This window comes from Salvelinus namaycush, chromosome 3 (assembly GCF_016432855.1).
Source record: "Salvelinus namaycush isolate Seneca chromosome 3, SaNama_1.0, whole genome shotgun sequence".
NCBI classification, from domain to species: Eukaryota; Metazoa; Chordata; class Actinopteri; order Salmoniformes; family Salmonidae; genus Salvelinus; species Salvelinus namaycush.
In genome coordinates, this window is record NC_052309.1 from 65,016,436 (window position 1) to 65,077,324 (window position 60,889).

Here is a 60,889-nt window from a genome sequence, read left to right on the forward strand (position 1 = left end):
CAGACAGACAGACAGACAGACAGACAGACAGACAGACAGGCCGACCGACCGACCGACCGACAGACAGACAGACTGACCGACAGGCCGACCGACAGACCGACAGGCCGACAGACAGACCGACACACAGACCGACAGACCGACAGACCGACAGACCGACAGACAGACAGGAGCGGCTACCATCAGAGAGAGCACGAACACTGCTCCTTGCGCCACGACAAAGAGATTACACTCACGTGGACATGTGTGCATGCTTGAATGCAGACCCATTCATTAATATGTGTGTTCTCCAAATACATATGGATCGCAACGTTTTTGTATGTAAAGACAAAATGTGTGTCCAGTTTACACACACATATAGTCACACGTCAATTCCTTTATTCTACCCTCTTGTTTATTCTAACCCTTTTGTTTGTTTCTCAGAGAGAGAGTGAGGCCATTAAATTGAGCAGAGGAGCGGATCACTAGCCATTCAATCATGTAGACCAGACCCTTTACCTAGGAGCCTTACCCTGTTCTGTTCCGCACACTAGCCTATATCCTCATTGGGACTTGAGGAAAATTACCCCATCTCAACAACATTATCCTGCATTGCTGTGATGACTGTATGGCCCCAATGTTGTTGTGACATCACAGGACGCTGGTTTGTCTGCTGAGTGTCATGTGAAATGAATAAGATAGTAGTGCTAGCGTGGATGACTGGGCAGCGACCGTGTTAGCCACTCTTATCAGTGTTATTAGATTCCATACTGTCCTATTTCTGAGTACTGTAATATCTGTAAGCCTCTCTATGCTCGGTCTACGGGACACATCACACTTGAGGACATTGGGAAAGCATGTGTTCCTCGCCAACTGACTGGCCACATACATTCACTGGGATAAAGCTGATTTGAAGAAATATTGCTCATAGCATTCTTGAGCAGAGAACAACTTCAAATCCTAACTGTAACAGTTATACATTAATATTACAGAAGAAAAACATATTTTATAGAGCTACAAATCTAAAATACTTTGTCGGAAGAAATGTATTGTTGGCAAACTACTCACAACAAAGACAAATCATTCTTCTTCTGTCAATTAAGACAGTCTATTTCCCCCCAGAATATTTGTCTGCGGTTTGACAGAGATGGAAGATGAATGTAAAGTAAACGCGGTGCGTGGGGTGTGCGTGTGTGGCACTGTGGGTACCCTGGCGCCCTGCGTTCCAAGGCATTGTGGGATGTGTTTGCTTGCCACCAGAAACGTGGCATAAATGATATATTAAAAATCACAGCAGGGGAAAGACACTCAATTCACTTTTAATACACATCTAATCTGTTTCCCTCCCTGCTGTTTCTGACCCAGTTCAGGGAGAGAGCCATGGTAAGGTTATACATCTATCTATGGCCCCCACGGTTTAGAGAAGAGGGGCTTGAAGGGGCCACAGTTATCTAGGCCCGATCGTTACCGCCACACCTTAGGAGAAACCTCTGCCTCCTTTAATTGAGAGATGACTATCTAGATGTTAGATGGTCTCAAAAATCTACTGAAAGAGAAGATGTATCACAAATATATATTTATGGTGTCACAGAGCAATGCATTGGGTAGCATAATACAGTGGTGTAAAGTACTTAAGTAAAAATACTTTAAAGTACTACTTAAGTCATCTGTACTTTACTATATTTTTAACAACTTTTACTTTTACTTCACTACATTCCTAAAGAAAATTATATACTTTTTACACCATACATTTTCCCTGACACTCAAAATGACAGAAAATGGTCCAATTCGCACACTTATCAGGAGAACATCCCTGGTCATCCCTACTGCCTCTGATCTGGCGGACTCACTAAACACAAATGCTTTGTTTTTGAATAATGTCTGAGTGTTGGAGTGTGACCTTGGCTATCCGTAAATAAAAAAATCAAGAAAATTGTGCCGTCTGGTTTGCTTAATATAAGGAATTTTTAATTATTCGTACTTTTACATTTACTTTTGATACTTAAGTATATTAAAACCAAATACTTTCAGACTTTTACTCAAGTAGTATTTTACTGGGTGACTTTCACTTTTACTTGAGTCATTTTATATTAAGGTGTCTTTACTTATGAGAATTGAGTACTTTTCCCACCACTGGCATAATATATATTTTCAAGATATAAAGCAACATCTTTGATGAGTTGCTGAGGAAATGACAGGAACACATTTCAGTCATGGAAACTGCAGGACAGAGATACAGTGGCAAAACAAGGCAGATACACATAACAAAGGAATTCCATCCACAGAAAGGGGTTAGATTACAGGAAACAGACTTGATTATTGCACTGGCTCTATGCACACTCGCCGGACTTTACACACACACTCACACATACTACACTGACATTCCAAACACACACACACTACATACACTCACAGACACAAAACACGTACACAAATACATATTGATGCCACACACACACACACACTTTCATATACGCTGCTGCTACTCTGCATATCTATCCTGATATCCTCTATCCTATCCTGTCACTTTTACCCCTACCTACATGTCATATCACCTTAATTACCTCAACTACCTCCTACACATTGAGTCAGTACCATGCTCCTTGTGTATAGCCCCGTTATTGTTATTTTATTGTATTACCAATTCATTTTTTGCTAGTAAAAATGCTACAAATGTAACTGCATTGTTGGGAAAGGGCTTGTAAGTAAGCATTTCCCGGTAAAGTCTACACCTGTTGTATTCGGTGCATGTGACAAATATAATTTGATTTGATGGCTGAGATAACTGATTGTCTAAAAAGACACACTCCCTTGTCCAACCCAGGTCTAAATAAACCCTGGTCCTACACAAACCATTGTCACACACTTATCTGCAGTGATATTGACACCTAAATGGATTAGCTTCATGCAGCACAGATAATGACGGAGCAGATTTGTGGCGTACATACGTCTGTCTGAGTGTGTGTGGGTGTGGGATAAGAGAGATAGGACAGGGGTGTATTGATTAGGGAGCATATGTGGTTCCCACGCCATCCTTTGTTCCCGGTGGGAGCCTCTCCGTTGTGGGTCTTTTGTGAGGAGCACAGCTGGTGAGTGAGGACCAGGCTGGGTTCCTCTGAGGACCTGGGGAAAACTCTTGTTCATCCTGGGGCTTCAGGAAGAGCACAGGTCCTTTTGAAAGACAGCTGAATCTTATGGCCAATATCTGGACTCCAGTTGGTCTCCAGTTGCATTGGCATAATTGTTAGGTAATAATTAGGGGTTCATTTTGATGCAGCATGCAACGTAAAGAGTAATCATTAGAAAAGGGTAGGTTAGATCTCTTCATTTTAAAATCATTTCAATGTTATGTTTTATAAGATACCATAGATGTAAAAACTAAGACATTTCTAAAATGTCTTGAGGGCATTACTGCTATGATGACGTGTAAGTATCAGTTCTAGTTTCGTCTAGTTCTGACAGAATCATGGCAAAAAAATGGCAAGAAAAGCACAATGATGCTTTGGGGGGAAAAAATGTCATTTTTTATTCAGCAACATTGTAATTAATTCAATACTAAGGCTAGGTTCATTTCACGAGGTCAATGGCAATACTGTAAATCAAACTGAAGTGACACAGAGTGCAGCGCAGCTTCGCTGTCGGCCATGTTGTTCAGGACTGACTGCTACCTCCTTCAAAGAAACAAGAGTACTAAACTTGGATACAAATCACTTGCCATCTACTAGGCCTACTACTGCTGGCTGGCTAGCTGAGGCTTGAGAACGATGCCAGAGGGCAGAGGAAGAATAAGCTAAAGTATCATCTAACTTCACCTGAGCAGTAACTAGTCTCGATCAGACTGGAGTCAATAACACTTCCCCTGGAATGATCACGTTGTCAGACAAATAGACTCCTCCCTCACTAGCCTATTCCTCTCCCAGACCATAGACATGGCTGGGAATGGACAGACAAACAGATAGACTAGACTGGTGTTGATAAGGCTGCTCCATTTTGGTTCCCTCTCACAGCAGTTATTATGTGAGTCTCTCTCCCATAATTGCACTTTAACCTGGACAGGGGCGGGCCACTTCACTCCCTGGGTGGAACAGGGGGTGGGGCTCGGTGGGGCCACACCCCTTAGATGTAGAAAGTACTCTCCGCCCCGGCCTCTGGCTCCACCTTCACGGCCAGATGAGGCTTCTTGCGGAGCCGCTTGGCTTCGTTCTGCAGCTTCTGGCGGATGTAGCCCTTGATCTCCGAGTCCGTCTTCCCTGGGAAGTAGTGCTGCACCGCCCCTGTGGGTGAGAGGTCAAAGATCAGAAACCTATAGAGATGTAAAGTTATCATTACTTGGAAATAACCCGTTTTTGCAAGGACATTGCCATTAAGGGGTTCCGCCATTTTAAAGTAGTCAACTGCGTGGGGATTCCTATGGGTTGGGGGTGATCCGCCAATGATCAGAGCATTGTCGAATCAAATTAAATTGTATTGTCACATGCGCCGAATACGACAGGTGTAGACCTTACTGTGAAATGCTTACTTACAAGCCCTTAACCAACAATGTAGTTCAAGAAATAGAGTTAAGAAAATATGTACTAAATAAACTAGTAACACAAGAAAATTACATAACAATAACGAGGCTATATACAGGGGGTACAGGTACCGAGTAGGTTAGTCAAGGTAATTTGTAAAGTGACTATGCACAGATAATAAACAACGAGTGGCAGCAGTGTAAAAACAGAGGTGGGACAGAAGCGGTTAAGGAGCCTTTTGGTTCTAGACTTGGCGCTCCTGTACCGCTCGCCATGCGGTAGCAGAGAGAAAGATCTATGACTTGGGTGACAATTTTTTGGGCCTTCCTCTGACACCGCATAGTATATAGGTCCTGGATGGCAGGAAGCTTGTCCCCAGTGATGTACTGGGCCGTATGCACTACCCTCTGCAGCGCCTTACGGTCAGATACCAAGCCAGGCGGTGATGCAGCCGGTCAGGATGCTCTCGATGGTGCAGCTGTAGAACCTTTTGTGACTCTGGAGACCCATGCCAAATCTCCTGAGTGGGAAAAGGTGTTGTCGTGCCCTCTTCACAACTGTTTTGGTGTGTTTGGACCATGATAGTTCGTTGGTGATGTGGACACCAAGGAACTTGAAACTCTCGACCCGCTCCACTTCAGCCCCGTCGATGCTCGCGATGAGCTTTGTTGGCGCATTGGTGTCTTCTGCAAATTGTTTTGTCTAGCTTGTAAATGGCTTTAAGCTATATCACCGCCATCTAGTGGGCACAATAAATGAATGACAAGATGAGGTTCAAGACTCCAGCACTGCAGGTGTGGGTAAATCACCAATATTAGCTTTACGCTTTTCTTCAAAACAACAAACTCATCAAAATCTTTCAAATGGTGATAGCCTCAATGGCGCAGCCCATGTTGTCAGATGCCATAATAGCACAGATACAAAGGTGAGATCTCTATACATCTCTAAGCCTGTACCTAGAATACCGTGGTCTATAAACGGCAGTTCGGGTCCCAGACAATGGCAGACTTGAAGTCAAACGGAAACAACAACACTGCTACCGTAGTCGTTAAGCAGACACTCTTATCCAGATCGACTTACAGTCCCTGCACTCAACTAACTTTAATAGGAAAGTACGAAGTTGATGTGAACAGTATTTCCATTGTAGCATGAGGTAAGTGCGAGAAATGTGACATGTTCAACTGCCGTATGGGGGGTGTGACTAGCTGTTATGAGGGGGATGTGTTTAGCTGTTATGAGGGGGATGTGTTTAGCTGTTATGAGGGGATGTGTTTAGCTGTTATGAGGGGATGTGTTTAGCTGTTATGAGGGGGATGTGTTTAGCTGTTATGAGGGGATGTGTTTAGCTGTTATGAGGGGATGTGTTTAGCTGGTATGAGGGGATGTGTTTAGCTGGTATGAGGGGATGTGTTTAGCTGTTATGAGGGGATGTGTTTAGCTGTTATGAGGGGATGTGTTTAGCTGTTATGAGGGGATGTGTTTAGCTGTTATGAGGGGATGTGTTTAGCTGTAATGAGGGGATGTGTTTAGCTGTAATGAGGGGGATGTGTTTAGCTGTAATGAGGGGGATGTGTTTAGCTGTAATGAGGGGGATGTGTTTAGCTGTAATGAGGGGGATGTGTTTAGCTGTAATGAGGGGGATGTGTTTAGCTGTTATGAGGGGGATGTGTTTAGCTGTTATGAGGGGATGTGTTTAGCTGTTATGAGGGGATGTGTTTAGCTGTAATGAGGGGATGTGTTTAGCTGTAATGAGGGGATGTGTTTAGCTGTAATGAGGGGATGTGTTTAGCTGTTATGAGGGGATGTGTTTAGCTGTTATGAGGGGATGTGTTTAGCTGTTATGAGGGGGATGTGTTTAGCTGTTATGAGGGGGATGTGTTTAGCTGTTATGAGGGGATGTGTTTAGCTGTTATGAGGGGATGTGTTTAGCTGTTATGAGGGGATGTGTTTAGCTGTTATGAGGGGATGTGTTTAGCTGTTATGAGGGGATGTGTTTAGCTGTTATGAGGGGATGTGTTTAGCTGTTATGAGGGGATGTGTTTAGCTGTTATGAGGGGATGTGTTTAGCTGTTATGAGGGGATGTGTTTAGCTGTTATGAGGGGATGTGTTTAGCTGTTATGAGGGGATGTGTTTAGCTGTTATGAGGGGATGTGTTTAGCTGTTATGAGGGGATGTGTTTAGCTGTTATGAGGGGATGTGTTTAGCTGTTATGAGGGGATGTGTTTAGCTGTTATGAGGGGGATGTGTTTAGCTGTTATGAGGGGGATGTGTTTAGCTGTTATGAGGGGATGTGTTTAGCTGTTATGAGGGGATGTGTTTAGCTGTAATGAGGGGGATGTGTTTAGCTGTAATGAGGGGGATGTGTTTAGCTGTAATGAGGGGGATGTGTTTAGCTGTTATGAGGGGATGTGTTTAGCTGTTATGAGGGGATGTGTTTAGCTGTAATGAGGGGATGTGTTTAGCTGGTATGAGGGGATGTGTTTAGCTGGTATGAGGGGATGTGTTTAGCTGTTATGAGGGGATGTGTTTAGCTGTTATGAGGGGATGTGTTTAGCTGTTATGAGGGGATGTGTTTAGCTGTTATGAGGGGATGTGTTTAGCTGTTATGAGGGGATGTGTTTAGCTGTTATGAGGGGATGTGTTTAGCTGTAATGAGGGGATGTGTTTAGCTGTAATGAGGGGGATGTGTTTAGCTGTAATGAGGGGGATGTGTTTAGCTGTAATGAGGGGGATGTGTTTAGCTGTTATGAGGGGGATGTGTTTAGCTGTTATGAGGGGATGTGTTTAGCTGTTATGAGGGGATGTGTTTAGCTGTAATGAGGGGATGTGTTTAGCTGTAATGAGGGGATGTGTTTAGCTGTTATGAGGGGATGTGTTTAGCTGTAATGAGGGGATGTGTTTAGCTGTAATGAGGGGATGTGTTTAGCTGTAATGAGGGGATGTGTTTAGCTGTAATGAGGGGATGTGTTTAGCTGTAATGAGGGGATGTGTTTAGCTGTTATGAGGGGATGTGTTTAGCTGTTATGAGGGGGATGTGTTTAGCTGTTATGAGGGGATGTGTTTAGCTGTAATGAGGGGATGTGTTTAGCTGTAATGAGGGGATGTGTTTAGCTGTAATGAGGGGATGTGTTTAGCTGTAATGAGGGGATGTGTTTAGCTGTTATGAGGGGGATGTGTTTAGCTGTTATGAGGGGATGTGTTTAGCTGTTATGAGGGGATGTGTTTAGCTGTAATGAGGGGATGTGTTTAGCTGTAATGAGGGGATGTGTTTAGCTGTAATGAGGGGATGTGTTTAGCTGTAATGAGGGGATGTGTTTAGCTGTAATGAGGGGATGTGTTTAGCTGTTATGAGGGGATGTGTTTAGCTGTTATGAGGGGATGTGTTTAGCTGTTATGAGGGGATGTGTTTAGCTGTTATGAGGGGATGTGTTTAGCTGTTATGAGGGGATGTGTTTAGCTGTTATGAGGGGATGTGTTTAGCTGTTATGAGGGGATGTGTTTAGCTGTAATGAGGGGGATGTGTTTAGCTGTTGAGGGGATGTGACTAGCTGTTATGAGGGGATGTGACTAGCTGTTATGAGGGGATGTGTTTAGCTGTTATGAGGGTGGTGTGACTAGCTGTTATGGGGGGATGTGTTTAGCTATCTCAGGCTGTAGTACAGACGAGACCTTACTCAGTATTGCCTGGATCTCGTCTGCAGGCAGGGCAGGCTTGGGTTGGCCCCTCTTGTTGTTGACGATGCCGGAGATGGAGTGAGAGGCCAGGCAGTCCCTCTCATAGAGGCCCCGGAGCAGGTCATTGGTCAGCTTCTGGGCAGTGGTCCCCGTGTTACAGCGGTCAAGCAGCTCCGCAGTGATGAACTGGACGGTATAAGACATTAGGTTGCATCTTTAAAATTGTAGTGGCCCATCCCATTTTAGAGATACAGTTGGGTCCGTAATTGTTGCACCCTTGATAAAGATGAGCAAAAAAGACTGTGTAAAAAAAAAAAAAGAAAGACAAATACTGAGCTATATTTTAAGCTAAACATTTTTGGCAATTATATTATTTTATACTAATACAATTGCTCAGAGAAAGAGATAGGGGTCAAAATGATTTTGCTTCCACTGTCCCTGGGGCCCTTGTTATGGTCAACGGCATCATGAACTTTACCCAGTACCAGGACATTTTAGCCAAAGAAAACTGGTTGCCTCTGCCAGGAGGCTGACACTTGGCCTTAAGTGGATCTTCCAGCAAGACAATAACCCCAAGCACTAATCAAAATTCACAAAGAAATGGTTAATTGACTACAAAATCAACATTTCACAATGGCCAGCTCAGTCTCTGGACTTGAACCTCATTGAAAAGTTGTGGTTTTAACTGAAGAGGGCAGTCCATAAGCACAGACGAAGGATATCAAGGACCTGGAAAGATGCTGTATGGAGGAATGGTCTAAGATCCCTCCCAACGTGTTCTCCAACTCATAACACATTTTAGAGAAAGGCTCAGTGTCATTATCCTCACAAGGGGAGGGTGCTAGAGTATTGAAAACAGGGGTGGCAAAAATGTTGACCCTTATATTGTATTTTATCACTTGTTAAACAAAATCTCTTTCTCTGAGCAATTGTATTAGTATAAAAATAATTACATTTCCCATTTTTTTTGCATACAATATAGCTCAGTATTTGTATTATTTATTTTATACAGTCTACTTGGCTCATCTTTATCAAGGGTGCCAATCATTATGGACCCGGCTGTATATTGGCATTCTGCTATAAGACAAAGACCAAAGGCCTATTCAGTCAACTTCAAAGAATAGATATTATTTTGCATATTGCATGACATCAAAAAGGACTTCTAGTACAGTTTTTAACCTCTCCTGAAAACTTATGCCATGTATTTTTGACGTCAAAGACATTTAAAGGGTTCATCACCTCCTGATAGAGGGGTAGTCCGTTGATCTGGGAACCCCCCTCATGAGACCCCGGAGGGTATCCATTCTGGTGGGGGTGGGGGGGCTCTAGTTTGCCCGCCCAGCACCCGTTCAGCACCCCTGGAGAGGCCAGCAGGGCCGACGTTGTCATGGCACCACTCCTCACCAGGATCTCAGGCATGCTGGGAGATGTAGTTCTCCGGTCCGTGCTGCTCGACCACACCTCCGTCCTCTCGATCAGGGCCTCCAGGTTACGCGCCAACTTTCCACACGCTAGCATAGTATGAATCCCACAAAAATCCAAGAGATTAAAGCATCCTGGGTTGTTCTTAGGCACAGATCTAGGAACAGCATTTCCTCCCTCACTCCTGACCTTAATCATTAGCAGAGAAAATATAAAAATTAACTCAGATCAGTGTCTAGGGACAACTTCCTCCTACTTCTCCTGCTGGCCCTCACCTGTGAGGCATCTGATTTGCTCCCTCAGGTTGTCCATCTCTCGCTGCATGCTCAGCACCATGGCAACCAGGTCAGCCTTTGAGCGTGACTGTAGGCCTCCAAGACCCTTGAGAGAAATGAAGATGTCAAAAAGTCATACATAGAAAGTCTAAACCACATGCAAGCACTCACACACGCACTCACACACATGCACACTGCCATCATCCAGTGTACCTCTGCCATGAAGTCGCCATCCTCGATGCGTTCGACACTGGGGTTGTCTGACACTAGTACCTGCTTGGAGATAAGAAATTAATCGTACAAGTTGTCTCACTTATATGTAATTGTGGGTCAGTCAGTGTTTTTTAATTTGATTTATTATATGATGTATTGTCAGCTATGGTCCGCTATGGTCAAAATCATAGCTAGATTGAAACATCAGAAAATCCCTGTGATGATGATAAAATATTAGTCTTCATAAATTCTTATGTCTTGCCAAAAAATAAATAAAGTTGCATTGTAAAGCTATGATTCAGAATCCAGCAGCAACATGTTACTTGTTGCTGTCTTGGCTTGTCGTTCTTTTCACCACCTCCCCTTGCCAAAGGTTTTTGCTCTCCTCTCCCCCTCTCCTCCTCGCTCCATCATTGAGATCAATGGCTGCCCCCACCATGCCTCTCTCACATTAGCGCCATTATGACAAAACACCGCTGAGAGGTGAATGCTCTGTGTCACTACTACTACTACAGCCTTGTGGCTTCCAAGTTGTAAACCCTCAAGCGAGGAAGTGAGGTGCTATATTACTAACGTACAAATAGGATTTATGTCGGTCGGTCAAGATGGGCATATGATGCCACCATAATGAGCAGACGCGTGCCAACCCCGACAGATACTAGAGAAAACTTTGTCCCAAAAATATTGTATGATAATATTCGAGCCAAACCCTCGTTTTCAACTTCTGGTGAGCGGTGTTGCATGGTGGATTCTCTTCTACGTTCTCTTTCACCGGGTGTGTGTGCTTTCTTCTCTTCTGCAGTCTGTGCTGTAATAGACAGTCCGGGTAGGGTAATTAGCGACATAAATCGTGAGCGACAAATACTCGCTCCTCACCGAATGGGCAGCTACTGTATAAAGACCAGACTACAAATAACCGTTAAACGTTTACGTACACATGGAGGCTGGCTGTGCGATGTCGTGATGCCAAAGTCTTCATATTTAGGGTCTTCCTCCTCCTCTTCTTCATATTCGAGGTCGAAAATGCGCTTTGCTATTGTTTTCCTTCTCATCTTTCTCCCATTATCCTTTTCCCCCGCTGAAACACTGGCTGCTTCTTGAACATGCTGGTCAATACACTGTGCTCGGCTCCCCGACTTTCGCGTCAATGCTGGGTAGGCACCCGCAGCAACCGTGGCGCCGGGAACAATATTTGTTACGGTTGTACTTATTGTACTTATTGCAGCTCATTTAGTAGAACTGTGTTCCACACACTTGATTTAAGCTATGTTCGGTTAAATGTACCGTGGCATGACATGGCAAGACTGGACAAAGCCTGCTCAAGATGAAAGCACATGGGCATGATCATGACTTTCAAGTACATGTTTAATCATTTAACAATTATTTGAATGGGAGGGTTTATTCGAAGGGATAACTACACTGTGAATTTCAATTGCATCACGATGCTATAGGGTACTAGGGGGTAACTAGCCCTCCCGAAGAACAGTGTCTAATTCCCTAAAAACAATGTCTAATTCCCTAAAAACAATGTCTAATTCCCTAAGAACAATGTCTAATTCCCTAAGAACAATGTCTAATTCCCTAAGAACAATGTCTAATTCCCTAAGAACAATGTCTAATTCCCTAAGAACAATGTCTAATTGCTGATACAAAAAAGCAACGTTTGGGAAATAAAATGGTTTGTGGATGAAGATCATGCTTAAGCGAATGAACTATAAAGGGAAATAAATGGCTACAGTTTACACTTTTTTTGTTATTTCATTAAATTTAGTTTTTAGAAAAGGGGCATTTTTTTAAGTACCGGGGTAACTCCTAGCAGCTTATGCTAACTAGATACCTGGCTAGCATTTACTGCTAGTGAAGTTGCTAGCATAAACTAGCGCTTACCGGGCTAGTCATTGTCTAAATGACAGGTAGAAACACATTCATAACCATAAAGGGGTAACTAGCCCCCAGGGGGCAGTTACCCCCTAGTAGAGAGAGGGGGGTGGGTCGAGTTGCCCACAACACACTCATCCAACATATTACTACTTTACTCAAAATATCTACATTTTTCTATCTAAACAAGTGGAGTATTTATCTTAAGGCTTTCCTTCTATATTTAAAAAATATACAGTACCAGTCAAAAGTTTGGACACACCTACTCATTGTAACGGTTTTCTTCCAGGGGTGAAGGAGAGGACCAAAGTGCAGCGCGGCTAGTGTTAAACATGTTTAATAAAGAACAAGTAAAACACTACAAACAACAATACAAAATAACAAATGTGCAAAAACCGACACAGACCTATCTGGTGCAGACAATCACAGAGACAGGAAACAAACACCCACAAAATCCCAACACAAAACAAGCCTCCTATATATGATTCTCAATCAGGGACAACGATTACCATCTGCCTCTGATTGAGAACCATATTAGGCTGGACATAGAAACAGACAAACTAGACACACAACATAGAATTCCCACCCAGCTCACGTCCTGACCAACTAAACCAGGGGTGTCAAACTCATTCCACGGAGGGCCTAGTGTCTGCAGGTTTTTGGTTTTTCCTTTCAATAAAGCCCTAGACAACCAGGTGTGGGGAGTTCCTAACTAATTAGTGATGTTAATTCATCAATCAAGTACAAGGGAGGAGCGAAAACCCGCAGACACTCGGCCCCCCGTGGAATGAGTTTGACACCTGTGAACTAAACACATACAAAACAACAGAAAACAGGTCAGGAACGTGACACTCATTCAAGAGTTTTTCTTTATTTTGACTATTTTCTACATTGTAGAATAATAGCGAAGACATCAAAACTATGGAATAACACATATGGAATCATGTAGTAATCAAAAAAGTGTTAAATAAATCAAAAAATATTTTATATTTGAGATTCTTCAAAGTAGCCACTCTTAATGCCTTGATGACAGCTTTGCACACTCTTCGCATTCACTCAACCAGCTTCATGAGGTAGTCACCTGGAATGCATTTCAATTAACAGGTGTGCCTTGTTAAAAGTGGAAATCTGTCCTTTAAGATAGTTGTGTCATGTTTTGTCTTTCATCATGTCTTGTCCCTGTGCTTCCCTCTGCTGGTCTTATTAGGTTCTTTCCCTCTTTCTCTCGCTCTATCGTTCCGTTCCTGCTCCCAGCTGTTTCTCATTCTCCTAACGACCTCATTTACTCTTTCACACCTGTCCCCTATTTTGCCCTCTGATTAGAGTCCCTATTTCTCCCTCTGTTTTCCGCTTCTGTCCTTGTCGGATTCTTGTTTGATGTTTGCTGTTCCTGTGTCCTTGTTCCGCCCTGTCGTGTTCTTTGCCTTCTTCAGATGCTGCGTGTGAGCAGGTGTCTATGTCAGCTACGGCCAGTGCCTTCCTGAAGCGACCTGCAGTCTGTGGTCGCGTCTCCAGTCGTTCCTCTCTATTGACGAGAGGATTTCAGTTCCTGTTTTGGATTGACCATTGATAATATCCAGGAGAATCATTATTTGTTTATTACTGGAATAAAGACTCTGTTACTATTACGTCGCTTTTGGGTCCTCATTCACCAGCATAACAGAAGAATCCGACCAAGATGGACCCAGCGACTATGGATTCTCTCAACACTGCCGTCGAGTTCCAGGGAGCAATGCTCGGCAGACACGAGCAGGAATTGTTTGCTGCTCGTCATGCCGTTGAGACCCTGGCCGCTCAGGTTTCCGATCTCTCTGGACAGTTTCAGAGTCTTCATCTCGTGCCACCAGCTACTTCCTGGTCTTCCGAGTCTCCGGAACCTAGGGTTAATAACCCACCATGTTACTCTGGGCAGCCCACTGAGTGTCGCTCCTTTCTCACCCAGTGTGATATTGTGTTCTCTCTCCAGCCCAACACGTACTCAAGAGAGAGAGCTCGGATCGCTTACGTCATATCACTCCTTACTGGTCGGGCTCGGGAGTGGGGCACAGCTATCTGGGAGGCAAGGGCTGAGTGTTCTAACGATTATCAGAACTTTAAAGAGGAGATGATACGGGTTTTTGATCGTTCAGTTTTTGGGAAGGAGGCTTCCAGGGCCCTGGCTTCCCTATGTCAAGGTGATCGATCCATAACGGATTACTCTATAGAGTTTCGCACTCTTGCTGCCTCCAGTGACTGGAACGAGCCGGCGTTGCTCGCTCGTTTTCTGGAGGGACTTCACGCTGAGGTTAAGGATGAGATTCTCTCCCGGGAGGTTCCTTCCAGCGTGGACTCTTTGATTGCACTCGCCATCCGCATAGAACGACGGGTAGATCTTCGTCACCGAGCTCGTGGAAGAGAGCTCGCGTTAACGGTGTTTCCCCTCTCCGCATCTCAACCATCTCCTCCCACCGGCTCAGAGACTGAGCCCATGCAGCTGGGAGGTATTCGCATCTCGACTAAGGAGAGGGAACGGAGAATCACCAACCGCCTTTGCCTCTATTGCGGTTCTGCGGGACATTTTGTCATGTCATGTCCAGTAAAAGCCAGAGCTCATCAGTAAGCGGAGGGCTACTGGTGAGCGCTACTACTCCTGTCTCTCCATCAAGATCCTGTACTACCTTGTCGGTCCATCTACGCTGGACCGGTTCAGCTGCTTCCTGCAGTGCCTTGATAGACTCTGGGGCTGAGGGTTGTTTTATGGACGAAGCATGGGCTCGGAAACATGACATTCCTCTCAGACAGTTAGGGAAGCCCACGCCCATGTTCGCCTTAGATGGTAGTCTTCTCCCCAGTATCAGATGTGAGACACTACCTTTAACCCTCACAGTATCTGGTAACCACAGTGAGACCATTTCCTTTTTGATTTTTCGTTCACCTTTTACACCTGTTGTTTTGGGTCATCCCTGGCTAGTATGTCATAATCCTTCTATTGATTGGTCTAGTAATTCTATCCTATCCTGGAACGTTTCTTGTCATGTGAAGTGTTTAATGTCTGCTATCCCTCCTGTGTCTTCTGTCCCCTCTACTCAGGAGGAACCTGGTGATTTGACAGGAGTGCCGGAGGAATATCATGATCTGCGCACGGTCTTCAGTCGGTCCAGAGCCAGCTCCCTTCCTCCTCACCGGTCGTATGATTGTTGTATTGATCTCCTTCCGGGGACCACTCCCCCTCGGGGTAGACTATACTCTCTGTCGGCTCCCGAACGTAAGGCTCTCGAGGATTATCTGTCTGTTTCTCTCAACGCCGGTACCGTGGTGCCTTCTTCCTCTCCCGCCGGAGCGGGATTTTTCTTTGTTAAGAAGAAGGACGGTACTCTGCGCCCCTGCGTGGATTATCGAGGGCTGAATGACATAACGGTTAAGAATCGTTATCCGCTTCCCCTTATGTCGTCGGCCTTCGAGATTTTGCAGGGAGCCAGGTTCTTTACTAAGTTGGACCTTCGTAACGCTTACCATCTCGTACGCATCAGAGAGGGGGACGAGTGGAAAACGGCGTTTAATACTCCGTTAGGGCATTTTGAATACCGGGTTCTGCCGTTCGGTCTCGCTAATGCTCCAGCTGTCTTTCAGGCATTAGTTAATGATGTACTGAGAGACATGCTGAACATTTTTGTTTTCGTTTACCTTGACGATATCCTGATTTTTTCACCGTCACTCGAGATTCATGTTCAGCACGTTCGACGTGTACTCCAGCGCCTTTTAGAGAATTGTCTCTACGTGAAGGCTGAGAAGTGCGCCTTTCATGTCTCCTCTGTCACATTTCTCGGTTCTGTTATTTCCGCTGAAGGCATTCAGATGGATCCCGCTAAGGTCCAGGCTGTCAGCGATTGGCCCGTTCCTAAGTCACGTGTCGAGTTGCAGCGCTTTCTCGGTTTCGCTAATTTCTATCGGCGTTTCATTCGTAATTTCGGTCAAGTGGCTGCCCCTCTCACAGCTCTGACTTCTGTCAAGACTTGCTTTAAGTGGTCCGGTTCCGCCCAGGGAGCTTTTGATCTCCTCAAGAAGCGTTTTACATCCGCCCCTATCCTTGTTACTCCTGACGTCACTAAACAATTCATTGTCGAGGTTGACGCTTCAGAGGTGGGCGTGGGAGCCATTCTGTCTCAGCGCTTCCAGTCTGACGATAAGGTCCATCCTTGCGCTTACTTTTCTCATCGCCTGTCGCCATCGGAACGCAACTATGATGTGGGTAACCGCGAACTGCTCGCCATCCGCTTAGCCATAGGCGAATGGCGACAGTGGTTGGAGGGGGCGACCGTTCCTTTTGTCGTTTGGACTGACCATAAGAACCTTGAGTACATCCGTTCTGCCAAACGACTTAATGCACGTCAGGCTCGTTGGGCGTTGTTTTTCGCTCGTTTCGAGTTCGTGATTTCCTATCGTCCGGGAAATAAGAACACCAAGCCTGATGCCTTATCCCGTCTCTTTAGTTCTTCTGTGGCTTCTACCGACCCCGAGGGGATTCTCCCTGAAGGGCGTGTTGTCGGGTTGACTGTCTGGGGAATTGAGAGACAGGTAAAGCAAGCACTCACTCACACTGCGTCGCCGCGCGCTTGTCCTAGTAACCTTCTGTTCGTTCCTGTCTCTACTCGTCTGGCTGTTCTTCAGTGGGCTCACTCTGCCAAGTTAGCTGGCCATCCCGGCGTTCGGGGTACGCTTGCTTCTATTCGCCAGCGGTTTTGGTGGCCTACTCAGGAGCGGGACACGCGCCGTTTCGTGGCTGCTTGTTCGGACTGCGCGCAGACTAAGTCAGGTAACTCTCCTCCTGCCGGTCGTCTCAGACCGCTTCCCATTCCTTCTCGACCATGGTCTCACATCGCCTTAGACTTTATTACCGGTCTGCCTTCGTCTGCGGGGAAGACTGTGATTCTTACGGTTATCGATAGGTTCTCTAAGGCGGCACATTTCATTCCCCTCGCTAAGCTTCCTTCCGCTAAGGAGACGGCACAAATCATCATTGAGAATGTGTTCAGAATTCATGGCCTCCCGTTAGACGCCGTTTCAGACAGAGGTCCGCAATTCACGTCACAGTTTTGGAGGGAGTTCTGTCGTTTGATTGGTGCTTCTGTCAGTCTCTCTTCCGGGTTTCATCCCCAGTCTAACGGTCAAGCAGAAAGGGCCAATCAGTCGATTGGTCGCATATTACGCAGCCTTTCGTTTCGAAACCCTGCGTCTTGGGCAGAACAGCTCCCCTGGGCTGAGTACGCTCACAACTCGCTTCCTTCGTCTGCTACCGGGCTATCTCCGTTTCAGAGTAGTCTTGGGTACCAGCCTCCTCTGTTCTCGTCCCAGCTCGCCGAGTCCAGCGTTCCCTCCGCTCAGGCTTTTGTCCAACGTTGTGAGCGCACCTGGAGGAGGGTCAGGTCTGCACTTTGCCGTTACAGGGCGCAGACTGTGAGAGCCGCCAATAGACGTAGGATTAGGAGTCCTAGGTATTGTCGCGGTCAGAGAGTGTGGCTTTCCACTCGTAACCTTCCCCTTACGACAGCTTCTCGCAAGTTGACTCCGCGGTTCATTGGTCCGTTCCGTGTCTCTCAGGTCGTCAATCCTGTCGCTGTGCGACTGCTTCTTCCGCGACATCTTCGTCGCGTCCACCCTGTCTTCCATGTCTCTTGTGTCAAGCCTTTTCTTCGCGCCCCCGTTCGTCTTCCCCCCCCCCCCCCCGTCCTTGTCGAGGGCGCTCCTATTTACAAGGTACGAAAGATCATGGACATGCGTTCTCGGGGACGTGGTCACCAGTACTTAGTGGATTGGGAGGGTTACGGTCCTGAGGAGAGGAGTTGGGTTCCATCTCGGGACGTGCTGGACCGTTCGTTGATTGATGATTTCCTTCGTTGCCGCCAGGGTTCCTCCTCGAGTGCGCCAGGAGGCGCTCGGTGAGTGGGGGGGTACTGTCATGTTTTGTCTTTCATCATGTCTTGTCCCTGTGCTTCCCTCTGCTGGTCTTATTAGGTTCTTTCCCTCTTTCTCTCGCTCTATCGTTCCGTTCCTGCTCCCAGCTGTTTCTCATTCTCCTAACGACCTCATTTACTCTTTCACACCTGTCCCCTATTTTGCCCTCTGATTAGAGTCCCTATTTCTCCCTCTGTTTTCCGCTTCTGTCCTTGTCGGATTCTTGTTTGATGTTTGCTGTTCCTGTGTCCTTGTTCCGCCCTGTCGTGTTCTTTGCCTTCTTCAGATGCTGCGTGTGAGCAGGTGTCTATGTCAGCTACGGCCAGTGCCTTCCTGAAGCGACCTGCAGTCTGTGGTCGCGTCTCCAGTCGTTCCTCTCTATTGACGAGAGGATTTCAGTTCCTGTTTTGGATTGACCATTGATAATATCCAGGAGAATCATTATTTGTTTATTACTGGAATAAAGACTCTGTTACTATTACGTCGCTTTTGGGTCCTCATTCACCAGCATAACAAGTTGGTGTCTTTGTGAGACGCAGAGTAGGTGAACGGATGATCTCTGCATGTGTGGTTCCCACCATGACGTATGGAGGAAGAGGTGTGATGGTGTGGGGGTGTTTTGCTGATCAAATCAAATTGAATTTGTCACATGAGCCGAATACAACAGGTGTAGACCTTACAGTGAAATGCTTACTTACAAGCCATAACCAACAATGCAGTAAAGAAATAAAAATAAAATAAGAATAAGATATAGAAGTAACAAATAATTAAAGAGCAGCAGTAAAATAACAATAGCGAGGCTATATACAGGGGGTACCAGTACAGAGTCAATGTGCGGGGTCACCGGGTTAGTTGAGGTAATTGAGGTTATATGTACAGGTAGGTAGAGTTATTAAAGTGACTATGCATAGATAATAACAGAGAGTAGCAGCAGTGTAAAAGATGGGGGGATGCAAATAGTCTGGGTAGCCATTTGATTAGATGTTCAGGAGTCTTATGGCTTAGGGGTAGAAGCTGTTTAGAAGCCTCTTGGACCTAGACTTGGTGCTCCGGTACCAGAGAGAACAGTCTATGACTAGGGTGGCTGGAGTCTTTGACACTTTTTAGGGCCTTCCTCTGATACTTCCTGGTATAGAGGTCCTGGATGGCAGGAAGCTTGGCCACAGTGATGTACTGGGCCGTACGCACTACCCTCTGTAGTACCTTGCGGTCGAAGGCCGAGCAGTTGCCATATCAGGTAGTGATGCAAACAGTCAGGATGCTCTCGATGGTGCAGCTGTAGAACCTTTTGAGGATCTGAGGACCCATGACAAATATTTTCAGTCTCCTGAGGGGGAATAGGTTTTGTCGTGCCCTCTTCACGACTGTCTTGGTGTGTTTGGACCAAGGACCTTGAAGCTCTCAACCTGCTCCACAACAGCCCTGTTGATGAGAATGGGGGCGTGCTTGGTCCTCCTTTTCCTGTAGTCCACAACCATCTCCTTTGTCTTGATCACGTTGAGGGAGAGGTTGTTTTCCTGGCACCACACGGCCAGGTCTCTGACCTCCTCCCTATAGGCTGTCTCATCGTTGTCGGTGATCAGGCCTACCACTGTTATTTAGGCAGGTTACCTTAGTGCTCTTGGGCACAGGGACTATGGGGGTCTGCTTGAAACATGTTGGTATTACAGACTCAGACAGGGAGAGGTTGAAAATGTTAGTGAAGACACTTGCCAGTTGGTCAGCGCATGCTCGGAGTATGCCTCAAATGACCTGGCCTCCAAAATCACCGGACCTCAAACCAATTGAGATGGTTTGGGATAGGTTGGACCGCAGAGTGAAGGAAAAGCAGCCAACAAGTGCTCAGCATATGTGGGAACTTCTTCAAGACTGTTGGAAAAGCATTCATCATGAAGCTGGTTGAGAGAATGCCCATAGTGTGCAAAGCTGTCATCAAGGCATCAAGGGTGGCTACTTTGAAGAATCTAAAATCTAAAATATATATTTTTTTGTTAAACACTTTTTTGGTTACTACATGATTCCACATGTGTTATTTCATAGTTTTGATGTCTTCACGCTTATTCTAAAATGTAGAAAATAGTAAAAATAAAGAAACACCCTTGAATGATTAGGTGTGTCCAAACTTTTGACTGGTACTGTATATAGATCTAACTTCATTGGAATATAAAAAAAAAAAAATAATAAATGTTATCAATTTACCACAAAATCATTTTGTTGAAATATCTCCAAAAGTTGTGATGACACAGAGGAAATGTTTTGTTGAGCAGAGGCAGTGGCAGCCAGTGAGTGTTGGAAAATAACATCTTGTGTTGTTATTGTGAATTACAGGGGGGGCAGTTACCCCAGGGGGCTAGTTACCCCCTAGTACACTACAGTTTAGGCTAGGCTACTGTCCCTTACAAAAAAACATATGATTTTGATGTGATCTTATGTGAAGTGATAACATGTAAAAGCAACATGTGATGACAGAAACTACACATGTGAAAACATTTGAACACATGACCTCGTCAAATATATGTGACAACATAGGGATGCAAAATGTCAACATGGGATACCATGAAACCACACGTGACAAAAATTTTGAACATTTTTCATGTGAAAATGCAATTCCACATGTAAGAGTTCGATTTTCATGTGACATTTTTCCACATTTGAAACTGAAAATTCCACATGTCAGAGTTAGATTTTCACGTGAAAATTGTTCACGTGAAAGTGCACATACGTTTTCACGCGTGAAAATGCAATTCGATATGTGAGAGTTAGGTTTCACATGTAAAATGGCAAATTTCACATGTGAATCTACAATTCACGTGACGTGAAAACATGTTGTCCTCCTCACATGCGAAAAGTTGGTGTGAACTCTATATTGAATACATGTGAACATGTAGTTTCACATGTGAACAACTGACCTCACGTGTCTCTTTTGTTTTCACATGAACATTTCAGCTCAATATGTGAAAACAGTTATTTCACATGTGAAACTGAAAATGTCACATTTTTGTTTGTTTGTAAGGCAAGTAATTCGATGGTATGGGGATTTTAAGTTATGTTCAGCTAAAATGTGTACAAAAAAATACATCTTTAATCAATGAGAATATGATTACATTTGACATGATCACTTAGTGCTGACTATTCAATATGACCCCACCTAGGATTTAAACACATAACCTTTTGATTTGGGGTACGCTGATCTTTCTGCTGCGCTACAAAATCTATAGCATTTTCTGAAGTCCCCTACACATTCATTATCTATAATACATCTCCGCACTTGGCAAAAGTGCCATCTGCACTGCTATTTTAGTTATCAGTTAATCTGGCTATTCTCTATTCCTTGATTTCATTGACTTATCTTAGCAATTCAAGGGTTTTCTGTATAGTTGTCTAATGTTGTAGGGGCGTATTACTCCTGAATCACTATGATGAATATAATAGTTTTTCTTGAGTGTATTATACAAAGCTGAGAATTACTTTGAAGTCTAAAGTGTAGGACTACAGGTGAAATCAGTCATTGACACAGACATGATGGCATAGCAGGAAGACTGGAATGCTGTGAACCAAGAGTATGTGAGTTAAAGTCCCAGGTGAGGACATGTTGAATAATAATGCTTGTATAAATAAACATACACAATGCATGTCAAAGTGTGTCAAGTAAGTGGGAAACACTGTGCTATTTTGTAATGTTCCAGGGACATCCTAACGACTAGTATTTGTTTGCAGGGCATCATGTGAAGATTTTAATCCACATGTGAAACTTCATGTGAAATATCATCACATGTAAAGTTTTCCAAAACGACATGGGTCATATGAGTAGCATTTTTCTCCTCTAATATTGGAGTTATAAAGGCCTAGTTCACAAACTTTGCACCACAGGAGTCGCTAGTGTGCAATGGGACAAGGACATCCCTGCCAGCCAAACCCTCTCCTAACTCGAACAACGCTGGGCCAATTGTGCGCCGCCCCTGGGTCTCCAGTCGCGGCCGGCTGCAACAAAGCCTGGACTCAAACCCAGAATCTCTAGAGGCACAGTTAGCACTGCGATGCAGTGCCTTAGACCACTGCGCCACTCGGGAGGCCCTTTCTTGGTGTTTTCTACCCATTGGGCAAAAACTGGTTGAATCAACATTGTTTCCATGTCATTTCAACAAAAAAATGCAATGTGATGATGTTGGATCAATGTGGAAAACTGATTGGATTTGCAAAAGGTCATCAACGTAAGAATTTGGTATTTTTTTCACCCAACTTTTAACCAAATTTTTCTTTTTTGATTTCACGTTTAATTCATGCTAGTTGACAACTCAACCAAATGTAAATCCAAACTAGACGTTGAAATTACGTTTGTGCCTAGTGGGTAGTGACTCATAATAACCACTGAAGTAAACAATATGACCCACAACTTGTCTCCTGATGTGCAATATGAATCAATAGCCTATTCATTAATGTACAGTTCATTCCTAATATCCTGATAGTTCCCCTTGTGCTCTTCTAATAAAATGTTTGTAGAACTTAATCTCATCGTGACCTAAAATGTCAGAACTTATATAAAGTGTGGCATTGAACTATGACATGGATATTGAGTAAGTCTATCCAAGAAGTGTACAGTTTCACTCTAGCTAGACACAAAGGAGCTACATAAATGTAACAGTCCCTTTCCCTAGCAATTGTGTCACAGATAGCACAGGGCAGCTCCCCCTAGGAATAACCTATTGATTCATCCACTGCATATTTTTCACACTTAAGTGGGTCTGACACTGAAAGAGGAGGAATATTGATAATGCATCGACGTCTATTGTTCTCTCTGAGGAGCGTTCGCCTGCAGAGCACCAGCAAGCAATCTACTCTATACTCTGCCTCCTGTCTTTGATGGAGAACAAAAATAGAGAGAGCGAGAGAGAGAGAGAGAGAGAAAGAGAGAGAGAGCACACAAAATACACAAACCCAACCCCAGCTATAGCTTGTTGCTTCACGCCCCTCCTTCCCATGCAATCACACTTCTTTTTAGAAGCCTATCTCAGCCAAGCCAGGTGACTGGCCCCTGCTCAGAGCTCTGACTTCCCCACTCAGGGGTGTCCCTATTGACAGCTGAGGAGCCAAACACAGATTATAGCAATATTAGAGGGGCCAGGGGTTCAAAGGAAAAAGTCATGTTTATCAGGCGGCGATAAGGTTACACACGGAACCTCTCCTCCAGAGTGAAATTGAAACTGTGGCCCCATGCCCCTGGAGATAATTGAAAAACGAAGGCTCCATCCAACAGAAGCAGGACTTTTTCCCTCCCTCCCCGGCCTGGCCCCCATTACAGATTGATAGAATGAATGGGGCTATAAAAAGAGAGGCTGGACTTTGGCATTGAGTGGGTTTTGATTGACCAGACGGGGGCATCAGGTTTGAACTTTAACCCCTTCCCCCAGCAGCCCTGTAGGGCTGTAAATGATTTCTGTGCTGATGAACAGAGCCGGTGGGGGCCGAGGTGGACACACACAAGTACTCTCATACAAACTGTAATCCACTATCATACAAACACACACACACACATTCACATGGGATCAGTGACCACTGCTGAGGCCTAGACACTCACACATGACACACACAAATAGAAACACACACACACAAGAACACATACGTTACACATGAATGAAAGAAGTCATGCTTATAGACATAACACAACCCAATGTAGATGTATCTAATAATTTGTTACCCTCTTCCTGTATTTGTATCTAGTGTGTGATTGTGAATCAATGAAATGTGAGTCTGTTTGTTTCATTGTGCTGGGCATATGTGTCTGTGATCGTAGCTTATATCTATGTGTGTGCCTGGCTGCCTGTGCTTCTCTGACTGTAGCATGAGTGAGTCTGTGGCTACCTGCTGTGCTTCAAGTCCACAGGCCTACCGTTGATGGACAGGTTGAAGGCTAATGTTTAGAGAACGTTCCACGCTCTGTCTCTCAGATCTGCCCCCCGCCGCGCCGATTTTTCCTCTCCGCTGACACCGTTTTGTTCGCCCCTCATGAATATGCAGCGGCTGATTTCTGGGGGAAATGATGTTTTCTGGGAGAAGCATGCTCTGGCCATAACTAAGACTGACACATGGTGTTGTGGGACAATGCTCTGGCATTCTGTGTCGCAAGCATGGCCAGGCTGTGAACAGTGAATGTCTCTTCCTGAGACACAAGTAGAGGGAAAGGCCTCAGACACGAGGAACCATGTGGAGAGCAGAAGCTCCAGCTGCTCAGCAACCCTTATAAAGACAGTGTTTTCTATTTCTCCAATGGGACTAATTCTGTTTGATAATATATGGAGGTATTTTGGTTGAAAATGTATGGAGGTAGTTTGGTTGAAAATATAGGGATGTGGTTTGTTTGGCCAAGGTGCATTACTGTGATAGTTGTGAGCACAGTCATATAAAAATACAATATGGCAATGTATAGCCTTGGTATAAATCTGAAGAGAATTTAAATTCATCTGCTGAATTGATTGATACTGAGACTGGATTGACCCCAAACGTGCCAGATACAGTACATTACTACAAATGTCTTAGAGAAGTTAGCCATTGTGTCTTCAGGTGTCTGACTAGTAGTATAGTTTTGGGTGCTTTAGTTGTCCAGATGCCATTCACCCAGCCAAAACCCTGTCAGCCAGTCTGTCACGTTTTATGTCAGCCATCTTAGCCTCGGTGTCAGCCATTTTAGCCTCTGTGTAAGCATCTTAGAGTCCTTTTTTCCTCTCTCCTCAGTGATGTCACCGATGGGAGTTTCACCGAGTCCGGACAGCGGGCTTTTTGCATGTGCTATAATTCACAGTGTTACTTTGATGATAATAGCACTAATAGTGGTGTGACAGTGACGGATGGGGCAGAGCGGCTTTAGAGGCCTAAAGACTGACCCCTGGTCCAATCAGAGCACTTCCAGGTTAAAAGGCTTCTACAGCCCACCAAAGGCCTTCCGCACTGTGAATGAATGAATGGGAGAGAGAGAGAGAGCGAGAGAGAGAGAGAAAGAGGGGGGGGGGGGGGTGGGAGGTTCAATCAAGAACCCTTAGTCAGGACTATAGACAATAGACACACACACACCAATACCTTCAAACACCATCCATCCAAACATAAATGATTTTCCTATTCATCGGAAACCACCCCACCACCATTGCTAACCAAAATGCAAAAGCGAAAAAAAAATCCCTTAGCCCCAACCAAACCACACGTCAAAATCCCTGAGAAAATCCTGTTTTGTTTGCCGCTTGCCAGAGCGGTGGTCTACGACGCCTGGCTTTCGGTTGGTTCCTCTCTTGATCAGAGAGGGCGTCTCTTCTGGAGCTCTGGTGGGAAAGTTGCGCCGGCCGATCAGGACCATGTGTTTGACATTAAGCCCAATCAGGCTGGGTCTCGTTTCTGGTGAGTGCCGAGAGATTGAGAGGACGGCAGATCCAGCGGGTGATAGATGGCTGGGCCTACTTTCCAGTGGGCGGATGGAAATCAAACATCACGACAGAACCATGGGGGCTGTTTGCTTTATTTGCAAGGCCCGTCAAGACCCTGAGATTTATTGTAAGCGCACGCGGGGTCCTGATTAGCAGAAACACGGCTCTGCGTCAAGAGAGAAGAAAGACCCACGGTGGGATGTGTGACCTGTGTCAGTCGTAGAGGTGTATTTTTATTCCTGTATGACGTAAACGAGCGTTCCAACCCGTGGAGGTTGGATCCTTTACCGTGCGTAATTGTTTCATACGTGGAGAGCTGACGTGGGGGGTAAGAGAAGACTAGAGCTCCAGCCTCACACTGCTGGGTGCAATTAGCATAATTTCCATCATAAATCTCTCTCAGCCCTCCGCCAGTATGGCCTCACACACTGATACTAATGCCTGCTTGTACTTAGAATTAGGCACTACACTCTCGGAGGTCCATTGACTTGAGATGTGCCAGTAAGTCAAAGCTTTCAATCAAATCTTCCACTGACATCAGCATAGGCTACATATTATGCATCGATGCCAATAGAAGATTCCCTTGACAGTTCGGGCTACGCCGTGACAATCAAGTCAGTCGCTTCCTTACGTGCATTTACTATTACGAGCACGTCTGACATAAGTCAGGATTTTGCTCTTCCTTCGGGCATGAATACATCCTCGACTCTCACTCAGCCTCACACACTCCTTCATGTAACTGCCTGCCTGTGCTTTCCTCCATGGTTCTCCTCAGAGATCTCAATACATCAACCTGCACTCCAGGGCCTGCTGTCCCATCCCGCCCTGCTCATTGATCCTCATCCCTCTACCCCGTAACGTCTTGCACATTAAATCCATTCTAATATCATAACAGGAGCCTGCCCTGCAATTAGTTCAATTAGAATCCCCCCCCCCCCCCCCCCTCCCCCAACGACCATTAAACACTGGACCGTCCTCTGCCACTCCGACGCTCTTCCATTGATCCCCGTCCATCCTCCGGTCAGCCTTAATCACCGACCACGGTCCCCTCGACCATAAACACCACGCTAGACCGTGCCTTGTCAAAACCCCTAGGGGGTGGCGGAATTTATCGGATCCTTAAAAGTAGGAGTTTGCACAGGGGAAGGAGAGGAGGCCATCGGAGTGGGCAACATGGCGGACACCTTTGCGGGCTGCCTAGCGTGTCATAATTCAGCGCCTAAGAGACAGAGGCCCCGGGATGAAGCGTGGTTGGCGGATTGATTTAGTGTCACGGCAGGTCTCGCCCCCTTCATATGATTATGTGCCTTACTAAGTGATCCATTGAGCGTGACAGATTGACATTATTGAGGAGCACCCAGTCACTTGCCCGTCTTTTTTTATCCACCAGTGTATTGGCATTACCTTTCTTCTACCTTCAGTCACATCTGAGGTCTTCCTCTTTATTTTCAGGGAGCAACATTGGTTAGTCGTTGTTCCATTTTGGTCTCCAGCTTTCCAGTGTTGGCATGGCCTCAAGGGGACTTGGGAGGCAGGCTGCGTTCGGTCACATCACACCTGGAGGGAATCTTTTGCTGAGCTTGTACCTCTATATGTAACACAAAAGGGGTCTTTGTTCCCCATTGGTGCAGCATGTGAGCAAATTGAAATCTTTAGTACTTAATCTCTTGTTCTTCAAGTGATTTTCAGATCCTTATGCTACCATATCAAGCGGTCTTTCTTTTTTTTCTTTCTTTTTTTTACATTTCATTGAACAGTTTAGATGCAGTTAGTTACAAGAAAAGGGAGACAAAGAAAGTAAAACTCGAACTCGAAGAAAAACTCATCAAAGCCTCAGAGCGGGGAGAACTTTACTATCTGTGGTGGATGATTCCTGGTACCCGCTAGCCACTCATGGCATCTGATTTCCTAGAAGAATAGAGCAGTTCCATCCAGAGCGAGTCAGCTGAATCACCAGTTAGCAGAAATAGACAAAGCACACATAGTTGAAAGTGTGTCATCCATTTTTTACATTGAGCATTACCGCACACCTCCAGGCAAAGCTGAGGTATCTTACGTGCTTTAGCGAAACATGTTATTTGATGTTATCTATATCTGGTACTGTTGTCCACGGAATGCAAAGAAATATCTAAGAATCTCTGAGTGTCTGAATGTAGTGTGATGTCCTGTAATTGCCACAGTGTCTGCTGTGAACTCTTCTCAAACACTTACAGAGAGACCATTTTGCAGGACTAATCAAACATTTGATAACAGTGTCATGCTGTATATGTATGCTTCTCCAGACCGGTGGTTAATCTTACTCCAAGTTCACTATACTCCCAAGGGGGATCATGGGTCTCTATGTGGCCCTGCAACAATCTCCAAAGGTAGGTAACAGCTTGAACTACTGTACCCTCTGAATGGGGACATCTTCATTCAGCAGGTGTGTAACCTGGACGCTGTGTAAAACCTTTCTCTCTATCACTTTTGCTTTCCCTCTCAAGCCTTTTTTCTCTGGCGCTAACACCCCCCCCCCCCCCCCCCCCCCCCCGCCCTCTCTCTTGCTGCCACCAATTACATGTGTGTGTGATAGTCACACCCATCGTCAGACATCACAACACTCTGACAGCCCTCCACCAATTTCTCAGAGAGACAGAGAGACAGACAGACAGACAGACAGACAGACAGACAGACAGACAGACAGACAGACAGACAGACAAAGACAGAGAAATGTGTTTGTTTGTGCCTGTGTGAGCATTCTGACAAGCCTTTGTTGACTCTGTCGGCCTTTGTAAATCTGTCCAGTGACGGGGTACTGAGGCTACATCAGTCTCCCACACAACCAGCCTAACTGCCATGCTCTGTCAATCATAGCCAGCCACAGCCAAGCGAGAAGCCTTCACTTCCCAGTCACCACCACTATTTGGTCCAGCTAAATAACAGCAGTTGAAGGCATGTGACGGCCATTGAAAGCATTTGACGGCGGCAGCGTTTGAAAGTTGAATAAGCTTTGGTCCCCATCTGACCCGATCAGACTAGACCCATGGGTGTCAAACCCCAAAGTAACGTCATGGCAACGTTTTAAGAACGCTGCATTCCACATATGCCTTCCTATTGACTTTATCATGTACAGGATGGGGGTGAGAGAGTTCTTGTTTACAAAACTCACACCATGACATTTTCATAATACTCTGGCAATGGTTTGATATGCATTGTAAAGCAATGGTTTGTAATTGTACTGGAAAGAACACATAAATACACTACAGCTCTGTAAACTTTTACCATGTATGTTTACCTTGTATGATTACCTTGTGTTTCCCACACTGTGTAACTGTTTATGTTTTAATCCTCCTCCTTTGTCTTCAAACTGTCTCACGTTTGAAGTAAATATCTTTGTTTTTGGGAAGATTCTTCTGGAACGGCAGTGACCACATTTGCTATTGAAAACAAGTTTGATATGTCTGGGTTCATACTTTGAACTGAATGTAAGCCAATGTATGTAAGAAAGAAGCTCTAAATATGCACTCAGTCAAGGTGGATACCATCATTATATATCATGATAAAAATATGAGCCCACGTTGGTTGCTTTTGGTGTCGTTTTTATGTAACACACGTCACCAGTTTCATTTTACGTACAGATTGAGCGAGAGATGTGCCGGCGAGACTGAGGAGTGATTATAGTGTGCTTTTGCTTTTCTGAAGACCATTGTACTCTTCTGCCATCTACTGGTCAAAAGGAGGTACCACTTGCATGCCCATCATGTTTACGTAGCCTATCTATACACTGAGTATACAAATATTAGGAACATCTAAATATTGAGTGGCCTGTCATGGAAAGAGCAGGTGTTCTTAATGTTTGGTATACTCAGTGTATAGGGAAAACAGCTGTTGTTTCTATGAGATACTACAAATGATTATTGTTCCCCAAAATCGAATAATTATGAATAAGCCTTTAAATATGTAAGTTTAATACATATTACTAATTGATTAAGGGTTACTTAGTTATAAACAAACAAATCATAGCGTACCAAATTCATTTTTTCAATCATGTGCGTTAGAGTGTATGCATTGAAGGAATAAAAACTCCATAATTGGCCCTCAATATTTTGCATGAAATGGACCTTGATGTGAACTATTAAAAACATATAAACATTTGGTAGGCAAAACAATTACAATGTCCAGATTTGGGGAAATATAGGCCCTTTTTCATTTCAATAGATTATCAAATGTAACTAATGCCTACATGTTTATTTTTCAAATAGCTTACCATATACATTACATAATTTGAATGAATTTGAAACGGAATTCAAAGTTTATGTGTAGGGTATAGCCCTAAAGCAGGGCTATATGCTATGTTATATATATATATATATATATATATATATATATATATATATATATATATATATATTATTGGACTTGGACGCTCTGGGCCTTTTAGTGACAGCGTGTGGCGTTTTGGAGACCGAGTGGCCAGGTCCAATATTGGGGAAATAGCCTACAAGCTTCGGCCTTATATGACATTGAGAATCCCATTTTCAAAACAAGGTAGTCTAGGTTAGCCTACTTTAGCCTTTAATTTACAACATAAGGCTCGAATTTACTTTGGCTTGATTGACTTCCTGTTTATTATATTTTCTGTGAAACCTCTCAGCCCCGCCTGTCACCTCATATTTTCAGAAACCTGTCGCCTTGTTTACCTTTCAAGACGACAAATCGTTTTCTTTTTTCTAATTCGGCTCCATTTTACGAAGATTGTGTGCGTCCGCGGTCTGAGATTGTGTGCTAGTTTATTTGTTTAAGAATGGGCCATCATTTATATCCCGCGCGCTCTGTTTGGGCAGATGGCTGGCTTTGGTGCGCCAAACAGGGCTGTTTATTTGAAATGGAGCATGTGGCACGCTAGGGTAAAAAACGGCCCCAATGAGCATGTGGTCCTCCCGTCGCTGATTGAGAGACGAGAGTTTGGCAGCCTGGCTCGACTTTTGACAAGATGCAGGAGACAGGACTGGTGTTCTGTTGAAACAGACCCGACTGTTTCCACGGGCCAGGGCGCGCGGGGCACAGAGAATGACTGGCTTCGAATACTGGCTGTCCGTATTCTTTATGGCGTCGTTCGCAACCCGGTGTGGATGTGATAATTAATTTTATATGTCCAGCTGGAACTTCATATAAATGTAATTACATTTCAAGATGACATTAAATATGACATTTCACAGACTAAAGCATTTGGCAATGGAAAAATATTGGAGAGTAAAAAATGTGCACATTTTAGGACATATTGTGCTTCCATAGTGCAGGTGAGAATATGAAATTAAACTTTCATATTCAACGAATTCAATCTTTGCAAGATAATTAGATTGGGAAGGGGGTTATTGATTGTTCAATTAAAACCAATGCACTCATTAAAACATAATAGATATAGGGACTACTATCAGTCAAATTATAGTTGCAAAAATTATTATGGTCTATACTCCACAGACCGTCAATAATAGACCCACAGGGTGGAAGGGCTCACATTAAAGTGTACAACAATAAGGCAGAGGCATTTGACAGTTATAGCCTAGAAAATACAGTGTAGTTCATGAAAATGTTACGATCTTATTTAAATTGTAATTGCATAAGATGTTTTAATTATCATAGGCTAGTTTAGCAGTAAAGCACTTTACATTTTTATTCTTCATTAACAAGACGTTAGACTACAGACACAACCTATATGTAATCCCACAGTCTTATTTAAAGAAAACAAAAAAAGCACGTCTTTGACCACAGTTGATGATTGACAGTGTACCCCCTATTCCACCCCACCCTTCCCTGTCTCCATCCAGCTCAGCCCACTTTTACATCATCACTGGAATATCCAATCAGCTGTAGACCAATTTGTCAATGTCAGGTCACACACCAATCAGCAAAGGATATGGTAATACATTCCAACCAATAAGAGTCAGCCTTTGCACTTCGTGGCTATATATATATATATATATATATATATATATATAGGACCTGGGCTGCATCTGTCACATAGACAGTTGGGAGCCAGCTGGATCATCTTATGGAACTAAATTAAACTGAGCAGAACAAACCTTGAGGCGGATGTTATAGGCGTATTGGTGGAGCCAGGCATGGAGTTGATCTAACTAGATTACTTGAGTATTGGGATGTAGGCCTATTTTTAGGGGAACAGAAAGGCAGAAAGAAATAATATACACACCTATTTATGTGGGTGTCCTTTCTGAATTAGATTTTGTCAATACCAACTACTTAAGTAGCCTACATTAGGAACATTAAAAACGTTAATAACACATTAGTAACATTACACAACACAACAGACGGAAAATACATTGAGTGGACAAGGGCAGGATTTACAGAATGACATAACCACATTCTATGTCTGTCTGTAACATTGTCCAGTGTTGTCTTAGCTAAGTGCTCCCTAGATAATCCTATGACCCAGCTTTGGGAGAATCTGACCCAACGGCCCGACTGCGGTCCACGTATCTTAGGAATCCCAGCCCCAAATCCCCATTCCACTCCTGAACCCCTCCCATTACCCAGAGCACCATGGCCCCATCATGGCCATGCACTGCCTCTGCCTGGCTTGTACAAATCACCCCCTGTCACTCTGTCAGATCTGTGTAACATAATTCACCCTATTTGACTTGGCTCTCTCTCACAAAGGGGGCTGAATGTGTGTAAGTGTGCGCTTCCCACCTCTACGTCACACCTGCTTTGATGGAGGCCAGACCCCGGGGCTGCAGAGCCAGTGTGTGTGTGTGTGTGTGTGTGCATGTCTATTGTCCATAGTTTCTCTCTCCCATCACTGCTTTCCTCTCTCACTCCCTCTCAATTTCACTCCCTGTGTATTTTCTCTCTTTCACTCATTCCATTTCTCTGTATTTTTCTTTCTCACTCACTCTCTCTCATATTGTAGCCTATCCCTGTGTGAAACCCCCTTGTCAAACTCCCACTCCCACTTAGGCGTTGTCAGTGGGAGTCACTGGGATGGGGGCTAGGGAGGTTGTGTTGCCAGAGAGCCCTCCTCACTCTCTCCATCTTCCCCCCACCTCATTCTTTCTCTCACCAGTCACTGGCAGCTTTTTGAGGGCACATCTTGACTGATGATATGGCCACTTCTCTGAACTCAAGCTGCTTAAAGATCATACAACCTAAATAAGCTGTTGTCTTTTTTAGGTATTTATGGCAAAGGGTGGCGTTGTGGGTTTGTGGTTCTCAAATAAAGTTGGCTCTCTCTCTATATTTACTGTATATATATCTATACATTTTTACATGTTTTATTATTTTACTTTTCTCTGATTAGCTCTGTGGCTGAAACCAATATGAATTCATAATTTTACTTGGTAAGCCTATATGATAGGCCAAGGCCTATCGGTCTATCAATCCATAAAAAAAACAATTAATATCTGATGTGTATTAAAGTGTTTGTTTTAATTTAATTATGGGGCTATTGCTAGCCTACAGTTGTTGTTATTTTATTCTTCCTCTCGTGAAGTTGAACTATCGCTGACCTTTCAGCATTCTCTTCTGCCTCTGTCTGATATGAGATGACGGAACCACGTGTTTGTGTGTGTTTTATTGCCCATACAGTTCAGACAGTGGCGGAACGTGAACACATTTGAGAAAACGTCCGGTAAACAGATGTTAGTAGGCTTTAAAAAATGATCTCATAAAAAGGCCAGCTGGGTTGCTTTTGAGTTCGCTGTGACAGATGGAGATGTATCTGATATCTATTAAAAACACTCACGCCTCGCTTCTAAAAGGCCATAATGGATGTTGCGAGTTTCCTGAGGATGTGGCACACGTGCGTCGCGGGCTCACAGTCAACTGGTGCGTTGATGACGATAGATTGTGCTGAATGCAGCGAAGGACATGAGAGATAGATGTTATGACGGACCCTTTCGCTCAGGAAATGTATCATCCCATGTAATTAACCAATTAATGCCATGTAATGCCACAGACTGGTATATATTCCGGAATTCATCTGATAACATTGAGGAGTTTACCACATCAGTCACCGGTTCCATTAGTGCATCGACAACATGACCATACGAAAATACCAACCAGAAGCTATGGATTACAGGCAACATCCACACTGAGCTAAAGGACAGAGGTGCCGCTTTCAAGGAGTGGGACACTATTCCGGACGCTTATAAGAAATCCAGCTACGACCTCCGACGAGCGATCAAACAGGCAAAGCGTCAATACAGGGTTAAGATCAAATCCTACTATGCCTGCTCTGACGGATAGGGCTTGCAAACTATCACAGATTACAAAGGGATACCCAGCCGCAAGCTTCCTAGCAAGGCCGCAGAGCTAGACAGAATACCAGGACGTGTACTTAGAGCATGCGCTGACCAGCTGGCAAGTGTCTTCATTGACATTTTCAATCTATCCCAGCCCTGGTCTGTAATATCAACTTGTTTCAAGCAGACCACCATAGTCCCCGTGCCCAGGAATGCCAAGCTAACCTGCCTAAATGACTCCCGCCCAGTAGCACTCACATCTATAGCCATGAAATTCTTTGAAGGCTAGTCATGGCTCACATCACCCTGGACCCACTCCAATTCGCATACCACCCCCACAGGTGACCAGCCTTTCAAAGAAATGTCATGGCTATAAATGTGAGTGCTACGGGATGATAGTCTTTTAGGCAGGTTAGTCCCCTCAAAGCTCATCACCAAGCTCAGGACTCTGGGACTGCTACAACAGGATCGTGAACTTCCTGACGGATCGCCACCAAGCGGTGAGGGTAGGCAACAACACATCCGCCACGCTGACCATCAACACGGGGCCCCTCAGGGGTGAGCGCTGCTTAGTCCCCTCCTGTACTACCTGTTCAGCCATGACACCATGGCCGAGCACGACTCCAACACCATCATCAAGTTTGCTGTCGACACGACAGTGGTAGGACTGATCACCGACAACGATGAGGCAGAGCTTCAAGTTCCTCGGTGTCCACATCACTAAGGAATTAATATGCTCCACAAAACACCCACACAGTTGTGAAGAGTGCACGACAGCGCCTCTTCCGCCTACGAAAAGATTTAGCATGGGCCCTCAGATCCTCAAAAAGTTCTACAGCTGCACCATTGAGTTTTGACTGGCTGCATCACCGCTTGGTACGGCAACTGCAAAGCACCCAACTGCAAGGCGCTTACAAAGGATGGTGAGTTCGGATCAGTACATCACTGTGTACTGATCATTTTGCAGGAGAATGTAAGGCTAAACTTAGGAATTCATTTTTCTGTTGATGATAGCAAGCTGTCCAGGCCCTGAGGCAGCAAAGCAGCCCCAATCCATGACGCTCCCTCCACCATACTTTTCAGTTGGGATGAGGTTTTGATGTTGGTGTGCTGTCCCTTTTTTTCTCCACACATAGTGTTATGTGTTCCTTCCAAACAACTCAACTTTAGTTTCATCTGTCCACAGAATATTTTGCTACTGGAACATCCAGGTGCTCTTTTGCGAACTTCAGACAAAACAAAACTTTTGTTTTTTATGGACAGCAGTGGCTTCTTCCGTGGTGTCCTCCCACGAACACCATTCTTGTTTAGCGTTTTACGTATCGTAGACTCATCAACAGAGATGTTAGCATGTTCCAGAGATTTCCGTAAGTCTTTAGCAGACACTCTAGGATTCTTCTTAACCTCATTGAGCATTCTGCGCTGTGCTCTTGCAGTCACCTTTGCAGGACGGCCACTCCTAGGGGGAGTAGCAACAGTGCTGAACTTTCTCCATGTATAAACAATTTGTCTTACCGTGAACCGATGAACATCAAGGCTTTTAGAGATACTTTTGTAACCCTTTCCAGCTTTATGCAAGTCAGCAATTCTTAATCGTAGGTCTTCTGAGAGCTCTTTTGTTGGAGGCAGGGTTCACAACAGGCAATGCTTCTTGTGAACAGCAAACTCACATTGTGTGAGTGTTTATTATAGCGCAGGGCAGCTCTAACCAACGTCTCCAACTGATTGGACTCCAGGTTAGCTGACTCCTGACTCCGATTAGCTTTTAGCCGAGGGGTTCACATACTTTTTCCATGTTTAAATGATGTATTCGGCCTCCCGGGTGGCGCAGTGGTCTAGGGCACTGCATCGCAGTGCTAGCTGCGCCACCAGAGTCTCTGGGTTCACGCCCAGGCTGGGCTCGCGCCCAGGCTCTGTCGCAGCCGGCCGCAACCGGGAGGTCCGTGGGGCGACGCACAATTGGCATAGCGTCGTCCGGGTTAGGGAGGGTTTGGCCGGTAGGGATATCCTTGTCTCAGTATGTAAAATGTAATGAAATGTAAAAAAAATAAAAAATAAATAAAAATAAAAAAATGTATGCACTCTACTGTAAGTCGCTCTGGATAAGAGCGTCTGCTAAATGACTAAAATGTAATGTAAATGTATTCAATAGACAAGAAAAATACCACAATTTGTGTGTTATTAATTTAAGCACACTATGTTTGTCTATTGTTGTGACTTAGATGAAGATAAGATCACATTTTATGACCAATTTATGCAGAAACCCAGGTAATTCCAAGGGGTTCACATACTTTTTCTTGCCACTGTAGCTACTTCAATGACCTCGTACCCCTGCACATCGGCTCAGTACTGGTACTCCCTGTATATCGCCATTTGATTTTGACTCTTTATTGTTATTTGTTATTCCCTGTGTCACTATTTCTATTTTATCTTTAAATTGTTTTGAAAAAGGACCTGTAGCCTATGTTTCTGGAAATTGCACTAAACCTAATGGTAATGAAAAAAAACACGATAGGCCATAAGCATAGGCCTACCTTACTACAAGGCACTAGTTATAGGCAATCCATGATGAGATGGAAATATTCCTCAAATATTTGATTGGACTTTATGATATTGATTGTCATGGTAGTTTTTCATTCTGATACTATGTCAACGATATCCCTATCAGTGACTTTTCATTGGGGAGAGAGGAAATTACTCCACATGAGATGCTGCAAGGCGGTGATAGGCCACTAGATGGCAGCAATGGCATGGTTGGGGAAACTAATCCTTGGTGGGCACAGTGTATGCAGACAGGTTTTATCATCAGGCCGATTATAATTATGAGCAGGCAATTTCATGCGTTCAATAAAAGATTCTTTCGTTTTTGTTGCCGTTAAAACTAATGAATGGACCACTGTCGCCTAACACAATGTATAGCTTACATACCCTGTGTAGTGAATATGTTGCCTTTGTCTTCCTATTACACATTTATTTCCATATAGGTACATTTAAAAACGCCAGATTGACAAGCGTTTTGTAGCGTGTGTAGCCTATAATAAAATGTTTTAATTATAATGCAATTGTGATGCAATTATAATGCAATTCAAACGAAAATAGGCTAAACACGAATGGCAGTAAAATTGCATATAACACCGTAAACTAAAGATTTAGAGTTAATAAGATTCTTTAGAGGTGTAGGCCAAATAAAGAATTTCATCCGTTTCCGTTTCTTCCATCCTTATATGAAAGTAGCAGGTGCTCCTTGTACATTTGAACAATTATTCATTTTAAAGAGACCTACATGCCCTCTTGCCATCAAACTCGTTCAACATTATCATTTCAAAATCGAAATAATTCTTAAACCTATAATGTTTTCCAAGTATATAATATCGTACCAGTTCTACCAATTCCTAAATCTAAAGCATCGCAATGTAATCTAAAATAGGCCTACAAGCAACTTGTGTATGCTAATCAATTTCTTTACATTTATTATAACATTTACCACAGACACATCTTCATTGTCCATGCATAATTTCACGTAATATTGAAACAATTAAAACGGTATTTAGCACAGAGTGATATGGAATATAGAAAGCTCCACCCTGCACCAGACACGTCCAATCACATTTTGAGATTTAACATCTGAAACGCTTCATTGGCTCTTGATATGAAGGCGGGGGATGTTGACGTAAGACCCTAACGTCCAATCAAAACCGACACCACACCCCATTTCTCATGACTATTCACAACTGAGATTACCATTGAAAATATTCATTTCAAAAGACACTAGGCTACAGCCTTCACTGCTCACAGGAACCCTTTTCGAGGAAACAAGAAAAAACAGTGTCAAATTAGGTATGATATATATGGAACAAGAGCCATTTTGACAACACAAAATATACATTTTAATTAGCTTGACAACAGGCAGACTAAATTTGAAAAAAAGCTGTCAATAGAAATCAACAAAGCGAAAAATTATTAGCCTCTCTTCTTCGTTGGCGTTAAAAATGGAAATATTAAAAGTGTATTTGTCCATCAGTCTAGTAACAAAATATGTTATTCTTATAGTCCTAATGGTGTTCTCAGTGCTTTAGAAAAAACATAGGCCTACCTACGCCAACTTCGTTTTAGTATGAACACAAAATAAATCTAAAACATAAATTAACATGGGGTAACCTGACTTTCAACTAGAAACAGGACTACTGTAACACTACACAGGCTATTGCCTTTTTCTGTTAAACTTACAAAGCTTTAAAAATGTAGTATAACATAACTTTAAATATGAAGTTCTCTGTAACATAACTTCATAATTATTGAAGCCTAAGCAACAGTTTCCCTAGTTGTGTAGGCCTGCACACATTACAACAAAATGCAGTTGTTTTCTTGGTTTGGTTAAAACATTTCTTAACAGAGTATTTTGGTGAGTTGAGGGAAATTAACAAAATCACATGCTATAATCTAGCATAATATCTTCCGACTTATTGCAAATCAAATAAATTAAATAGATTATTTCCAATATAATACATACAAATGTCAGCTTGCCTTCATATGAAAAATGCCTATATTTGCCACTAATTACCATAAATATAGCCTATTTAAGCATAAAACGCTAAATACACCCTTTAATATTTACACATAAATTCGTACTGTCCATTCCACTCTTAGACATTTGACCTTTGGACAGGCGGTGTAGATCATTTGAGTATTGACCACTTTATTTGTTCTTTGGCAGACTGCATTATCTGGAGAAAAAACCCAGAAAGAACACTTTTTCAGATTGAGTGTGGAAAAACAACATTAACACAGATCATATAGTATATAGTATGCAGTGTGTTATATTTATTGTTCATTGTGACACACTTCAACCAGTAGGTGTCACTATTGTATTAATGTGAATTTGAATGGAACTGCTCACGCATTCATCATTTACATGAAATATGAGCTCCTTAAACTTGCAAGTGCAACATCAAACGTTGTAAGTGTATTTTGTGTAGTAGACACAAAAAAGTGACAGTCAGCTTCTCTGAGCAGACTTTAATGTATTTTCATCTTGCTTAGAAACACAATTTAATACTATTCAACATCGGCAATGACCTGATGCAAGTGTGCCTCAGTGATTTATAAATGTCACTCTTCCTGCTAAAATGAAATTCCACAAGAGAAACAAACTGCATTTTTTGGGCTGTTGAAACAGAGATGCATAGCATAAAACGATGCACCAGGGGGCGCAAGGAACCCAGCTAAAATTATGAACTTGTGTCTAGTGTTTACTGTCTACCTCCAGTCATTTACTGTTTCGTTTATTGTTTTAGGTTTATTGTCTAGGTCTAGTGTTTTTGTATAGGCACCATGACATCATTGACGTTTGGTTCCAACAAGGGAGAGAAACTGCCACAAGATAAATAGTTAATAGCTTTGGATATGAACCCTTCCTTGCAAGCAGGGTCTGACTCAGGAGTACAGGGCAGTCTGAAAGTCACACATAGAGATGACCAGTATAGAACAGTCATGATGTGTCCATTCTATACACTTCATATCTATCTGCAACATTCTGGTCTTCTGAACACACCCCAAGAGACTCAAAATGTCCCATGTTGGAGGGTGAGGAGTGAGAGGACTTACATTGGAGGTCATTGCCAATTTGTCCGTAATGTGCTGTGAGGGTTAAAGTAGAGGGTTAGGAGAAGAAGGAAAAAGGAAGTAACAGGCAGAACATTGCATGAAGGTAAGAGCAATTCAGCAGTCATGTTGATCATGCAATATGGCCCATTCTATAATTTACTATGCAGGTGTGAGCATGGCATCAAATCCAGATGCAGGTTAGTACATGCTGGCAAAGCTGGCAAAATGATATTGAAAGCATTCTGTATGAATGTAGTGTGTTTGGCACTCATAAAGAATACATGAATCTATGTCTGAATGCAGTGACTTTAGTCAAATGGAAACCCTATTGTAGTATGATGACATGTCATATAACTGGACCCTATCCTTTAAATCAACCTTCAAACAATCAGGTACTATGAGTAGTAATATTTCATCATTTTCAAATTGAACAATACTGGGAGACAATTATCCATATATTGTGTACTGTGGCTTTATTCTACAGAACATTTAGTATAGAAATGATGAAAATGGGTAACTGGAAAGACACGAATCAGGGTTGGGGTCAATTCCATTTCAATTCCAGTCCATTCAGGAAGTCCACCAAATTCCAATTCCAAAGCATTGAAGATAATTGGAATTTTGGTGTACTTCCTGAATTGACTCAAATTAAAAATGGAACTGACCCCAACCCTGATAAGAATCATGTTATAGTTTATATGCAATTAATGTACTGTGTATGACAGTAGAATAGAAGGTTATGTCAACAGGTGTGAGCTGAAATTAATGGCTAAAGCTGTATCAATGGAAAAGATAATCATAGTCTATATATGCAGTGACATTGCTTTGTGTGTGTGTGCGCGTGTGTATGACCTCACCTGAGCCACACTCTGCTCTGACAGTGGGTTCTCATCCGCCTGGAATAGATACAGTAAAAGAGGGGACATGACGTCATAGCAATCACACACACCATTAGGGGCTATATGTGTGTAAAGAGTCAAGCACATAAACCAAGCAACTACTAAGATAACATAATACCCTTATAACAGTCATTTGATGCCTTGCGTTGCTAATGTAAATGCACTCTGACACTGGTGAATGTCAATGACCACCGCAATCCAATCAAAATGGCTGCCTCACACAAGGCATGCATTGTGCAAGGGAGTACTACAAAGGGCCCTGCTGCTCTTAAAGTGTACCAACACCTATGGTACTTCCTGGATCCCCATACCGACTCCTTGAAACACTCCGGGTAACCTCAGTCTAACCACTGACAAACCCAAGCAAGACAGACTTAGTGGACGGTTGTTCCAACGTTGTGAACCTAAAGTGGCATGCTCTCTCACCATGCAGTTACCTGCACTGGATCACCCTCCCTCACCCCCTCCCTCACTCGCCCTCTCTGGTTGTAGGGGCAGTCTGTTGCTATGCACACTGGCTTCTGTCCGTCTGTCCATCAATGTTACCAACGATGTAATCAAAGAGGTCGAAGCCGTAGGCTTGCTCTGAACCATCCAGCTGACAGTGTGAGGAGATGGGTGGGGTCGGGGGAGAGAGAGGACACATGTAAGAGGAAGATGGACTTGGGTGTTGAGAGGATGGTGGGGAGGGGGGGGGGGGGGGGGGGCTGAAGACTGGCATTTGGTGTTGTGACATCAAATAAGTTAATTCATTTTCCTCAAACATACAGGTTATCAGATTCCACAACAATCCACTAAACACAATCCCTACCTCAGTCGGTCCGAAAATATCATCATTTCCTATAGTCATCTGTGTCTTCGAGTATTGTACCCATATCAGAATCTATGTATTCATCCATACAGTAGACACAGTCAGTGATTGTAGATGTCTTACCCTGTAATTGACCTTCTGGATGACCTGTTGGGGGTCGCTTTCCAAGATCACCCTGGTAACACAATGGTAGGGTCAGTAACTCAGAGAACACAAGATATTGTACCAGTAACTCCCACCTCCATCCCATGAATGATACCTCAAATCAAAGTTTATTGGTCGTGTACACAGTTTAACAGATGTTATAGCGGGTGCAGTTAAATTATTATGTTAACTCCTAATCAGGCAGTAAAATTTTAAACAAGGACACAAATAATTCAACATTATTTCAAAACAAGAAATGTGGGAAAGAATCCAATTATCAACACAAATAGCAATGTAACAGTAATCCAAATGCAATCTATACGTTACCCCCCGTCGATAATTTCGTCCACTACTAAGAAGACTCCGTCCATGTTGTCCAATAGACACCTTCTCTCCACATTTTTCCTGGAAGGAAGAAAACTTGATTGACGGACTTGAATTGTAGTTAGTACGTGGAGCCCAATCTGTGATTGGGTCTCGTATTATTGCCTTGTGACCAGAAATGTAGGGAACACTACTGCTCATATCACCTTAGGCTATTCTATATATTTCAAACACTGACTTAAATTAACTTCCTGTAGTACCAGTTGTCAAGGTTTGAAATGATACTAAACAGTTGGCTTCTTTCTTTTTAAATAGGAGAAAAACTGCAGAGAGCAAATAGATTAATTCACTCTCTCCCTACCTGCATTGCTACTGCATTGGTTTCTATGGTAACGGCTCCAGCCCCTGTCAAGCTGTTCCACTACACTGAGAGGGCTCTGGGTGTGTCACTGTCATCCTATCATAATTTAACCCAAAAATAAACAATCACTAACTTACTGCGGGCATCAACTGTTTCGGTTCCCCATATTTTGAACGCATGAAGGAAACAATTACACCAGAGTTACTCAAATCAGAAATGAACTTTTCTAATTTTGTTGACCTGTCCCCATATTTACAAGAGCGATGTTTTCACTAATTATTTACCCCCAAAATTTTGAATAAATCGTTTCTTGCGTGGCTGTTGACTTTGTTACGTTTTTCTCCTCGATGTTTCCACAATCGTTAGCCTCTAATGGTTGACTGACCTCCTCACATTTTAAAAGTGAAGTTGCTTCAACATAGACAACACTTGACCGCTTACCTTAAGATTTGACCGAGGGACTCAAACAGACAGTTCAGTACAGCCATGAGCATGAGCTATAGGAAGAGAGAGCGGTGCAGTGGAGGAGGGGAGGATGAAAGGAAAACAAGATAATTGAGAGGTATAGATGGAAGCCAGGAGAAAAACAGAGAAAGGGTGTGGGGAAGAGAGAGCAAAAAAAGTCAGGTGTGGTTGAATCACTCTGCTTGTTGTATATAAATGCTGATATGCCATAAAGGGACTGCTCTTTCGCTAGCAATGTACACAGCAACAAGAAGTGCTAAAGAAAATCTAATTATCAGCCATTTATTCTCATGGGCATTTTCTATATATAGGGTCTCCATTGATGACGTCATGCCGACAAATGACCAGTGGCGTGTATTCATGGATGCCAAGGGCAGTCAGGCTTCCCCCAAAAATGTACCAATATATAGAGTATATATTTTTTTATATCTTTTGTCTCTCTGAGTTTAATAATTTTCATTCCATTTTCAAAAGAGGCTGAATGTATCTCACCGGAGAAAGCATCCGAGTGAGCCAAACAGCAGCCCTCTGTCTCTCTACGTATAGGCCATCTATCTGATGCTGTCTGGTCCAAACTAGTATGACATTGTTGCCACCTGTCGCATTGAATGCAAGGGAAGTCAGTGAGCATTTGGCCTCCCTTGATTTAAAAAGTATTTGAAAAAATTGCCAATCAACGTTGAGCTCAACTGTGAATAGTCCTGGAACACCAAAAAAAGAAAAAAAGAAAGGGAAGCCAGTCTGGATATTCGCATCACTCCTATCAAATCACATAGTGAGCATACATCATTGACAGAAACAACTTCAATTGTTGCATATCATTGTATTGTTGTCCTCCGGTGCCTAGCTAGCTAGCTCAAATTGGCACTTTCCTAAATTAGCCATGGATGGAGATAGGGATTTGGACTTGTGGTTGTAATTAATTATCTGTACTGGCCAATGATTATAATGGCAATTCTGATCCAACCATTAATTAATACATTGTGCCCCTGGCCTGAGAGGATGGAAGTTCAATATGTAGCTAGGTGTAGTAGGCTAATGTTAACTAGCTAACGTTGCCTATGAAAGGAAGTTAGGCTAGCTAGCAAGCATTTTTGCCAGGTAGTCTAGGACAACAAAAAATAAGTGTGTACTATACAGAGTGATAGACCGTTTTGTCACCATGAAAGAGAGGAGGATGGCATTGGCGTTTCTCTAAAAGTAGGGTGAGTTAACATGTTTTTCTACTCGCACGAATGCGCACGCACACTCACACAGAAATCCGAACCATGGACAGCCACATCATTCATATATTGCTTACGTTGATTGGACTAAATTGTTTTTGGTATCTTTTAGTTGTCACTGTATTAGACTAATCAGGGGTGACTTGATGATGTTGAAGTTGAAATGGTGCTGGAATAGTGGAGGCAGCGCTTTGTGGATTTCACCAGACAGAGGTTGCTCTCCGGTTGTGTGATAAAACAAAGGTGTGGTTGAATTTATTCTCCCACTGAGTCCTCTTGTTGTCTCGGCTTTCAGGCACACATATGTGTGTGTGTGTATGTATGTATGTATGCATGTATGTATACACATATGTGTATGTATATATACACACACACACACACACACACACATATATATATATCACGGTCGCAAGACATTAATTAGCAGGTTAAAGATGAAACAACGCAATTATCACAACACAGGTAGTAATAGGGGGGGGGGGGGGGGGGGGGGGCTTCCCCAGTGATGTTTACCCATGCACCACTACTGCAAATGACATGTTGCTTTCTGAGATCCGAATTCTAAATTGATATGCGACGGCTTAACTCAGACTTTGTGTGAATTATGCATTGATGTCAATGCAAGATTAGTGCAAAAACTTGAGTTGCATGCGGACTGCAGATCTCAAGTCAGGATCCGGGCCATAATGTAGTCTTTGAAGCACCAGTCTAGCCTTGTACTCCTTCTGCATCTGAAGCACATTACCTACCTCATTCTCCTGTGCACTGCCCGCCACGTAGAAGAACAGGTCAATGCTGCACTTATACACGATCGTCATCCCCTCCACGAAGGCAATCTCATCTGCTTAGAGAGAATGAGAGAGATAGAGATAGAGAGCGAGACAGAGCGAGAGAGAGCGAGACGCTGAGATTAAGGCACCAAGTGATCTTTATTGACATGTTAAAGCACATCCACACCTTATTCACATATACAGACATACCCAAGTGAGAGGTTTCATGGATGTCGCCAATAATGGAGGCTTTCAATTTAAATGAGTGTTGTCATATAAAATGCTAATCTCCTATGTGTGTGGGGAAGAAGGGATGGAGAGGAAGGAGGGATATCGAGATAGAGAGTGGGCATCCTCCTTAGGGGCAGGTGGACCCGGGGTGTCAGATGACTGCTGTGAACTTCATTGGAACAAAAGAGTGTGAGAGCTGTCTGTCGCTGAACTGGTTCCCTCCCCTTTTGTTCACTGTAACGTGAGCTTGGGAGGACTGAAGAACCCAGAGGAACCAATACGGTTTCTCAACTTTTAGACAAACTAACCAATGAGGGATGAGCCACAGGCTAATACTATACAGCTAACACTGCCTCATGGTTTTCTATGGTGGAGGATACACAGAAGGTGTGTGTACAACGGGTCGTGACCTAATAATGCTTTACACACAGTTTCCTATTGACGAGAAGCCAAAGAAGACTGGTACATATATGCAATGATTTACATTATGATCCTGTTGATACTGATTTCACTGACAGTGCACATCTTCTCAACTCTCACCACATTGCTAGAAGCTTTAAAAAAAAAAAAAAAATCTTAGTGGTTCATTAAAACTATAATATGGAACAGAATATCAGGCCTCAAGCTCAACTATCCACTCCAATAGTCTCCTGAGCAGGGACATTTTTATGGGGTAAAACTTACTGTCAGCTTTGTGTGTCTTGTTGAAAACGTTCTTTTCAAAGTTCTTCTGCTCCTTCATGGAGGGGTAGAGCTCTTTGTCATAGTACTAAAACACAACAAAGACAGACATTAGATTCATTAGTTAGGATTAATACACCATCTACAACAAGTGCTCATTTGGGGCAGGTCTCACAATGTCGACTCCACAACAATAACCAATGTGGGTCGCTATTGGACAACTGTTATTAGCATACCTTTGATAGAAGTCTATTACCATCGTTATCCAGAATGAAGACCGCTTTCACTGTGTACAGTGAGGGTTCCTGAAAGACAGTATGACCACATGTTGACCAGAATCAAGGACAATTTGCATTTCCATAGGACCTAGGCATACTGAACACATTCCTAACAGTTATTACTAGAGCATTGATGATGATGATCATGATGATGAAGATGATATTGGTGATGATAATACAGTCAAGTTATTCAAAAACATGAGGAAAACGACAATATCAGGAAGAGGTGTATATGATGATGGTCCCAGATCCTTCAGTTATTTCCATCCCACGGTGTCTTGGTTGAACCGGGCCAAAGTTCTGTTATGCACTGACTACCACAGACTCAGAGCCTAAGTGTATCACAGAACTTGGGCCAGGAACATCACATTCAGGACTTTAGAGTTGAACTGGAGGAAAAGTCCAAACCAGTCATCCAGGTGTCTATGGCAATTAGAAACAGTCAATAGTGGAACTAATTCCTTGAACAGTTCAATGAGGTGCAGGTGTCAGGTAACAAAGTCCTATGGTCCTTTGTGCAACAATACTTTATGCATTAACAGTGAATATCAATATCAAGAGTGCATAACTTATTGAAGTCCACATCCAGACACTGTACTGTGCAGCCATAATGACTGCCTACTAACAAAAAACACTGCAATTTACATAGAGCAATACATCAGTTAAAATGATATCAGTAAAAAAAAAAGTGTATATAAACGAGAGAGATCTTTTGAGGCTGGGGTCAAGTACTGTACAGCAGGTGTTAATCAACGAAAAGTAATTGCGGCCTTGTCCAGCGCTGCTTGTATTATTAGTTTAAATTCGTTTTTTTTTTTTTTTACTGTAAAGTCGAAGCGTAAACGTTAATTTATCTTAGTACAATGATAATCTGTCTAGAGTTTAGCTCAAAAGTGTAAAATTATTCTATACATATTTTGTTTGAAAAACCCACCTGTGGAATCAAGTTTTTGGTAAGCGTAAAATGCTGCGCAACGCACCTCCTCCGGTTGAAACCAAATATCGTAGACGTGGCACACAATATATTCAGTGTTCACCCTGCAATGCTTGGGCAGTGTGATGTCACAGTTATAGTAAAAGTATAACGGATAACCGACACCTCAAGACATTAATTTAAGTGTAAATCATAACAAATTGAGTTATAATATCAGATATGTGACATGGGGTAGCTTTTCAGACAGTATGACCCTCTCTCTGGGATAACTTGGCAACTGTTCGAGTTTGTACAACAGCAATTGCCCATTGACGAGGAAAAAGTGCAACACATGTTGCTGCTGGTTGTGGAATTTCAGTACGCTACACTCAAATAGCGCATAGACTACATTCAGATTACAACGATAGTCGTGCAGAATACAGTACCTCCTAATGTCTGCTATCATACCTGAAAATATTAGATCCAGCCAGTCAGAGACCACAAACAATCACTTCTTAGGCTGGCCATACTGCAAAATTCTGAATACAACATCTTACGCAGCAAAGGGCTATAATGAATGCTATTCAAGCAATGGCCGACGAGGCCTAATCATGAGTTTGCAAGGTAATGCTCGTTTAGAAATATGTTTAAAGCGCCATATCCCTACCGCTTGCTTACCAGAGACGCGATCTCCATAGTGGTTCTCTGGTGTTGACGTGGACAGGTTTGAGCTGTCATTCTAGAAGACCTCGCAAAATCCTCTGACTCATGGGTGGGCGGATCTTCTGCAAGCCTGGAGGAGGCTCCGCGAAACCAAGCCCACCATTCGGCCATGTTGGCTCCCTCTAGTTCGTGAATGATGTTAGGTCCTTGTTCTCTAGGAACCACAATGGTGTCAGTTTCTTATAGCGGTGCTTTTACGCTTTACTCCAAAATTAACACCGATGAGGTTTTTGGTGACTTCACCTAATTCATATGACCAAGCAGTGCATTATGGGACATTATGCATATAAATCCTATCAGTAGTATATTTAATCGCATGTGTTTAGTACATGTCATACATGAACTACTCTTGTTACAAGTGATAGCCTACTTTCTAAAATGTGTGATTCAATCCATGTTGCGAGGCTTGTCTGGATTACCCAGCGAGGATGTCATTATTTTCTAGTTCATTCTAGCACGGCAGATGGCAGCAATGCACATAGGGATAGATTGACAGACAGCACAGACAGTATGATATTCTACTTTGGAGCCTGCGCACCGAGTGGCTGTGTGTGTGTGTGTTTAGCCATTGATTTGGCAGGGTTGGGAGGTATAGTCTATAGAGGGGCATGGTTTTTGACGCCGCAGAGTTATAGAAAAAATAAAAGTGAAACGGTAGGCTTTACGTCATGTAGGGAGGGGACAGCGAACTGCGTGGTGAACTGAGCACGGTTTAAAAGTCTTCACTCTCCGATTTGGAGTCAGAATACAAAATCTTCCAAAAGGATTGGGTTTGCTGCTTTTCCACTGATGTGCCTATTGTTGACAACTTTTGTCTCCATAGTCCGGTAAGAGAATCAAAACAAGACACTGACATTACCTACACTCGTGTGTGTTATTTGGCGGTTATGTCGGCCTAATATTGGTGTTATTAATGTAAATAAATATGTAAACAGGCTATACACATTGTAGACCTTAAATTGAGATGAAGTGGAGTTTATGGCACAGTTAATAATAACAGTTAATAACAGTTTTACATTGGATATTCAGTTGCTGGACCCATTTCTATTTGCCAATTAAAGTTGAAAACTTTTGAAGAACGTGGGTGAAAAAGTATTGTCAACAGTTTTTAGATCCTTGACGTTCATACATAATTCCAGATATTTTTTAATGATTTCGCGGGATCGTTCAGTGCCTTTTGATGAAGTAGCCTACAAGTTAAATTCTCAACGTTCTTCCTGTCAGACAGCTTCATGTTCAGTAATTTAAACCATATTTTGTTGAACAGTCTCCTCATATGACACGATGTTCCATGCAGGAACAACTGCATATAGCAGAATACCATTCATTGGTCACTAGTTTATTTACATGGCATAATACATTACAAACAGTAGTCTACAGTTGCCGAAGTAATGCTGAGGAAATGTGTTGTGAAGTTATTCATTGACCCATTGATTGGCAGAATATGCTTGTTATTTCCCGGGTAACAGTGTGATTACATCATGTGGCGTAACCTTCACCACTGTCTGTCTAGTACCCGCCCTGGCGCTATCTACCAAACAATTTCTAGAACGAATAGAAGGAAATAGGTCGAAGTGAAGTCACTGGTATCTGTTGATAACAAGAACACTTCCCTGTTTGTTATCTTTAGGGAGAATGTTTCAAAATTCCCAATGTGTCATACTCTTATAAGTGTACAACAATCTTATATAGGGCAGACTTAAGCCTTTTGGGGGCCCAAAGCGAGATTTGGTTGGGGGGCCCCCCACCTCGCTCAAAACATTTTAGTGCCCCCCCTCTTGACAGTGGAGAGAAAAATTGAAGTTTTAAAGTTAATTTCCTGCAACTCTACATATTTTGCCATGGGGCAGAGAAAAAAACAAAACTGTTTTACAGCAAATTTCCTGCAATTCTACACATTTTGCTATGGGGTGGAGAAATGTCTGCTGTTTTAGAGCACATTCATGCAATTCTACACATTTTGTAATGACTTATGCCATATTAATATAGTATCTGAGTGAGAATGACTAACAAAATCATTGGGGGCCCCGTGGGGGTCAGGGCCCACGTGCCCAGTCGGTATTCGGCCATGATTACTAACTACTAATCTAAAAATATTTTATTTTTGGGTTGTGGGCCCCCTAGCGGCCGGAGGCCCTAAGCGACCCTGATCTATGCCTGGAAGTGGCCCTGATATTATAGCAGTGTTGAATTCAGCAGCCTCTTCCTCTGCTATTACATCAATTACAGTGGGGCAAAAAAGTATTTAGTCAGCCACCAATTGTGCAAGTTCTCCCACTTAAAAAGATGAGAGAGGCCTGTAATTTTCATCATAGGTACACTTCAACTATGACAGACAAAATGAGAAAAGAAAATCCAGAAAATCACATTGTAGGATTTTTAATTTATTTATTTGCAAATTATGGTGGAAAATAAGTATTTGGTCACCTACAAACAAGCAAGATTTCTGGCTCTCACAGACCTTCTTTAAGAGGCTCCTCTGTCCTCCACTCGTTACCTGTATTAATGGCACCTGTTTGAACTTGTTATCAGTATAAAAGACACCTGTCCACAACCTCAAACAGTCCCACTCCAAACTCCACTATGGCCAAGACCAAAGAGCTGTCAAAGGACACCAGAAACAAAATTGTAGACCTGCACCAGGCTGGGAAGACTGAATCTGCAATAGGTAAGCAGCTTGGTTTGAAGAAATCAACTGTGGGAGCAATTATTAGGAAATGGAAGACATACAAGACCACTGATAATCTCCCTCAATCTGGGGCTCCAAGCAAGATCTCACCCCGTGGAGTCAAAATGATCACAAGAATGGTGAGCAAAAATCCCAGAACCACACGGGGGGACCTAGTGAATGACCTGCAGAGAGCTGGGACCAAAGTAACAAAGCCTACCATCAGTAACACACTACGCCGCCAGGGACTCAAATCCTGCAGTGCCAGACGTGTCCCCCTGCTTAAGCCAGTACATGTCCAGGCCCGTCTGAAGTTTGCTAGAGAGCATTTGGATGATCCAGAAGAAGATTGGGAGAATGTCATATGGTCAGATGAAACCAAAATATAACTTTTTGGTAAAAACTCAACTCGTCGTGTTTGGAGGACAAAGAATGCTGAGTTGCATCCAAAGAACACCATACCTACTGTGAAGCATGGGGGTGGAAACATCATGCTTTGGGGCTGTTTTTCTGCAAAGGGACCAGGATGACTGATCCGTGTAAAGGAAAGAATGAATGGGGCCATGTATCGTGAGATTTTGAGTGAAACCTCCTTCCATCAGCAAGGGCATTGAAGATGAAACGTGGCTGGGTCTTTCAGCATGACAATGATCCCAAACACACCGCCCGGACAACGAAGGAGTGGCTTCGTAAGAAGCATTTCAAGGTCCTGGAGTGGCCTAGCCAGTCTCCAGATCTCAACCCCATAGAAAATCTATGGAGGGAGTTGAAAGTCCGTGTTGCCCAGCAACAGCCCCAAAACATCACTGCTCTAGAGGAGATCTGCATGGAGGAATGGGCCAAAATACCAGCAACAGTGTGTGAAAACCTTGTGAAGACTTACAGAAAACGTTTGACCTCTGTCATTGCCAACAAAGGGTATATAACAAAGTATTGAGATAAACTTTTGTTATTGACCAAATACTTATTTTCCACCATAATTTGCAAATAAATTCATTAAAAATCCTACAATGTGATTTTCTGGATTTCTTTTTCTCATTTTGTCTGTCATAGTTGAAGTGTACCTATGATGAAAATTACAGGCCTCTCTCATCTTTTTAAGTGGGAGAACTTGCACAATTGGTGGCTGACTAAATACTTTTTTGCCCCACTGTACGTTGGATTCACTACTTTTTCTTTTATGAATGACCATTTCAATGTGATATTCCTTTGAAATAACTTGTCAATTAATTGTATTATCTAACTTTATTTTTTCATGTTGTGTTTGTCTGTATAGGATTTAACGATATTTGGAAGAGTGAAGAGGAGAGGATACACAACTTTTTAATTTCACCATAGTGTCTATTTTGGTGTGTCCTAAATAGCCTTATTTTCCCTCTTTATTACATTGACTTGAAGCTATAGATAACCCATCAACAGACAATAAGTCATCGGAGGCTTACACTTGGCATTTTTCCACCCCACCACATCTCCATTCCCTTTCCCCTCATTTCTTGCACTCACCCTGTAAACTCCGAAGACAAGACATGGTGTGTCTGAAGAAATATTTCACAGAGGGCTTGATCCAGGTAGCTATCCTGCTCAGTCTGGTTAGCGTCAGAGTAGATGTCGGCCCTTACCTGCCCCCCTGGAACGAGATGATCTTGGGCCCCACCTCGGCCCTCACCCAGACTCAGTTCCACAACCTCCACAACCAGCTGGATGGCCAGGACCTCCACCCCAAGAGTGTAGACCTGGACGGCTTCTTCACAACCCGGAGGCTCCTGGGCTGGGTCCGCTCCCTGGACCGCCTCCGGGTGCCTAGCTCGGAGCTAGAAACCTGGCTTGTGCGGCGCGAGCCTGATGCCCTGGTGGTGGGGGCTCCTGGTCAGCCAGCCCCCCTGGAGGGAGGGGCAGGTGGGTTGGAGGATCATGCGGGTGACCAGGTGGAGTCGGTCATGAGGTCAAGCGTGGTGGCGGGGTCGCAGGAGTCGGGTTACGGGCCAATCAGAGAGGACAGTTTGGACACCACGGCGCCGCTTCTAAGAAGAAGCCATGAGGAGGAGGATGAGGATGAAGATCTCTATGAAGAGGTAAACTATGGTGAACTCTTCTACACTCTGTCGGTAAGACCAGTGGCAGCATAGAGTGGTGTTCAAGAGAATTGGCTGTGTCAGAGCTTATTCAATGTTCAAATACAATGCCGTGCCTTAAACATATGAATTCCAACCTTAGATACACAATAGTGAACTACATTACTGCAAACCAGTCCAAGACTCTGCCACTGGAGAAGTGTGTTCAATTAGGCAACTATCAAACTGTTGATTTACAGAAGGCAAGCGATACGCCTGTCATATATCATTAGGGATCAAGGGCGGGATATACTGGAGGCTGAGATCACTCTATAAAAGGAGGCTTAACTGGGAGAGAAGAACACCCTTGTATGAAAACAGCCTTTCAGTAAACAGAGTGGGGATTCCCACCCTCCTCGGATTCAAGCAAGTGAAAGCTTCCTGGTTGTATTTGCTGTATCATGCTGTTAATTTCAAACCTGCATAAGAGATTGCAAGATATTTACAACTCCCTTAATTTACAGCATTAGGGAATACATCTAAGATTGCAAGTCAAGAATGAAGTGTAGGTTACTTTTCAGAATAAGTGACTGATAACTAATCCTAAAGGCCCGTTCAGACTGTACGATTTTAGCCGTTTTATGCCACAATTTCCACGTTGTGCGCAAATTCTTAGGTTGTAAACGATTGTCAGACGTCTTGGCTTATTCAGTGTGACTAACAAATCAAATCAAACATAACTTAGCAGGCGTAAAAGACATTCCTGAAATTAGACCCCCTACCTACTGGTCTTGACGAGAAGGGGAAAAATGTTGGGGGAGGTTCCATTCTGCACTGTTCAACCAATCTAGTAAATGTGGAGGAGGAGTTAAAATGGAGTGTAGCCTTGTTAACATCCAAAAGAGGAAGTCGCGTCACAGGCTCTTTCCATTTCCTCTGAAAACCGGAACATCCAGTTGTTGTGTGACAGGGTCTAGGTCTGCCGATTTAAGTACCACTATGTGCGGTCGTAGCCTCCGACAAAGTGTTGAGATTTATCGTGTAGTGTGGCTGGTGTTACAAGCCAATCCCAGTGACTGACCAATAGGAACACAGCCGGCACTGAGTGTGCACACAATAATATGATTGAATAGTCAGATTAGTATAATAGTTTGATTTAAACGTTTACATGCTTTGCAAGAAGAACGATTTCTCTAATAATCTTTACATGACTTCAGAAATCAGGTTACCCAATGGAATTTTGATAAATGCACAAAATCGCAAATCAAAATAAACGTTTTATCACAGTGACATGTTATTTTTGGGAAGCATGTTTTGATTCTGTGAAAACAATTAGACACATCATTTCAGTGTTTCTGAACTCCCTTCACTAGTGCATAAGCGTGGGAGACTTGCACTGCTGGTGCTGGCACATGCGCTGATCAAATACACCGCTGCAGTTGGTCTAGCTTACGTCAGCTGACGTAACCTCTCAAGCCAATCGCAGAATGTGATGACAAAACTGAAGCAAATCATACAATCTGACCAGGTTGATAAAGATTTTGATTTGGTAGCATGTAAAAGACTGAATCCGACACAGTGTGGGAAGGCCTGAAAGTGAAATATTTTTCATGTTATAACGTTTGTTTTATTCTAGTAAAACAGTTCAGGGAATTGTATATTAGGCATGGTGTTTGGTGGGCTGACCTCTTCAGATTTCAAGAGGGACGCAGAAGTATAATATCCAATATGACGAGGCAAATTATTTAGGTCATTAGTCAATGTTTATTCTCTGAGGACTTGCTGAACTTGAAAACAAGACATAAATCACTTTAAAGACAGGAAGAATATCAACAGTCTTGTTTTATCCAGTCTATTTTTGATAAGTGTGGATATCCAACTGTATTGCAACAGTTACATTTGGGTTAATTCTAATTTCTTACAATTAAACAAGTCACAACCCCATCATTATGTTTTAGCATTTGCTCACTTTTGTTCGAGCCTGTGTTTTGGCACCCAAAACACTCATTGAGCAATGGTTTTGGGCATTGAATGACAGAATCACGAGTTAACGCAGCAGCGTGCTAAAAGCTTAGCTGGACTTCCCCTTGTTTTTCAACAGCTGATGGAGAGCTGCTTGTTGATATGTTCAAATAACTGTGAGGGGTGCGCTGGCCAGGCCCTGGCTGCTGTGTGTCAGGGGAAAGTAGACCAGAGAGGGGTGTGTGACTGGAAATGTGTCCCACTTTAGCCACTGGCTGTTCAGATTTGCCCCATACATACAGCTTTCCACGCCCATCGCAGCCCAGCTGATTTGGTGTAGGAATAAACTGGCTGGCATAGTCATCACATTCTGTGTAGGCTAATTGTATTTGTACACCAATCATATTTAGAAGTGCAATCACAATAATATTTAAATTTACTATGGAAATAAAAGTATCAGAAGATACCTAAAATATTACGGTTAAAACATGTATTTATTTATTGAATATTGCAAACACGGGGGACAGTTTTTTTCTACTCTAACTTAGACTTTGAAGGGGAATTCCCAAATCACTTTAATTTAGCACTGAGGCACACTATTAGTCACTTTGGGAGTGTATGGAGTTTTCAGTCACTGTAGGGTCTAAATATATATCTGCTTGGCAACATGCCTTAGTATGCGCCCTACACTGGACTCATCAACACTCCATAATGAGCTTGTTTTGAATTGGGGAAAGTATGGGGGTTGTTTTGTTTTAGTCCTCTGCGTGTCATTGCTATCTCCTGGCTTCTTTCTTTTGGGCCATTTGACTGCGTACCCAGTCTCAGCCACAATGACTGCAGACACCGGAGGCTTTAGTTTTAGCCTCCCAAATCAGCTGCCACTCTCAGGGCAGAGAAAGTGGTGTCATTTGGCCTGTCCAATGTCACAGTTGACCAAGTATGCAGTTCAGACTGGACATGTAGCCCTGTTGGCTATTTCTGGACAGGAGGGCATGTTTCTTGGCATTGCTAACTGGTACTCAGTTCAAAATTGACATGCCTCATGTTTTCCTACCAACCCCCCATGGATGTATTCCTGCTGAAAAATATTTGGTTTTGGAACATAGTTATGCTCTTCCTTCCATCGATGGTTATGCTTTCTGGGTCAACCAAGATCCCAGTAAGTGATATTGAACTGACCATCTGAGACTAAGTTAGGGGCTGCAATCGCGATGTAACAATTCAGACATACTGATAATCTTAGTTCCCTCCAAGGAACGAAGCGTCCCTGATAATGACCTTCACCCAGACTAACTCATCCGGGAAATAGCAACCGCACGGAGACAGCTGGGCTGTATTTTTTTTAAACTCCAGCTGCATCATATTATGGCAGCAATTTGTGGTACTGTCTGGGGCATACCACGACATCTCCCCCTCTTATAGATGTTGTTATTGGTACAGGGCTAGGCTGGACATGTCTAAAGTGCCAGACATCACCAGTCCTACAGTATTATGTTTGAGGAGAAAGGTCAACAAAGCTTCCTCTGGGATACTGCTCTGTGAACCCTTTGCCCTCCCCTCTCTCTATGCATTCATACAGAGAGAGGGGTCAAGGACCTCTCCTAAGGCCATGAGCTATAATTAAGCAATAAGGCCGGAGGGGGTGTAGTATATGGCCAATATACCACGGCTAAGGGCTGTTCTTAGGCCACAGCCCTTAGCCGTGGTATATTGGCCATCAGTGGGGCGGCAGGTAGCCTAGTGGTTAGAGCGTTGGTCCAGTAACCGCAAGGTTGCTAGATCGAATCCCCGAGCTAGGTAAAAATCTGCCATTCTACCCCTGAACAAAGCAGTTCACCCACTGTTCCTAGGCCGTCATTGTAAATAAGAATTTGTTCTTAACTGACTTGCCTAGTTAAAAAGGTTAAATAAAAATATCACAAACCCCCAAGGTGCGTTATTGCTATTATAAACTGGTTACCAACGTAATTAGAGCAGTAAAAATAAATGTTTAGTCATACCCGTGGTATACGGTCTGATATACCTCAACATTCAGGGCTCGAACCATTGATTTTATAATTTGTCTTAACTTCCCGGACTTATTATTCAGTTCTATTACAACTAATCTCTGCTCTATTACCTTGACTTGCTCAATGAAACACTGAAGTGCTGCCAGGCTCATTTTTCTGAGCCTCTCAGGGCAGTAACATTGTGACATGTCAATATTGTGGAAGGTGGCAAACTGACGTCAGTGTTGACTCGCCAGCTCGGCTGTAACTACAAATGTTTGTCTTAGAAACTTGGACTCGGAGTGCTTTGTAGGTATATTTCACTCAGAACATTGCCCCTTATGACCACAGCTTGTTTGTTTTGTAACACAAGGTGGCATCATTCTAGCACACATTCATACCTTTGATTTCACAATGCTTGTTTACTAGCTTAGGCTAGTAGTATATCACCTCTTCAGACAGGCACATGTATATGTATAGCCCTATACCCAGAGCCCTCTGGACCCCATCCAATGCCCAAATCTGTCCAGAGCTGCCTTCTTTGCCCCCTCCTTACCTAGCAATTCTCATGTTGTGAATATGCTTGAGGAAAACATGCTGTGCAATCCCTTCCAGGTACACATTGACCCAAACCCATAAGTGATTGCAGAGTAGCAGGACCACAGGCCTCAGGGAATGGTCAAAGGCAGGGGTTGGAACCAGTTCAGGAAACAGAACAGAAAAGCAGACCAAAAAAATTGAGAAAGGGATACAGAACCAGGAACAAAAGTGATCTATATTCTTCCGGAACAGAACCGTTATTTCTAACCTTGAGAGCCGGTTAATAATGTTATTTTCTGTTACCAAAATATTCCTAATGTGTAGTATATCATTTCAGTTCCAACCCCTGGTTTGACAACATTTGACATGTTGTCAAATACTGTTCAAGGGGTCACAAGATCAGAATGTTCCAAACAATCACTAAACAGCCAAACAGTCAGTTTCACTCAGGTTGCTGTACTGTAAGGTTAGAATCGGGGCATCACAAATGGCAACATCCCGAACTCCTATAGTCCCTTTCGGTGGAGGGCGAGAGGATCAGCTGCAAATTTAGAACTGGTTTAGGGACATGACTGGAACAGTTGGTATCACTAAGCTCCAACTTAAGGAAAAGGTTAAGTCTATTCATAGCCATCTCACTGTTTGTATGCAATGTCTACTAATGTATGGGCCTGTATGGCAAAAATAAACTGTAGTAGATTAAATGCAAGGTGGCTGCGATCCCCTTTCTCTTTTTGTCTTATCTAACAATACTCCCCTACCGAGCAAAAAGGCAGTAACTGCTCATAGCGTGGAACTGAGGAAAAAAAATGGCTTTTATTTACCTTGGTTTCACAGTAACCTTATGCAGTTACTGCTAATATGACCCCCATTTTCTCAAACACAATAGAGGCAGGATACTTGTCCACATGATTAAGCACGTATTTAATGCCGCAAAAATGACAAATTTTCAACCAAATGAGCAGTTACTGCCTTTATGCTTGGTAGGGCAGAATAGTACAGCGAGAACTTGAATAAAACATACAAGGATACATAGGGCATTGTATGGATGATTGATTTTCATAGTTAATATGCTTAATAAGGTGTAGATAACATCGCTACACCTGACATTTCAATTATTATCATGTGTTCACAGGATACAGATATGCTTTGGCAGGATCACTCTGATCTTGGACGTCATCAGAGGCCTGAGGAGGAGCTGGTGGGGGACACCTGGAGAGAAATCTGGAGGGATGGTGGACGCTCTTACGACCGTGCGAATAGAGAACTCGCACAGGATTTATCTGATCAGGTGGGACTCAGTCCTGAGGCTTATAAAATGTCCATATGTCATACATACCTGTACCCTTGGACTTGTTCTTAGACATCTTGGTTCAATTATGTTATAAAACGCACATGTTGAAATGTAAGACATGGTGCACTTTGGGAAAGAGTAATGCTCCGGTTGCTTGAAACCAAATATGAGTTTTCTATCCTGGCTGTGCGTCGTGAAGCAGGATAGAGTGTTTGGGGTAGATGAGGTGGAGATGGGAAGCAGTCTTCCCATGTCTGTACAATAAGAACATAACCCAGAAACCTGCAGTTTCTAACCCCAATCTCTTGCACTCCTATGGGTTAGAAGAGACCTGAAACTCTTGCTAATCCACTATACCTAATTTTGGAAACAGGAGCAGCCACATATCATTAAAAGGAATTTGCACTCATCAGTGGTGTATAGCTAGAGCATGAGTTTCCTTGACCCAAGGAGAAATACAGTTCAGTGAAATGAAATTAACATTTGATACCACACTACAAAACGTTTCAGATAAAGCCACGCTGTTCCAACTGTTGAGTTTTACCCTCTTGCCATAACATGTTCTGTAAAAGCCTAATCATTTCCACCATCTGCATCAGTTCAGCTCAGAAGAAAAGGAACCATTGTCACCATCCAGTTAGCTCTCTGCTCACTCCTGTTCTCTTCTCAGTTTGCCAGCTTGGAAGCTCAGTCCTCAATGTCCTTCCAGGAATGTCTACAGCTCTTGGAAGACACCTTCCCTTTTGGAGAGGAGACAGAGGTACAGTACAGTTGTTTTATTTGATGGTACTAGGGTAAGAGATGAACATTGATATGTTTGTTAACCACTGGATAACCATTGTGATGTTTCTGTTTTTAGCTGTCAGACCCAGTTGGCGAAGATCGGAGGGAAGCCGCCAGCGGAGAGGACCCAACCCCTGTCCGAGAGCTTCTTCTGTCCCCCCTGCTGTCCCACGAGGATCTCTCTCTGGACTTGGAGCAGCAGTGGCGTGATATTCTCGCCACCATGGAGCCAGAAGTAAGTCCTACGTGGTTTCTGATTTTATCCCCTTCACAAAATCATAATTTATTTTAAATGTCAATAAGTGTATAAACTTTGAAATACCCTTGCCCTGAAAGTAATTCAAAATAAATGTAATCCAACTTCTTGTACTATTTTGGAAGGATATGGATATGGACCATGGCAGAGATGCAATGCAATCTGGATCTATTCAGAGTTCCAGCTTGATGGACCCCGTTCACCAGGATGTCAGCCTTCATCAGGCAATCCTGCCCGGAAGCAGCCAGGATAGTTACCCCTTCAACTCCAGCTTTGGGGGCAGTGTTCCCCTGGAGGCCCCACTCCAGCCAGCCCTGCTCAGTCAGTCCTCCAGCGGACCTGACTTTGACCTTAACTTGACCTTTGGCCCATCTGACCTGACAGATACCACTCTTCCTTTGGCACTCAATGGCACAGTTGGCAACCCCATGGCTTCCATTCAGTCAAGCCTCTTTCTGGAGGAACCAGTCCTGCCTAGCCCACTCGGCTCCCTATTGGATGATGCCTTGCTGGATGAGATTAGTTTCCTGGACCTGGCTCTGGAGGAAGGCTTCAACCCAACACAGGCCTCCCAACTTGAGGACGAGCTAGACTCGGACTCTGGACTTTCTCTGAACTTCAGCCACAGCCCTGCATCCCCTAGCAGCTCGGAGGCATCCTATTCCTCTTCTTCATCCTCTGACTCTTCTGTGTTTTCTGACGAAGGGGCTATGGACTACAGCTCTGACATGGAGGTTATTGTGACGCGAGAGGAAGGTGCCGTGGGAGGCTACTCCCCAGAAGTCCGTAAGATGTGCAGCACAAGCTACCAGAAGCCTGGGCGTTTCAACAACCTCCCTTGGCTGGAACAAGTGGGCCACGACCATACCTACAACCAGCCAAGGGCCACCTCTCCCACGCAGGGAAAATCACGTTACAGCAAAACCTATGAGCATGACATTTCCGATAAGCTTTGGGGCCGTGATGAGCGCCGGGCTCTCGCCATGAAAATCCCCTTCTCCAACGATCTCATTGTCAACCTGCCCGTGGAGGAGTTCAACGAACTTCTGACCAAGCATTGTCTCAGTGAGGCCCAGCTCAACCTGATCCGAGACATTCGCAGGCGGGGCAAAAACAAGATGGCCGCTCAGAACTGCCGCCGACGCAAGCTCGATGTCCTGTTTGAGCTCGAGGAGGGAGTAGAAGGATTATGCCGCCACAAGGCCCGTCTGTTGAAGCAAAAGGCAGAGAACCTTCGCTCTGTCCGGGAAATGAAGCAGCGGCTCAGTGGTCTTTACCAGGAGGTTTTTTCCCGTCTGCGGGATGAGCAAGGAAGACCCTTGCCTGCCACTGACTACACCCTCCAATTTGGAAATGATGGACAGGTCCTACTTGCTACACGGAACAGTTCAGCCAGTGAGCAAAACCGCAAGCCCCACAAGAAACAGAAGAACAGAAAAAAGTGAACATTTGTTGGGTGTGCAGTTTGGTGTAGCACTCAAGGAGTCGCTTGACAAGGGGATGGCTGTAAAGAGTCAAGAATTTCTCACAATAAGAGGGAACTGAAAAGGAAAGATGTAAGAGGAAACCTAAATCAGTTTAATATGCTCTGATAGTTTATTTGCTGGAAAGGACATGTAGCACAAATATGATCATGCAAGAATCTTGTGAGCATCTTGGAAAAACCTGTCTCAGGAGCAACATAACTGTTGGGAGGACCATGTCAGCCTTCCAAATAAATACAGTACATAAAACACTAAGGTGACAAGGAGGAAGGGCTAGCCTACGGCCTTCAGCCAACAGACACAAGACTGGGCTCTTGGCGCAATGCGGGCACATTGCTGTCCCGGTCTTCCAGTGCCTATATGTTGAGGGTAGGCCTAGGTTCCTTGAAGTCATCACTCACCGGACAGTTTATTAGGTGCACATCTAGTACCAGCTCAGAGCCACCTTTGCCTCCAGAACAACCCGAACTCTTCGGTGCATGGATTCTACAACGTGTCGGAAACGTTTGTTGCTCAATTGGTATCAAGGAAAAACATTCCCCACACCAGCTTGTACCAGGCAGGATGGGTCCATGGACTCATGCTGTTTATGCCAAGTCCTGACTCTGACGCAACAGGAACTGGGATTCAACAGACCAATTTTTTTCCAGGCCTCAATTGTCCAGTGTTGGTGATGACATGCCCACTAGAGCCACTTCTTGTTTTTAGCTAATAGGAGTGGAACACGGTATGGTGTCTGCTGCAATAGTCCATCTGTGACAAGGATGAACAAGTTGTGCGTTCCGAGATGCCGTTCTGCACACCACTGTTGTACTGCAGCATTATTTGTCTGTTTGTGGCCCGCCTGTTAGCTTGCACGATTCTTGCAATTCTCCTTTGACCTCTCTCATCAACGAGCTGAT

At 43.6% G+C, this 60,889-nt stretch overlaps 3 protein-coding genes across 12 annotated transcripts; 1 reads left to right on the plus strand and 2 right to left on the minus strand.

Moving 5' to 3' along the window:
- Positions 1-3,526: 3,526 nt before the first annotated feature.
- LOC120043983 lies at positions 3,527-11,125 on the minus strand. Its single transcript, XM_038988577.1, has 6 exons — positions 11,009-11,125; positions 10,074-10,133; positions 9,861-9,966; positions 9,403-9,674; positions 8,163-8,349; positions 3,527-4,250 (listed from the first exon to the last, which is right to left on the minus strand). The coding sequence occupies exons 1-6, from the start codon at positions 11,123-11,125 to the stop codon at positions 4,093-4,095; spliced, it is 900 nt and encodes a 299-aa protein (XP_038844505.1). The 3' UTR covers positions 3,527-4,092.
- Positions 11,126-36,976: 25,851 nt separating this feature from the next.
- Positions 36,977-47,106, minus strand: LOC120034893 (coatomer subunit zeta-1-like). 9 transcript variants are annotated; one of them, XR_005474086.1, is made up of 10 exons: positions 46,914-47,031; positions 45,281-45,349; positions 45,048-45,132; positions 44,112-44,203; positions 42,116-42,171; positions 41,317-41,394; positions 40,969-41,020; positions 39,993-40,632; positions 39,136-39,168; positions 36,977-37,331 (listed from the first exon to the last, which is right to left on the minus strand). XR_005474086.1 is itself a non-coding variant. In XM_038981593.1 (10 exons), the coding sequence occupies exons 1-10, from the start codon at positions 46,971-46,973 to the stop codon at positions 37,314-37,316; spliced, it is 582 nt and encodes a 193-aa protein (XP_038837521.1). In that variant the 5' UTR covers positions 46,974-47,031; the 3' UTR covers positions 36,977-37,313. The 9 variants fall into 9 exon arrangements, 5 of the variants coding, with proteins under 5 accessions (XP_038837521.1, XP_038837484.1, XP_038837530.1 ...); XM_038981593.1 differs by having other exon boundaries at positions 39,993-40,031; XM_038981556.1 differs by lacking the exon at positions 36,977-37,331 and adding an exon at positions 37,395-38,255 and having other exon boundaries at positions 39,993-40,031; positions 46,914-47,106.
- A 503-nt stretch (positions 47,107-47,609) lies between these two features.
- Positions 47,610-60,282, plus strand: LOC120034921 (endoplasmic reticulum membrane sensor NFE2L1-like). 2 transcript variants are annotated; one of them, XM_038981615.1, is made up of 6 exons: positions 47,610-47,785; positions 50,903-51,698; positions 57,306-57,461; positions 58,135-58,224; positions 58,324-58,482; positions 58,626-60,282. In XM_038981615.1, the coding sequence occupies exons 2-6, from the start codon at positions 51,153-51,155 to the stop codon at positions 59,946-59,948; spliced, it is 2,274 nt and encodes a 757-aa protein (XP_038837543.1). In that variant the 5' UTR covers positions 47,610-47,785; positions 50,903-51,152; the 3' UTR covers positions 59,949-60,282. The 2 variants fall into 2 exon arrangements, with proteins under 2 accessions (XP_038837543.1, XP_038837553.1); XM_038981625.1 differs by having other exon boundaries at positions 47,613-47,785; positions 58,629-60,282.
- Positions 60,283-60,889: the final 607 nt, after the last annotated feature.

What these genes read in the sequence shown, in the direction of transcription:
- LOC120043983 (XM_038988577.1), bottom strand. Translation starts at nt 11,125, where the DNA reads ATGAGAAGGAAAACAATAGCAAAGCGCATTTTCGACCTCGAATATGAA. An exon ending in CGCACAGCCAGCCTCCATGT is followed by an intron (nt 10,134 to 11,008) that starts GTACGTAAACGT and finishes ATCTCCAAGCAG; the next exon opens with GTACTAGTGTCAGACAACCC. An exon ending in GACTACCCCTCTATCAGGAG is followed by an intron (nt 8,350 to 9,402) that starts GTGATGAACCCT and finishes TATACCGTCCAG; the next exon opens with TTCATCACTGCGGAGCTGCT.
- LOC120034893 (XM_038981547.1), bottom strand. Translation starts at nt 46,973, where the DNA reads ATGACAGCTCAAACCTGTCCACGTCAACACCAGAGAACCACTATGGAG. An exon ending in GTAATAGACTTCTATCAAAG is followed by an intron (nt 45,133 to 45,280) that starts GTATGCTAATAA and finishes GTTGTGTTTTAG; the next exon opens with TACTATGACAAAGAGCTCTA. An exon ending in GCAGTGCACAGGAGAATGAG is followed by an intron (nt 42,172 to 44,111) that starts GTAGGTAATGTG and finishes CTCTTCCTATAG; the next exon opens with CTCATGCTCATGGCTGTACT.
- LOC120034921 (XM_038981615.1), top strand. Translation starts at nt 51,153, where the DNA reads ATGGTGTGTCTGAAGAAATATTTCACAGAGGGCTTGATCCAGGTAGCT. An exon ending in ATGAAGATCTCTATGAAGAG is followed by an intron (nt 51,699 to 57,305) that starts GTAAACTATGGT and finishes ATGTGTTCACAG; the next exon opens with GATACAGATATGCTTTGGCA. An exon ending in CTTTTGGAGAGGAGACAGAG is followed by an intron (nt 58,225 to 58,323) that starts GTACAGTACAGT and finishes TTCTGTTTTTAG; the next exon opens with CTGTCAGACCCAGTTGGCGA.